This window comes from Ochotona curzoniae, unplaced genomic scaffold (genome assembly GCF_017591425.1).
Source record: "Ochotona curzoniae isolate NIBS_2020 unplaced genomic scaffold, NIBS_Ocur_1.0 contig_2469, whole genome shotgun sequence".
Taxonomy (NCBI): domain Eukaryota; kingdom Metazoa; phylum Chordata; class Mammalia; order Lagomorpha; family Ochotonidae; genus Ochotona; species Ochotona curzoniae.
In genome coordinates, this window is record NW_024465471.1 from 1652449 (window position 1) to 1713396 (window position 60948).

At 38.2% G+C, this 60948-nt stretch overlaps 1 protein-coding gene and 1 long non-coding RNA gene across 3 annotated transcripts; both read left to right on the forward strand.

Annotated features, from left to right (window-relative positions):
• The first annotated feature begins 20406 nt into the window (after positions 1-20406).
• Positions 20407-27762, forward strand: SPRY3 (sprouty RTK signaling antagonist 3). 2 transcript variants are annotated; one of them, XM_040974712.1, is made up of 2 exons: positions 20407-20789; positions 26497-27762. In XM_040974712.1, exon 2 carries the CDS (start codon positions 26603-26605, stop codon positions 27467-27469), a length of 867 nt encoding a protein of 288 aa, XP_040830646.1. In that variant the 5' UTR covers positions 20407-20789; positions 26497-26602; the 3' UTR covers positions 27470-27762. The 2 variants fall into 2 exon arrangements, 1 of the variants encoding a protein (XP_040830646.1); XR_005883279.1 differs by lacking the exon at positions 26497-27762 and adding an exon at positions 22134-22204 and having other exon boundaries at positions 20680-20789.
• Positions 27763-37659: 9897 nt separating this feature from the next.
• LOC121152579 lies at positions 37660-53016 on the forward strand. The gene is made up of 3 exons (XR_005883280.1): positions 37660-37670; positions 39825-39829; positions 52934-53016. It is a non-coding gene; the product is annotated as an uncharacterized LOC121152579 (long non-coding RNA).
• The last annotated feature ends 7932 nt before the right edge of the window (positions 53017-60948 follow it).

The window sequence follows — 60948 nt, forward strand, 5'->3', positions numbered from 1 at the left end:
AGTGCATTCTCTTATTACATTAATAATAATTTTACAGTATGGTGGCAGGAAATGCACTTTCAGTTCACTGGTTATAGCTATTAAACTATGCGGAAATGACTGCCTGGAATATAGCCAGGTCCCTTGGCTTAAAGGCTAAGCCTGAGGAAGACAAAGGTAATACAAGAAGAGAAGCTATGCCCCCTGACCAAAAGCATTACTGAGACTCTAGAGCAACATTTCTCAACTCTCTGTGGTAAGGTACATTAAAAAAATTCAACCTTTCACGAACTTTTGTAAAATAGAAAATAATTCATTTGGATATAGCAATAATATCAAAAGCTCTAAAAATTTCTAAATTTTTATGCATGATCAGTGCACTTATATTTTATGATTTGTATACTTATCTCAAAGAGACTAGTGAGGGTTTTGAGAGTTGTCTGTGCAATCCATTGCAAGTATCATTACTCCAAAGAGGGAGAAAGGATGGAAACTACATTTGGGATTTTAATCATTTGACAATAGTTTGAGTAATATGCAAGAATTATTACTTAATAAAGTAGCAAACAATGAAACAATTGCCATTTATAAACCATTTTTAAAGTAATTTAATGATAAAATCTTAGTTCAGAAGCGGGTTGTAGCAAATACAATTTTTCAGCTTTTTAGAGTTAGAAAGTGGCATTATCATATAGGAGAAATAAAGAACATCCAAAAAAAGTGATTTTTCTGGTGGAAACATGGAATGTTCCTAAGGTCAGAGGTGCTAGAAAGAAAGGGAATGGGCAACAGGATGATAGTTTGGTATATTGAAATAAAGGACTGAGGGCTACTTACATGAACAACTCATCACTGATATTTAACCTAGGCTAAATATAATTCTTATAAAGACAGTATTATGACACGAGAACCTTTTAGACTTGGCTCTGAGGTCAAAGAACAGAGCAATACCTTATAGACTGTCTTGCTGCTACAAAGAATCAGAGGACAAGCTGACCATTCACCATGAAGCATAACTTGCTTTCTTTTCCTTACTCCCATGCGCAATAAATCAGGGGTATGACAATCAGATTCTACATTGACTTCCAAGGGAACAAGGAATTTTTGCATTTACAGAAGACACGAAATTCAGCAACAACCTCTGTGTAACCCAGGTCTTCATGTGTAAATACAATCAGGGAACCAAGAATCACAAAATATTTGCTGAAGACCAAAAACATCAGAGTAACTAGATGCAAGAAACACAATCATATTCTAGGAATAGTAAATCAGTAGTCAAGGAAATTTTAAGGGAAGAATACAGAAGAGCATTATAAATATGGATAAATAGCATCTACAGATTCTTCACACTCAACCACATCATGTCAAATATATCATTAAATGTCTTATATTGATAAAATAAAAATAAACTCTTACCAAAAAATAATCAGCAGTTGTTTGTTATAAACAATACAATGCACTCAGGCTACTGTGTTATATATTGGCAAGTATTTGTTGAGTGATAACTGTGTGTCAGCTACTCTTACAGATATTGATGATACAGCAGTGAATAAAACAGATAAATCACCTGTTCTTAGAGTTAATATTCCAGTTGAAAACTACAGATAATTAGGTAATAAATATAGAATTCAGATACTGGTATAAAGCAGAGTAAAAGACAGAGAAAATGACAGGTATTAGCATCAATGTGTCCATGTGTATACACATATGTTTGAGTGCTGTTACAGATAGTCAGAGAACATCTCTCTAATAAGATCATATTTGATGTAGAAATTAAAGAGAATAATGGAATAAACAAGGAGGATGGATGGAAAATGTTTCAAGCAAAAAGAACACAAAATTAGAAATCCCTGAGATGGGAGTGTCTGACTGTTTTTTTTTTTTATCAATAGCAAGGAGATCAGAACCTTATAACCCACTCAAAAAAAGACTAGCATAAATTGGACTAATATTTCATTAGTGTCATTTTGGTGGTCTATTGACAATAGGCTGGAAGCAGCAAGAGTAAAAGCTGAGAGACCTATTAACAGTCTATTACAGTGATAAGGAAATGAGATGATTGTGGTGTGCAGTGAGAATAAGAATGAATATATAATCAGATTCTGAAAAATTTCAAAGGAACTATGGGCTTAATTTTGCCATAGGATAGAGACAAGAATGATTCCAAGCGCTTTACTTGAGGAAATACAAGAACTAAGGCATTATTTATCATAATGAAAAACACCATGGTTGAATCCATTCATTATGTTGGAAAATAAAGAACTGAAGTTTTGCATATGTCAGCTAAGAGATTTTTGTTAAATATCCAAGTGAATATATTAAGGAGGCAATAGGATACATTATTCTGGTGTTCAGGGTGAAAGATTTAGTCTACGTTATTAATTTGAGAATCCTCTATACGTAGAAGACATTTAAAGTCATGGAACTGGATGATATCGGGTAATGCAGGAGTATATTTAAAGAGAGGAAGAAGACCAAGGATTCAGTTGTGTGTTATTTCAGTGTTTTGCAGCTAGAAATTAAAGTATCACTAGATGATAATATGAAAACCAATGAGACTGGAGAAATATAAAAAGGTGACCTGGAAACCAGGTGAAGAAAAGTATATTGAGGAAGAATGTAAACAATACTGATAGGTTAATTAAGATGAAGAAAGATAATTAACCTTTTAGTTTATCGATATGAAGGTTACTACTAGTGATTACCAGGATCACTGGTAAAACAAGATCATTAATTTGGAGTGAGAATGGAATGCTAGATATTGGAGAGTTGAGGAAAGTATAGATGATGTAAAATAGTCATCTAGAGTGGGTTATGAAAATGTCACAGCAAAGCTAAGCAGCTTTCAAAGCTTATGTGAAATTATTGGGCATGTGGGGAGGGTGGAAGAGGGAATCTTGTGTCTATGGAACCATATAATGAAAAATAAAAATATAAATAAAAATTTAAAATGTAGTTATTGGTCATGGATTTTAAGAGACTAAAATTTTTTTGAGGCTTAACCTCTGTCAAAGTTAGAGAAAGGTGGAGAGATCCTCCATTTACTGGTTTACTTCCCTAGTGACTGCAATAGACAGTATCAGGCCAGACTGAAGCTTGGAGCTTCTTCTGCATTTTTCACATGGGTAGCAGTGGGTCATCATCCACTGCTTTCCCAGGTGCTGGATCAAACGTGGAACAGCCAGGATATGAGCTGGTGCACATAGAGCATGCCAGTGTTGCAGACCAGTAGCTCTACCCAATGTACTGCAATGCTGGCCCCTAAAGGTCTAAAATTAAATGGATACAAAATTTGTTAAAATAAAAACAGAATGGATAGAAGATTGGGTTTAAGCGGGGTTGTGTTTCTTTCCAATTAATATGTTAAATTGAAAGAGGGAAAAAGAGCTAGTGGTGTATGCCTTGGAATGATTGTCGTTGTAGGTCATGAAATCTGGAGTCAGGTGTGGAAGGAAGTGGGAACCTGAGAGGGAAAGGCAGCAAAGGATAGCAGTGGTCAAAGGACTGGAATTCATTGTGAGAGCAAGAAAATACTGGAAACAGAAAATTGGGAAAAGTGAACAGAAAAGATAGAAGGTGGGGTGGGCATTGTATAATGGGTTAAAATGCCACCCTTAACGCCAGCATCCCATATGGGTGATGGTTCATATCCCAGGTATTCGACTTCTAATCGAGCTCTCTAATAGCCTGGGAAAGCAGCAGAAGATGGCCCAAGTGCTTGGGTACTTGGATTCCTGTTACAACAACATGGGAGACTTGCAGGAAGCTTCTAGCTCCTAGCTTTGGCCCGGCACAGCCCTAACCATTGTGGCCATCTGAGAAGTGAACAAGCAGGTGCAAAATGCTCTCTCTCTATAACTGTGTCTTTCAAATAAATGAATAAATAAATATAGAAGAGAGAGGAAGAGGTGGTTTGATAAGGGGATGCTGAAATTGAGTTTATGTACATGGTACATTTATTTATGAAAGAAGTCTGGAAGGACAATTTTAAGGCTCAGCTTCCAGAAACAAATCCCAGGACCAATGCCACTGTCCTGATAAGCTGCTGTTTCTGCATTAGATGCCAATAAATAGACTTTACTTGAAGAGTTACTGCTGCTTCTACTTCATTAAGAACTTGGCTTTAAAATTTCCTGCCATCCCCCAAAGACAAGTTCCTTTGCTACTACCTAGTCCCACAAAAATAGAAATGCTATGGCACTGCTTTATGTATACCTCAAATTCTGAATCAACTTCATGTCAAGGAATCTAACTGACAGAAGCAAAGTTATATTCTTACATTGTAGTTTCAACATTAACTAGAAGTTTGAGCTCTGACTTCCTACATTAGAGAGGTTAGAAAATGTAATTTAAGAATTTCCCAAACATAGAAATACTATTTATAATGCAATCAGTCATATACAAATGTGGCAAATGTCTGTCACAGAGGCTTTAGAAATTAAAAAATATGGGCCTGGTGTGGTAGTCTAGTAGCTAAATCCTCACCTTGCAAGTACCAGAATCCATATGGGTGCTAGTTTGTGTCTCAGCTGGTCCCATTTCCCATCCAGCTCCCTGCTTGTGGCCTGGGAAAGCAGTGGAGGATGGCCCAAAGCCTTGGGACCCTGTACCCACATGGGAGATCTGGAAGTAGCTCCTGGCTCCTGGCTTCAGATCAGCTTATTTCTGGCTGTTGGGACCACTTGGGAAGTGAATCAGTGGACAGAAGATCTTTCTTTCTATCTCTCCTCTTCTCTGTATATCTGCCTTTCCAATAAAAATAATCTTTAAATAAAAGAGAAATTAAAAACATAATCACCTAGAACTTTACTCTTGCTAAAAATGTAATGAGCAATATATACACAGCGAAAAGTAGAATTAGTTGCAGATTAAATACAGAGATTTCCCCAGACATAACACAAATACTTAAAGAAATACGTGGTGAGGAATAAGATATATACAGGCTTTATAATTCCAATATATACTTAGGGTGGGAAGGGAAAAGAAAAGGGTGAAGTGAAATCAAAGAAATAAAAGGCTAAAAGTTCCTTAAACTGCAGAATGATTTAAAGCTTCAGATTGAAAGTCTCAAGTCTCAAGCAGGAATAATGGCAAGAGTGTATGAAAATAAGCGTTTTCCTAAACTCCTGGTAACAATGTAAATTGGTGTTAAGTTTTTGGAGAGGAATTTGGAAATATTAATTAAAATAAATGTGCATTTACTCTTTGCCCCAAATTTTTCACTTTAGAAATTTACTATATACATGCATTAGCACAAATATTCAAAAATGTGTGTAAAATATATTTATTATAGCATTTCTGAACATTTGCAATGTTCATCAGAGACTAGCTCTTTAAGCAACGGGGTCATACAAAATACGAGTTTATCTGCATGAAGATTAAAGAGTCTCCTAAGAATGTGCTTTTAAAACAGCTTTATTGAAACACGATTCACATACAGTTAAATTTACTCAATGTGCACAATTCAGCCATTTTTAGTATAGTAACAAGGTTGTGCAACAATCACCACTGTGTAATGGCAGAGTATTTTCATCAACCAAAAAAGGAGCCTTTCACCCATTAACAGTCACTCCCAACTCTTTCTGTTCCCCATTCCCTGAAACCACAACCTATTTTCTGTCTTTACATATTTTTCTATCCCAGATATTCCACATGAGTGGAAATATAATAAATGCGGTCTTTCAAATTGGGCCTCTTTTATTTATTGTTATATATACGAGGCTTATCCATGTTATGTGTCAATATTTCATTCTTTTTTGACTGGAAATATTCATTTATATAGATAACATTTTGTTTTAGTCATTAGTGAACATTTGGGTTGTTTGCACCTTTTGTTCATACCAAACGATATTGAGTATTCATATACATATTTTGGGTGTAGACATATGTTTTAAATTCTTTTGTATATATATTTAGGACTGGAATTGCTAGATCATGTGATAACTTTATGTTTAACTTTTTGAGGAATTTCAAGCCATATTCTGATCTTGCCAACAATAGATGAGGTTTCAATTTTCTATAATTGTTATTTCCTGCTGTTTTCATTTTAGTAATTCTGCTAAGAGAGAAATGGTACCTAATTGTGCTTTTGCTTTGCATCTTTCTAATGACTGGTAATTTTGACATCTTTTCTTGCTCACATTGGTTATTTGTGCTTTTTCTAACCCCAAGTACATATTTTACTTTTTAATCCATATACATTTTAATCTACTTTTACATTTTTAATTATTATTTTAGTGTCTTATTAAGACAATTTCTAGCTTCATTTAAAATGTAGGCATTGTGTACTATATACTCTTTTTTGAAGGCAGAGACTTTAATATAGACTGAGGGGCTCGAGACAATGATCTTCACATGGGAAAAGAAGAGTATGCTGCCATTTACATGATATGATTCAGTGAAACAGTATTTATGACTAAATACCAAATGGTTATTTGTATGCCTCTTTTGAAGAGATGCCTGTTCAAATACTTTGCTCACTTTTCAGTTTGATTAAAGTTGGATTTTTATTTTAAAAAAGATTTCTTTATTTTTATTGGAAAGGCGAATTTACAGAGAGAAGGACAAACAGAAAGATCTTCCATGTGCTGGTTCACTCCTTAGTGGCTGCAAAAGTTGGGGCTGAGCTGATCTGAAGCCAAGCGCCAGGAGCTTCTTCTGGGTCTCCCATGTGAGTGTAGGGTCCCAAGGCTTTGGACCGTCCTCCACTGCTTTCCCAGGCCACAAGCAGGGAGCTGGAAGGGAAATGGAACAGCTGGGACATGAACCATAGCGCATGTAGAATCCTGGTAAATGCAAGGTGAGGATTTAGCCACTAGGCTACTGTACCAGGCCCTTAATGTTTGTGTTATTAAGTTGAATGAGTTATTTACCTATTATGTATACAACTTCCTTATCAGATATACGGTTTGCAAACATTTTCTCCAATTAAAAAGTATATAATTTGTTCTTATTTTCTTTTGTCATGTGTGCTTCTGTTATATCTAAGGTTTTGCATAATATAAGGTTACAAACATTCATTGCAATGATTTTCTCTAAGAATTTTTTAGTTTTAATTCATACACTTAGATATATGATCCATTTTGAGTTAATTTTTATATGGTTTGAAGTATGGATCCAACTCTTCAAATAGTCACAATATGTTCCAAAGGCAGGAGGCCAGGAGATTCTTTTGGGTCTCCCATGTGGGTAAAGGGTCTCAAGGACTTGGGCTGTCTTTCACTGTTGTTCCAGGTCATTAACAGTGAGTGGAGCAGCTGGGCCTCAGGGTGGTGCCCATATGGGATGCTGGTGCCACTGGAGGAGGATTAGCTTGTACACTACCACGCCAGCTCCCACCACAATGTCTTGACCGCTGTAGCTTTGTAGTGTGGTAAGTTTTGGAATCAGAAAGATTGAACACTCATGCTTTGTCCTTATTTTTCTTTCTTTTTTTTTTTTTTTTGAATTTATTACATTGTATTATGTGACAGTTGTAGGTACTGGGATTCCTCCTACCCCTTCCCCACCCCTCCCCCCATGGTGGATTCCGCCACCTTGCTGCATTGCCACAGTTCAAGTTCAGTTGGGGTTCTTTCATTGCAAGCTTATATCAAGCATAGGGTCCAGCATCTTATTTCCAGATGAGTTCAAGGGCTTCTTGTGGAGACCATCTCTGGTCTGAAGGTAGAGCCAGCAGAGTGTCATCCCGACCAATCAAAAGCCCCAACATAACATCAGCAACAATCCACAACATTATGGAATTAGTGGACATAGTATTGAGTAACACTTGTGTTAAAAACAAAATAAAGTAAAATAAAATTTAAAAAAATTACATTTTACAGGTACTATTTTTCATATTGACATCATTTCATCTTAGATTCTTAAATTAAGGCAAACATGTGGTATCTAACCTTTTGGGATTGGCTCATTTCTCTTAGCATTATGGTTTCCAGCTGGGCCCATTTGGCCACAAAGAGCTGCATTTCATTTTTTTGATAGCTGAGTAGTATTCCATGGAGTATATGAGCCACAGCTTTCTTATCCAGTCCTCTGTTGATGGGCATTTCGGTTGCTTTCAGGTTTTTGCAATTACTGATTGTGCTGCTATAAACATAGGGGTGCATTGGTTTCTTGTAAAACAGGTGTTTTGGATATATTCCTAGGAGTGCTATTACTGGGTTATATGGTATGCTGATTTTTAATTGATTCAGTATCCTCCATTTGTCCTTATTTTTCAAGATTGCATTAGTTATTCTGTGTCCCCTTGCAATTTCTATGTAAATTGGATTTTGATAAAGATTGTGTTGAACCTGTAGAATTTTCCTACTTAGGTTTAACAATATTAAGCCTTACCATTTATCTAGGTCTTAATTGATTTTTTTCAATACTATTTTAGCTTTCAGTGCACAAGGCTTACATATATTTTATTAAATAGATCCCAAAATATTCTATTGTTCTTGGTGTTATTATAAATAGGATTATTTTCTTAATTTCTTTTTCAGGTTACTCAATGTTGATGTGCACATGTTTTATTATTCTATATTAGTCTTACATCATGATTTACTTAACTGAATGTTCATGTGTAGAGAAGGTTCTCAGGAAATTTAGTACAAAAATAACATATATGTATATAAATAAATATTCTTTAGGGTTTTGAGTTACAGCAGTGGAGAAAAATGAATGCTTTGTATTGTTGAATAGTAATCCATCGTATGAATATAACTTCCCCACAAATAAAACAAAACCTCCTCACCATAAAATGGATGCACAATTTGCAGTAGATTTGTAAAATTTGTTTGTGCCATGATGAACTCACTTAGTTTAACTGGGTAGTAAAGAGATTATCAGTATCTTGAGCACAAGCATAGAATTTAAAACTTGCACTAAAAAGTAAAAAATAAACATGCACCAATTATTTGATCTCTTACCCCAGTTTTTCTGAAATCTCTTCCTTTTAATTCAGTAAAAGCAAGAGATAGTATAGTTAAATCTCCATCAATTGTTGAAAGCTATTTTAGATGCACTTACTCTTTCCAATCTTTCTTCCTCTATAACTATGGTCACATTATTTAGATGTAACATGATATACATTTATCATACCATAGGGTGCTATGACATGAGCATTAAGAGTGTGAGTTCTGTAGTCAGACAGCCTGGGTTCAAGTACCATTAACATTATATATGCTATTTGACTTAAGTAAAATTATTTTTCTGTCTCTTGACCTCAGTTGCCCAAACCTAAAATGAAGATGATTTTAGCACCTCACTTGAAGAACAGTGCTTAGAACAATATACTATAAATGCTCAGTGAATGCAAGGATGTCATTAAAATTACATGTCAACCATTGGCATATAAGGAAAAATAGACATAGCTGTCTTCAGCCGGGGAAGATTTAAATGTATATTCTCCTGGCCTGTTGGAGAAATATTCCTAAGGAATCCACTCTAACATTTTGTGTTTATTTGAGAGAAACAGAGAAATGTGAACAGATGGACGAAGAGAGAGAGAGAGACCCACATTTACTGGTTCACTTTCCAAATGCCAACAGTAGGGGATATTCTGGCTAAAACCAGGAGCTGGAACTTTAATCTAGTTCAGCCATGTGGGTAACAGGAACCCAACTAGAGTCATTGCCTGCTGCCTTCCCTAGGGGTGCATTAGCAGGAAACTAGAATTGGAAGTTGAGCTAGCACTTGAATTCAGGCACTCTGTCTTAACTACTAGGCCAAGTGCACACCTTGAGGATTCTCTTTTTGAAAATTGGGAGCATTAAGAGGAAAATGTGTGAAAGATAGTGAAATATCCCAAGAAAGCATAGAAAATGAAAAAGGAAAAACAAAGAGTAAAATCAAGAGGGCCAGAGAGCACAAAGTAGGTGATTGGAGAGAGGGGGTTTGGCAGGAATAAAGTTTGTGAAGGTAGGACGGATGGGGGAGACCTTATAACACAGAGCTAAGAGCTTTATTGAAGTTTAACGGGAAAGAAATCCTTATTTGAAAGGAAGAGACCAGCTATATTTAGTGCTGGGTAGGATGTCAGCTCTGAAAATAAATTGCTCCTACAACTAAATGCAATCCTCTGTGCTGTTGTCACCTGAAGCAGCTTGTTCTCCCTTGTTGGAAAGAGCAGAATGTGGGTAAATCAGCTTCCTTGGGGCTCATGGCATTCACAAGTACCTTCATCACTTTATCCCCTTTACCACTCCTGAGTTTTAAAACTTCTGATTAATGTGGCAGAAGAATTACATAGCTGAAGAAAATGAAGAATATGTACATATATTCAGTGAAAAAAAGTTAATCCCAAAAGGGCAAATATCATGTGTTCTCTTTGGTACGAGACGAAAAAAATAGATATATGAGTAAACAAGTACATATATATATTCTCACAGATAAACCATATAATGGAGAGTAGCATACTGTGAAGTAGAGACAAGTTGTAGTATGTGCCTCTACTCCTGAATAAAATCATGACTCCAATAAAACAGTTAAATATACCTTGACAATTCGATACTAGATTTTCTACCATTACCTATACCTGCAATGTCATGATGCACCTGAAAAGCAGAATGTTGAACTTGTGACTGTTGCTGAAGAACTATACTATTGTAAAATATGGGTGCAAACATTGGTGGGGAAGAATGGAAAGGGAGAAAACGGAGGTGGAGGAGTAAATCCCTTCACATACAAAACTGTATCATGAAAAATAATAATTAAAAACGTGTATGTGCAAATGTATGTGAAGCAGTGATGTGTTATGTTAGCTCCATACTAGATTCTAAAAATCATGTGATCAGCTTCTTGATACAATATATATATTCACACTTCTGGTAAATGAATGTGGACAGAGGGGCGCAGTAAAAAATTAAACATGGCACATACATTATATGTACTTGAAACCTCCCATAAGCACCATAAACATAAGTTCTGTGGAGATACCACCCCTGCACAACTCTTCCTAAATGTGCCAAGCAATTTTGGCCTTCTGTGATTTGCATTTACTGGTCTCTTTGTGTGGGGTATACGTATATAGTTGAATGACTTGCTTCCTCACTTTGAGACTCAGCTCAAATATCACCTAATGACAAAGACTTTCCATAACAACAGTATATGAACTATCAGTACTCCTCATTCTCTATTATGTCTAATGAAGAATGTTAATAAGTGGAGGTGTCTTCCAGGTTGTTAAATATCTTAGAGTTCAGCAAGGAGATCTGAGTCAGAGACAGATTTAGCTATTTTATAGGTCTTATTCTCAACCAACCCCTTTAATATAGATTCTCTCCCCAAGCTTTTTTTTTTTCAATTTACTAGCTTACAACATTCTGCATACCCTACCTACTATGTTGCCAGAATTGTCCAATCACAAGAATTAAATCTGTACAGTACTAATTTTCTTTTTCTGAATCTGATCCTCTTCTAAGCTGAAAACTCATGTTTAATATTGCTTATGTTACTGTCTTCTAAATATTACATGCACTTCAAACCCAACATAACCAGGGTGTATTTTTTAATTACTCCCTCCATATCTTTGAAAAAAGGCACTACAGCACCCAGTGTGACAGCCTAGTGGCTAAATCCTTGTCTTGCAACTGCCAGGATCCCATGTGAGCACCTGTTTGTGTCCCAGCTACTCCAGTTTCCATCCAGCTCCCTGCTTGTGGCTTGGGAAGACAGTAGAGGACAGGCCAAAGCCTTGGGACCCTGCACCCATGCGGGAGACCCACAGGAAGCTCTTGTTTCCTGGCTTCAGATTAGCTTAGTTCTGGCCGTTGTGGCCACTTGGGGAGTGAGCGAGCAGATGGAAGATATTTCTCTGTATCTCCTTCTCTGTATATATCTGCCTTTCCAATAAAAATAAAGAAATCTTTATTACAAAAAGGTGATACAAATACCCCAATTAAGTCATTAAGTCTTATTTAATCCTCGTTCTATTTATCACTTTCTTCATTTTTACTTTCTCTACTATGATTCAGGCCATAATCATATCTCACCTGATTTATTGACATATTATATTTTAGTTTATATTTTCACATGTCCATTTATTCTACTGGACCATGAATTGTGGACTGATAAAATAATTCATATGTTTATTCAATCAATATGTATACATGGTAATCCATGCTACATTTATCTCTCTCACATCAAGTATGTTATCTGACATGAAGTGCATGATTTATTTACACTGTTTTATTGAATTAAATTGAAACCTACTATGTCTAGGAAAATAGGACTTAGAGATGAAAAGTGACTCTTCAAAGCCACATTACAGGGTAGCAGAGAACATCAGTTATTAAGAGGCAATCTGTGCTTTATAGATGAAGTTCATCACAGATATAAAGTTGGGTTTTTCATGTCTAATGTATTTCCACTTGCTATAATGTAGTGAACCCTAAACAAGGTTGGTACATTCTAGGAATATGAATAAAACATTTAGTGTAGTGCCTTTTAGATAAAATACTTGCTTCTAACTTGTTCAGGACATTAGAGCAGAGGACCTTGTTAGAATGCCTTATAAATATGCTGTTTTCACATTTTATATCTTTTCTCACGCTGTTATCTCTGCAATGGTCTTCATCCGTTATAATTTATGATTTATTCTATTTTTATTTGAAAAGCAGATTTTATAGAGAGGAAAAGACATAGAGAGGTCTTCCATCTGCTGGTTCCCTCACCAAATGGCTGCAACAGTCAGAGTTGAGATATTTTGAAGCCAGGAGCCAAGAACCTCCTCTGGGTTTTTTACTTGAGTGCAGGACCCCAAGCACTTATGCCATCCTCTGCTGCCTACTAAGGCCATAAGTAGGGTGCTGGATCAAAAGTGAAACAGAGGGGACATACCCACATGGGAAGCCAGTGCTGCCAGGTGGAAGGTTAGTCTGCCATCAGCCTCTCTATTCACCCTCATTTACTAAATATTTTCTGAGCATCTACTCTCTGCTAGGCCTTAGGCTGGATGTTAGAAATTCTGTGATAGTTTTTCTTATAGTTAATATTTTCATGCTCTTTCATGCCTTTGCATATGCTATTTCCTCTTGCTGTTCTGTTTTTTTCTCTCTTCATATATATACTTAAATATCATCTTTTGTAGGAAGCATTCTATATTATAGAATATCTGATTTGGTATATTTCCTCTTTACTTTCTAAAACACTTGTCATCTTTATTATACTTGTCTACTGATTTTCTCATGTACTGAGGTGTGACCCTTTCAGAACAGGGCTTTATTTATTCATGATATATTAATTTGGGCATATGCTATTAATATAATACACATAAATTGATAGAAATATTGGTTTTAATAATTATATACATTATAATTCTAGACATCTGTATTAGTGATGTTCTTAATTTTATTAGATCTTAGTTTGTCCCTGAATCCCAAGAAGTTGGTGGAAAAAAAGCCCTTAACAAGCAGCAAACATTTATTGAGGGTTAGATTCCTTCAAGGAGTTCTATGTCTACTGAAGTAAACATATCACTTCAATATAGTACATTAATTGTTCTGACAAGACTAAGTGTATCCTCTGTGACTCAGCTGAGGAAATACTTCCTCTACAAAGTCTTTCCCAATTTCTCCAGATATTGCTTGAGTTCTTGTTTTTTTTTTTTTCTGATCTGTACCCTTAGACATTCTATGCTTTCTTCAAATATAATATGCTGCACGTATTTCATAATCATTAACTTGCTATGGCTGCTTTCTCCATGGATCTCTAAACTTCTTAAGAGGAAAATCTGCTTTAATTTGTCCCTGTAGCACACCTGAAGTAGTTTCTCAGAAAACAACAATAGTGGGCCCAGTGCAGTAGCTTAGTGGCTAAAGTCCTTGCCTTGCATGCCTGGGATCCCATGTGGGTGCCGGTTCATTTCCCGGCAGCCCCGCTTCCCATCCAGCTCCCTGCTTGTGGCCTGGGAAAGCAGTGGAGGACGGCCCAAGGCCTTGGGACCCTGCACCCGTGTGGGAGAGCCAGAAGAGGCTCCTGGCTCCTGACTTCAGATTGGCTTAGTTCTGGCCATTGTAGCCACGTGTGGAGTGAAGCAGTGGATGGAGGATCTTTTTCTCTGTATCTCTTTCTCTCTGTGAATTTGATTTTCCAATAAAAACAAATGAATCTTTTAAAAAAGAAAATAATAATTGTGTTTCATTTATTCAGTGCTTGTATCAATTTTCACTTACACATTATTTCAAGTTATCTTCTTTTTAGCAAGTTATTTGTTGTCTCCATTTTAAAATATGAAAAAAAAACTGTCACTAAAAACTTAAGACAGTTGTTTCATCACACAAGTACTAATTAACAGAACTGCTAGTGAACTTAGGTCTGACTATCTGAAAACCTGTAGGATTGGCTTAGGTTTGGAGCTGTTTTCCATAGCTATTATTTCTTTGACCCTGAGAGTTCATAAGGGTCAACCTAAGGGGACCCCTTAGTTGGCAGAGTCTTATCCAAGCTTTAGGGGCTTACATCATTTCCTCAGCAGAGATATTCCTAGGTAAAATTGTAACAAGAGCAAAGTTTGTGTCTTTCACATTGAAGTAGATGCCATGATTTGTTCCAGAAATCATAGAACATCTGCCTTAGCTCTGAACACATTCAGAGCTTCTCCTTTCCCCTGATTTGTTCCTTTAATTTCAAAACTCACTAGGCTCCCCGACTCCCCTATGTTGATGAAATCTTCATACCCTTTAGTTTCCTCTTAACATACCACAGCCTTTCTCTTCTCTCTCTCTCTACCCTACCTCAGATGTTTCACCCGTTTTTAAAACTTCAATGATTTCTTCCATGTTAACCAAATTCTATAGTATCTCTCCTGTCCTGTCACTCAAATTCTAGTGTCCTATCTCTAACTCTATACCAAATATTCTTACCTGAAAATATCCCATCATTACCTCAAATTCAACATTTCCAATGGAGACATTGGTTTTTCTCCTGTCCCTACACTAGGCTGGTATTTCCTAGTTTGTTTCAACCAGAGCTTGTAATATCAAAATCACCAAAAAGTAACTTGAAGGACCACATTTAATTCCTTAATGGGCTAATTCTAGTCAGAATGAGAATATATATACATGAATAAGTACAATGCAAGTTTGTTAAAAAGTGATAAATTCTGTAACAGAAGCATAGCTGACAGTTCAGAAGTAATTCTAAATGCTGAGATAATGAAAATGTTATAAATCTGGGATAGTCTTTGAGGCTGAATAATATTCTACAGCTTAGGGTGTGTATTTCATATGAAGAGAATTATGTAAACAAAGGCATGAGAGTGGGAAATAAGGACTGAACTTGGAGAAAGCAGAGCAGGTTTGTTTATTGATAGTACTATATAAGGGGAGTAAGAAATAAATTTGAACACTTCAAAAAGTTAATGGAAATGAAATAAAAAGATGAGTTTATTTTGTAAAATATTTTAATGCATGGATTCATAGAAAGTGTATATTATTACAAATCTATGGATTTCACATTTTTTGTACCAAAATTTCATTTTTCCACAAACTTTTTGAAGTACCTTCATACAACTAGCTTGGATGAGTAAGTATTTTGAATTTCATTTTAGAACAACGGGAAGCAACTGGAAAGTTTTAAGCAAGGAAATAACATAATCAGATCCCACATTTAGAAAAATTTCTGGATGTTCAGTGGAGAATTTGTAGTACAAAATAAGATTCTGGGCATGAAGGAAGTAAGGAACTCAATTAGAACAGTGTAGTTACCCCTTGTGAGTTGTGCTAAGGTGACAGAAATGAAAGGAGTGACAAGTAGACAGACATGAGAAGGTATTTTGGAGACAAAACTAATGAGAGTTGAACAGGCTAAACAAGAGAGAAAAAAAGTAAGCTAGAAAAGTTGTAAACTTGGTGAAACTAAAGCATTTGTGATGCAATCCCAAGTAGAAGAGAGATGAGAATAACCAGCTAACTTAGGTTTTGAACAGGTTTATAATGGAGGTTGAAAATGCAACCCCTAAAATTCTTTCTAATGCTTATGTTTAAACTCGCCTCCCATTTTCAACTTTTCTGTATGGTAATGGCTTTATTGTCATTACTATATTAAAGTGAGACTATTTCATCCTTACTTCCCATTCTCATTGTTGGTTCCTTACCTAGGCCTTTATCATTTCCTATTGGATTATTCTAGAATACTATAAATTGACTGACCTAATTCCCCAACTTAACCGTAATCCCCCCATATATATTGCCCAATTCTTGTTCCTTAAATATGATTTATTTTTAGCTTGTTTCTTTACTTTAAAATGTTCACTTTCAATCCAGCTCTATGCTTGTGGCCTACGATGGCAATGAAGGATGACTGAAAGCCTGGAGACCTGGAAGAAACTCCTAGTCCCTGGTTTCCCATCCGCCCAAATCTGGCTTTTGTGGCCATTTGAGGAGTGAACCAGGAGATAGAAGATCTTTTTCTCTGTGTGTGTTTTTTTCTGCTCTCTGTAACTACCTTTGTAATAACAATGAATGAATCTTTAAAAAATAAAAATGTATTTCTAAGTCCTAGACCAAAAAAATCTGAACTATTCTTCCTGTCATTTAAGTTATTGTCCAACACTTATGCATTCCCCTTCTGTCTTCAGTGTACCTCTTCTATAAGACTATTTGAATATTTCATTCTTCACAGATTGCATCTATGTTGCTACCAATCATCTTTCCACATGTTTATACTACCTTGTTTTCTTTTCAGGTCCTAATTTTTCTGTAAACCTTTCCTTGATTACCTAATTTATGTCTGCATTTGTAACTCCAATGACACTTTCATTCTTTTCCTATTCTGTTTATTCAATATATATAGATATAGCCTCTATTTTTTCCAAAACAGTTCCTTTTAACTATCATATAAGAAATTATTTGGACAATTGGGTATTAAAAGGTGTCGGACTATGTGCATAATTCATTATAAAACAATAACTCAGATATTTCTAAAATAGAGCACTGTTTTTAGAAGGCACAGTGATTTTTCTGGTGACCTTCAAGGTTACTTATTTATTACTTGGAAATCACTAGCTTGCAGGAATAGGTAGGTTGATCCATGCTGAGATACTATTTCCAAGTTGAGTTGGAGCTGATTTAAAACCCTAACACTAACTCTAACCCTTTTTAAAAGGATGATAAGGCATTGACTAGATTAGGAGACAGGAGACATGTGCTTGCTTATAGATCCAATATTGTCACCAACTAGTTGCATGATCTTGGATAACTCAATGAATATGTTAAAAATGTGTTTTCTTAGAAGCATTAAGTATAGAAAGTACTAAGAAATTTTCTGAAATGTACTTTTACAAGAATGTAACAAGTATGGAAAACAAGTTGTCAAGTAAAGGATTTTGTAATATTTCTATTTCAAAGTTATATTTGTAATTGTAACCCATAAAATTAAAAAATATACAAATAATCTTTTGGAAATACAACAACTTAAAGTACAAACAAAGATACAAATAAAGATATTCACATGTTTCCCAACAGCAAGCTAACAATTTGTTCAATAAGCATTAACTAAGTGACCAGTGTGCCAAGCAGTGAAGATAAACATGCTGAATGTTAAATCTGCTCCTACAGAGATCACTATCTAGAATGGGAGACAGATAATTATAGCAAATGGTGGTAAGTGCTGTGATAGTGATCATTCAAAGGGGACACTGACTGACAAAAAGGACAGGCACATAAACTGGTTCTTTGGAGAGAAAAATGATTAGGCAGTTATCTGGTAAAGGCCTGCTTACTCATTCTTAGATGGTGCCGTCTTGCTCTATCTTTATATGGGTAAACAGGACAAGGGAACTCTTTGAGGCCTCTTTTGTAATGTTACGAATTCCACAAGATTTAATTGCCTCCCTAAAGCCTCACCTCTTAGTACTATCGCACTGCTGATCAGTTTTCAACATTGGAATTTTGAAAAGACACAAACATTCAAACCAGAGCAGATAACAAACAGTTTAACAGAGTTAGCACAAAATCCTTGAAGACGTTTGCAGATGGTTCAATACTGTTGAATAGCAGTTAAGAGTGCAAACTCCAGAGTGACTCAACCTAGGCTAAATCCTGTATCTGCAACTCAGCAGCTGTGTAACCTTGGACAAGTTAGTTAGTGCCTTTAGACTTTGGCTGATTATTTGTAAAATCAGTACAATTTGCAAATGTACATCTTAGGACTATTGTGAGAATTAAATAAGTTAGAACACATAAAATGCTTAGAACAGTACTTAACAGAGTAAATCTACCACCTTACTTACTGGAATGTCAACTCTAGGAAGGAGAGAAATTCCCTGTTGCATCACTAGCATTTAGAAAGTGAGTAGTCCATAATAGACATTGTTAAGTGAGTGAATGATCAAGAACAGAAGTACTTTTTGTCATAAAAGCCATCCTGAACATCCTGAAAATTGATAAAGTTGTTGAACAATGTCACTTGTTTTCCTTACTACCTTGATGTCGGCTCATGGTGTAAAGGAGATGAATGAACTAGTGAATTCAGCAGTTCAAATTTAAATCTTGAGTTTAGAAATGTAAAAGGACATTGAAGTGACATCATCTCTTCCCTCCCCTATGGGCTATATTAGGAGAAGAATAATTTCTTACAGTCATAGCTGCTATTTGTTCATGTTTGTTATGTGCCTGACACATGATAAACCTTTTACATGCAAAGTTTTACTTAATTCACAGTACAATAGCACAATCTTAGGGTGTATGTACTGTTTTAGCTCCATTTTAAAGATGAAGAAAAAGACTCAGAGAGGTGAACTGAGTTGCCCAAAGTTAGATGGCTCATAAATTGTGAACATAAATGTGAACCCTGATGTGTTTGACCTAAATCTAGTTACTAGTATGGTGTTTGGCACACAGTTGGTGTGCAATAAATGGATGATTGAATACATCAGCAATGTATCCTCTTCTGTAGATGAAACTACAGGTTAGCTTTAACAGTTTTCATTATCTTGATAAGCTCAAAACAATGTTATGAATAAGGAAAAGGTTAGGGCCACAAAGAGAAGATTTTATGGAAGAAATTAGGAAGAGTGGAAATAATCCAGCATTAGGGCATGAAGCGACCTTAGCAATTACTTAATTACATCCTCTCACGTTAAGATAGAAATTGAGGCCTTAAGAAAGATCATAGAAAGAGTTAAAGTAAGATTAAAATCTTAGTTACCTATCTCACAGGTTTGTTTTACTCTGAGCTGTCACCATTTACCATTTCAATTTTATAGACCGGATAACCAAAGCATCCTAAGAATGCTGATGGCCAAGCTCCTGCCACTTGTTTATTGAAACAGGCCTTGAAAACAGATATGATGCTTGCTTTCATTCAAGCACTTCTGTCTGGATGCCCAGAAGGAAAATCTCTTCCTATTGAATTTAATTGTGGACTAAGTATAATTTACAGAAAGCTTTCTCCTTTGCTTTAAGAGAAGATGTCTAAGCCTGCTTTATTTTCAGAAGTCTGGCAGTTCCAAAGAGGTTCCATGAAAGCAGGAATCCTCTTTCGTCCTTACTGAATTCATAACACCTAGCACAAAGGAATGTTTTCAATAAATATTTGTTGTTGAATGTATGACTGGCTAAAGTCAGGAAGGGAAGTAAGGTTGAGTAATGGTTTTCCAGTGGATGATGGGTGGACAATCATGATTAATTCTGAAAAAGTGGAAATGTATAAGGAAAAGAGGTGGGAGAAGTCCTGAAACAAAGGGGAAGCTGTGTGTCTTTATCTGATTGAAGCTGCAATCACTCAGCCAAGGCTGAGAGGCTTGGGAGAACTGTGATTGGCAGAGATATTTAAATGAGGCCTCCTTAAAATTGTTACTCTTCTCCCCACCCCCATTCCCCTTTAAATTTTGTTTCAATCATTGCCCAGGGACCGGATGCAGAGATTCCTATGGGGAGTTCTAATGGGTCGATTCAATTTCAACTGGATGACGCCACTTAGCTAAGCATTAAGAGGCTACAGCTCCGGGAAAACAAACGACACAGAGAGGGGGAGAGAAAGAAATTATAATAAGGAGCAATAAATCCCTTCCTTCCCATCCTCCCCTATAAGCCATTCACAAGACCTCCAGAAATCATCTACATTCACAAAACAGCCAGCCAGCTGAGCTGAACACACTGCAACCTCATCCCCCTTCCCCCTGCCGTTATATACCAACACACCCTGAGCTATATAAATAATCACACACTAGCGGTATCTATTGCTCCGTTGAGATACCCTATGTCTACAACTGCAGTTTCTGCTGCTTCGGTTCATCTGACAGATTGGAGAAGACGGGGGCGGAGGTGGAGGCGCGGAGGGGGGGGGGGGAAGAGAAGGAGGGGGAGGCGGTAAAGGAAGAGAAAGAGGAGGAGGGAAGGGGGAAGGGAAGGGGAGGGGAAGGAAAATACTGGAGGAGGAGGAGGGGGGAAAGAAACAGGAGGAGGAGAAGGGGGAGGAGAAAGAGGCGGAGGAGGAGGGGTAGAAAGAGGAGAAGGAGGAGGAGAAAGAAGAGGAGGAGGAGAAAGAGGAGAAGGAGGTGAACAACTTACCCTGCTGAGCTTCCTTTGGGGAATTCGAACATCAAGATTTAGATCAGCATGTAAAATCTACACCAAGTGTCTGCCAACTACAGGTCGGACTCCCTTCCCCTTACCCATTTTCATTTTTCCTCTCCGTTTTTTCTGCTGTATCGGAAAGACCAAGACAAAACTGTCTCTGTTTCTAGCTCCACTGCCAGTGAAGGAGTTTTCATTCAGACTTTCCGAAGAGAGGTGGACAAACCTAAAGATTCGGGAGAAGAGGTCCTGTGCACTATATGAGCCTTTGGTCTTTTGCTTTTCTCAGCATGGATAAACCCTTTCCTCAAGGTAAGCCCTACAAATCAGCTCTTAAAGACCCCAGAATTCTTTCTATGCAATGCACAGATTGCCATTCATTCCAGCCATCCTGTGGTGTGTGTGTGTGTGTGTGTGTGTGTGTGTGCGTGTGTGTGACCGTGTGTCTGTGTGTGTGGGTCTGTATGTGTGGGTGTGCATGCGCGCACGCGCAATCGAGTGTGCAGGCACGCGCACTAGTGCGTGGATAAAATAAAATGAAAACCTCTTAAATGAGATTTACGTATCTGTTATGGAAAACTATCAGCACTGGAAATTTATAAATCAAAGTAGCACTTTAAAATAATCCTTTTCTAGTCAAATGTCATTTTCCTCTCTAGCCTGTTGACCTTTAAATAGATTTTGGAGCTTGCCTAAACCCCCTTGTAACCAAAGCAGCCTAACCACCCAAGCTGAAGACATAGGGAGAGCCCATGCTTAGGTCAGTCTGGCTGCCCAGCAGGCATCCTGTCAGCATGGGGCTAGCTTGCTATTGGCTCACAAGTCTGGGTTGTGCATCGTTCAGATTTCATCACATCACCTTGCCTTGGGTGGAAATGGCGCAAGCTGACACGACATAACCCCCCACTTACATTGAGTCAGAGCAATGATTTAGAAATCTCTGGATCCTTGCCTGGTATATGTGCACATGTCTCTGTGTGGCATATGGAAATTTTGTCAAAAGTGAGAACCTGCAAGCATGTCTAGTTGCCTAACAGGCATTTGATAGGACCTACAGCAATGATTTACTGCACATTTCCTTCCAGATATCTAATTATAATTATCACTCACTTCCACATAAACCAAGAAAAATGAACAAAAACCAGACTTCTAACTAGTAAATAGAAACTGTATTTTTAGATGAAAACTATAGTTGCTTTTCTGGACATATTAAAGCTCCTACTGTAATGTGATGGCCTGTCACATGAATTCAGAGATATCATGTGTTAAATCATGTTACCAACAAATCAGTTGTATATGCAAGTACAAATAAGAAACGTGAACACTTTATCTATGATTAAATATTAGTTTTGTTCTATTTAACTCTAAACAAACATGCCCTAAGACTGTATTGGAGCATCCCACACATTTTGTTTTGTGTATGTTCTTTTATGGTTTTTCTAGCTGTGAAACACAGCCTAGATAATGATCTCAGTGACTTGGCTTTAGAAGCATTTATCCAAAATTGAGTTGGAAAGAACTTAAGAATCTAGAAAAGGAGACCAAGTCTTCATAAAAGATTTTTGAGATAGACATAGGCAGTCAACAATCCCAGCATAAAGCATCAGAATGAGAAAAGGCTTGAAATATCTCCTTTCATATTGCCTCATTTTGCAGATGAAGAAACTGAGGCCTGGAAGAGCGATCACTTGCCCACGGTCACACAGCAAAGTGTAAATAGCACTAGGGCTACAACTTCAAATTTCTTACATCTTATAAGAGGATTGGGGGTTTAAAGAAAGATTTCTACTTGAATGAATGGCAAGCTTTACAACATTTTCCTCAAGATTAGATGTAAATCATTTGATATCACAATTTTTCCCTGTATTCTCATCACCAAAACATCTATTTCTTTACTAATACTAAAGTCTTAAAACTGCAAGATTCCTTGGTTTGAAATAAACTGGTATGAGTCTTAACGAAACTATTAAAGTAATGAATAGGACGAGGGTAGCAAAGTGACAAGTTAAGAGTTAAATGCGGTGAGAATCTGGCAGCTCCAGCAAGATGTATGCGGTAGGAGGGAGGCCCAGTCAGTGGCAGAGAGGTTAGTAATGTAAACTATATACAACTTGGTATTTGTAAGGGGGAAGTGCTTTGATAGAGATGCAAATGCTTTTTGCACAGAGAGGGATTTTTAGAGAGCAGACTTTGGAACAGTGGAACTAAGAAAACATATAAAGCCATAACAGAAATTCCCTCTATGTTTGCTCTCAGTTATTCTGAGAACGAGTGTATATAACAGCAGAGCACAGAAAAAAAAAAAAAAAAGCAACACACCCCAGAGCTGTTACACAGTAAGGTACATTGAACCCATGGGAGTGGGGAAAGTAGGAGCCAGACCCTCCTTCTCATGGTCCTTTTTTTGAAATCAACATGGAGCCATATTTTATCAGAAATGATTTATCAAATAATTCAAAACTGTCTTAAAGTGTTATTATAGAGGACTTTAGGTAGTTTAAAGTTTTCAGCTTTAACTTCAACATGGAAGATTTTAGATTCCAGGGGAAAAAATACATTTTCTTTCATTAACAAACCTAGTATTTCTTGAATTGATTTAGCTTTCTAGTCTCTAAATTGGTATCAGAAATTTGTTAGCTTAAACAACAGATTTCAAGCCTACAGAAAAACTGTTGAAAAAGCTATGAGCACCTGGCCAAAGAGACTGAAAGGGGAGTGGGTTTACAATGCATCATTCATTGCTGCAAAGGCACTACGTGACAGAAATCACTAGATCCCATCAATGTGCAGGCAAGACTTGTAATCACCTTGACCCTTATTTCATAATATGTGACATGTACATTCTCTTTCTTTTAGTAGAATATGGAAGTGGCCAACAGTACAGTTTCTTAACTGTTGCTGTTCACAATGAATGGCTCTTTAATGGGTAGATTACTGAATCATAAACACGCATGCAGCGGTAGTTTTTCACCTAGTTTATGTGCTGCACCAATTTCTTGCCTATTCATTTCCCTATATTATTTTTCCCTCTTACCTTTCTCTACAGTATCTATTTCAGTTCATCCTCTTAGCAAGATCAGATTCAGCACTTCTAGAATAACAGACAATTTATTGTCATTCTATACTTTTTAAAATCCTACTCAACATTTTAATTTATCCAGATCCTATTGTCTACTCTATTGCAGATCTTCCACACTGGATCCTGGAGTTAACGCTAATAAAAGGTTATACAGAGCCAGGGAGAAACCTTCTAAGTTGATCCTGTTAATTTCCATGCTTATAACCAAGTAGTACCTCAATCATCCCAAACTCACAGCTCACAGTTTTTTTTAATCATCCACCCAAGCTCTCATCTCCTTCTCAGTCTTGCAGAAATCTAATCAATATTCAAATACACCATATTGACCTAAACACTATGTACTGTTCTGCTCACCAGACAAGATCTCCTTTGAACATAGTTTCTCATTATTGGTTCTGAGTCATTTATTTTATCATCTAGATTCCTCCAAGCTTAGCTTTACAACATTCTGGACGTGTCCCTGAGGTACCTGGTGACATCCCTGGAATCTTGTCTTTGGAATGTCAAATGATTATTTCTTGTATCTTTGGACCTTCTGTGTCTGTCTTTGAATCATTACTTTTTGAAATTTCCAATGCATTTTACATCTGATTTCCTTTGGGAAACTAGAGTCTAAACTGCATCCAGTATATATGTTATTATGCTACCTATGTGGAGAACTTACAGGGCTTCATAAATTCTTTGGCTGATAAATGTGACATAAATCCATATCTTATAAACTTGTCAGGAGATTTTTCTTAGCCCAAAGCTTTTACGTCCACATACCCTTCTAGCCAGCTGAACAATGTGTCCTTGTTTATTTATCTAAATGAAAACTACATGTTCCTTTCCAGTGCTGAGAAAATGAATCTGTAAAGCTATAACAAAGGTAGAGGTGAGAGGGTTGTAGGGAGCATTGAGTGCAAGTAAATAAAGGAGACATATTTTGCTTTTGAATGTCCTAATAAGCAAAGGCACATTGCCCAAGTTACTCTCAAGGACGTGAAGATGTAGAAGGGTATGAATGAAAATATTTGATCAACTCATATGGTTACAGAAATACAGACCATATTAGGGTATGTTACTTCAAGATCACTTGGTCTACCCCTATAATTATATGAATAGTAAAGCTGAAACCCAAAGAAAGCAAGTAATTTGAAAAAGCTAACGTAGATATATGGGCCTTAGAGTCTCCGTGGTATTTGCTGTCTTGTTATGTATGTATTAAACACTAAAACAACTAGATAAAATGTGAAATTTTTGTCAGCATGTTTCTTTCATGTGATTTGCCAAAAATGCTATTTTAACCAAATTAAATATTCTTTTCAGAAAATGAATAGGCTTAAATTCCACTAATCAGGTTTGCATGGGGGATATAATCTCAAAAATGAACTGAATCTGGTTAACCAATTAGTTATGAACTTCATTGTCATTTTTCCTGTCACCAAGATTTGGGACCATTTTACTGCCATATTTGCTTGCTTCTAGAAACCTAATCAAGCACTGTCTTCTCTAACTTGTTCATTTCTGTTGCATATTCAAACTATCTATTCCATACTTTACTGTGAGTAATTGAGATACTTTGGAGGAAGCCTGAAATCTGATGGATTTCAAATAAATGATTTATTCATGCTTATGTTATCTGGGTCCTAATGTCTCTTGGATTTCTCTTGGATTTGCATTTAGGTGTTCTTGTGCACGTCTTGCTGGCTGTTCAATCTTTTCGGTGGTATGCTACAGCAGTGTATTGTACAATATTTTCCTCTTGAACATCAGTAATGGGTTTGATTACCTAACTCTTCCTGATTGTGGTACATTTAAGATGCAAGCATATGCTTTCTTGACATCTAATGTAGCTTAACTGTGGTATGAGAACATCACCATTCTTCTATTTATTTTTTTTGTTATATTTTGACAATCTTTACATAGTTAATTAGGGTAAAAAGGTTCAAGGGCTATAGGAAAGTGGGTAAGACTATTATTTCCATATTGTTTCCTTCATGTTTAAAGGGGGCTATTAAGGGAGAAGGCCCACCCAATTTCCCACCCTTCCCAGGTTCCGGATGTAGGGTATGCTCCGAGGTTCTGGCTCAAGTGGTTTTGATAGTTCAACAGTTATGAATCGCTGCCAATCTTGCCACTCCAAGTACGATGAGGTCTTTGAAGAATCCACTGATTGACATAGTCCATCATAGAGTCTCTGTTTGCCCTGTATTTCACTGCCAACATATAGCTGAGATGGTTGATTGACCTGTTCTGTCCTCTTTTCTTGGTTAGGGTTCTGAGTCCAGCATTTTGGTTGGGGAGATCTCCAAAGAAACTTTGTCTGAGGTGTTCTCAGACCAGATACTTGAATGTACTAGCAGGTACAGGGCCCGGCTCAGTCCATTGCCCTGGTCAGCTGGTGGTTGCGATCACTGGGTTGGTTCTGTTTTCAGCCCCGACTTCCACTGGAACCAATGGGTGTTGCAGTCCAACCTGGTTCTGCCCAGCACATACTCAGCCCTCGCATAAACCAGTGGTAGCTGCAGCCTAGTTGGAGCGACCCACAATAACCCCCACCAGGCCCACCCCCGCCCTGGTTTGCCAATAAAACATCACCATTCTTTAAGAAAGCTATTTTATTGTGTACGATGAAGAAAGAGAAAAGCAGCCCAAGCCGATTCTGGTGCAAGAAGTTGGCTTGGGGTGACACAAGTATAGGTGATATTTGAGATAATTCAGTGCTTGCCTTCTGTAATTCTTCCATCTTTATAGTTAGGTTCTTGTATGAATATGTAAGTTTGATTCTGGAGCCACCATGCCTTTAAAAAGAATCACATTCTTAGTTAAAGCAACCAGTAAGACTACCATAAAGTGGCTGAAAGTAGTGGTGGTGGTAGGGCCAAACTTTTGTTGGTTTCCTGCAAAGTATGTATGCCTGTGTGTTCTTATTCATTGTTTTCTGTTCTTCTCTCCTAGGATTTTCTGATGTGCCCTGAGGTCCATGTAACTACAAGGGCTCCTCTTTATCACCTTAAGTGCCACTCTGACCCCAAACCACTCAGAACTTACAACTCAAGGCAAGATGGATGCTGCAGTGACAGATGATTTCCAACAAATTCTGCCTATTGAACAGCTGCGCTCTACTCATGCTAGCAATGATTATGTGGAACGGCCTCCAGCCCCCTGTAAACAGGCCCTCTCCAGCCCTTCCCTTGCTGTGCAAACCCACAAATCTGATTGGTCCCTGGCTACCATGCCTACTGCTCTCCCTCGCAGTCTTAGCCAGTGCCATCAGTTGCAGCCCTTGCCTCAGCATCTGAGCCAATCTAGCATTGCCAGTTCGATGTCCCATAGCACCACTGCCTCTGATCAAAGGCTTTTGGCTAGCATAACGCCCTCACCTTCAGGCCAGTCCATCATCCGAACCCAGCCTGGAGCAGGGACTCACCCAAAGGCTGATGGTGCTCTGAAGGGAGAAGCTGAGCAATCTGCAGGGCATCAAAGTGAGCACCTCTTCATCTGTGAGGAGTGTGGGCGCTGCAAGTGTGTCCCCTGCACAGCAGCTCGCCCCCTCCCCTCCTGCTGGCTGTGCAACCAGCGTTGCCTTTGCTCTGCTGAGAGCCTCCTCGATTATGGCACTTGTCTCTGCTGTGTCAAGGGCCTCTTCTATCACTGTTCCACTGATGATGAAGACAACTGCGCAGATGAGCCCTGCTCCTGTGGGCCTAGCTCCTGCTTCGTCCGCTGGGCAGCCATGAGTCTCATCTCCCTCTTCCTACCCTGCCTCTGCTGCTACCTGCCTACCCGTGGATGCCTCCATCTGTGCCAGCAGGGCTATGATAGCCTCCGGCGACCAGGCTGCCGCTGTAAGAGGCACACCAACACTGTGTGCAGAAAAATCTCTTCTAGTAGTGCACCCTTCCCCAAGGCCCAGGAAAAGTCTGTATGACTTTCCGACATGATGGATCCAGAGCTTTCTCCTTCTAGCCCCAATCACTAAAGGATAGGCCTCATCTTTGGAAAGGAGGAGTAACAAACTAGCCAAAGTTAGGCCTCACCTCTTTTATTCTTGCAGCGTCAGGGGAATGGCCAAGTTCATCCTGGTGCAGGATGCCTTGTTCTTTCTCACACTTTCAATCCCATTCCTCCTCAAACTTTACACACCCTGCCAGTTCAGCCCTTATGGCTGCCTTGGCAAATTCAGGTGATACATGGGCATGAGGTTTGAACACTGAGGACTGACAGAGCCAGCAACGTGGAGGTTTAGGGGCTCCCCAATGTAATGCCTCTCGATGCAGGCTCTGATCGTCACTCTGTGTTCTACAGTGCCTTTGGAAGCTTTCTTCTAAGATGGTTTTCCCAAGTACATGTAGAACAACGTTCAAACTTACAAGGACTATGACTCCATTTCCCTGTTTACTGCCCTTCTCATCTTTATATTTCTTTCTGCCTCTCGATCCTCTTCTTTCACTTTTTATCCTGGTCTGTATTCCTTCCACCTTCATTCTGTACCCTCTCTACTTTTATTTTTCCTGTCTTTTCTTCCTTCGTTTCTACTTCTCCCCTCCCCCCTTTTCTCAAACCCATTTTCTGCTTGCATTTTTATCTCATTTGATCTATGTTTGTCTTTCTCTACCTGTCCTTCTTTCTCCCTCTAACATATCCAAAAGTGCTGTTTTTCCATAGGTGTTTCCTTAGACGCCAAACTTTGCTATGCTATACTATTTACTAATTTTTATTAAGGAAAATGGAATACTGTAATGAATTGATCACTAGCAATAGTCTGTATCCCAATGTGTGTGTGCACTCACAACTGCACTCACCTGTTTGTGAGCATATGAGGTAAAGTTATCTTACATTTCCAGGTTTAATTAGTTGGAGTTTTCCTCCCTTACCCAATAATCAACTTATAGTAATGGCAGATTCCACTAGCATGCTGAGTAGGATAGTAAATCAGGATGCTCTTAACTTTGTATGTCTGACCCAAGTGCCAAAGGCAGACGTGCTTTATAGCTAAATGAACAAAGCAAAGGATATTACAGAGGTTTGTTCTCTCTTAGAAGCTAACTGCCCTGAGACTGCATGGCTCAGGCCTTAATAAAGGACATAAAAAGTCATAAAACTTAGAGCTGGAAGGAATCTTAACTGTGATGTCTTTCAATGCCCTTATTTTACAGATGGGAAAACTGAGACCTGGAGATAGGAAGGGACTTGCCAAGGTCACACACTGAGTAAATGGCAGAATTGGGACTGAAATGTAGGCCTTTTGATTCCTGGTTCAATATTTGTTCCCCTGTACCACTTTGAGTCATGGGACATTTTCCTAGGACTCTATTAATAATGACAGAAAACTGTTCCCTTCCAATTACTTTTCAGAGCCATGCCAAGTTAGTGTGGCAGTCTTTCTGCAGTACATGATGGGTGGCTAATTAACTATTAGATGTTGAGGCTGCCCCCAGTGGACATTACCTTTGGCTCTGTCATCTTGTAGAAGCGCAAGTGTGGAAAAGAAAAGCTTAAAGAAGCCCTAACCAAGCTGTATCTTCGCCATTGCATCTACTCTTTGCTGCACATACTGTGCTCACCCCTGGCTTTGTCTGCAATGGCAGCTACTTGAGAACCTAAATTTCAGCAACAGTGAAAAACTGAGATGAAGGATACATAAATGCTGAAAACTGACTTGTCTCTTTAAAAATACAGAGAGCCTGTGCTGTGAACCCCTTCCAGCGGGAAAAGGCTGCAGTGGTGATGTCACGCTCCTAAAGACTGCTGCTAAAAGACACAAGAATTATGTAGTTTCCCTCTGTAAGTAAATCCAAAACTCACCAAGGAATTCAGAGATTGAGGGCACTTCTTGAAATCAAGGTGCTCCAACTTAGTTTAAGATTTCCAGACTCTAACTTTATATATCATCACATTTAAAGTGTGCATGGAAGTGTATTGCAGGGTGGAGAGGTGAAAAGTGTATAGTTATACACAGGGGGAAGAAAGAGACATGTCCCTTTGATGGATACATACTACAGAAATACGTGCCACTCAGCCTTTGTTGGTTCTGAATCTTCCTGAAGTGTACTGACATTTGGGCTTTGTACAGCCTCATACCTTCACTTACACCTCCTCTTCTAGAATTGCTTTGCTCTATTTTTGTATATATAAATATGTTATGATGATTATTAATAATGTTAATGATATTGCTGCAAATGGTGCCATATATAATGTTACGCTTCTTGAAACATTTATATATCCAAACCAATACTTGTAACCTCTTATGTTGCTTTCAGATCCTTGAAATTTAAGTACTTTTTTTGTTTAAAAAAAAATCTTACAGGTCTGCCTGATTGTAGTTTAAACTTATCTACTCCTAAAATTTGTGCCCAGTCTACTGGGTCAAGCTGGATGGTGATGAGTAGCAACACACACTTTTTCTGCTTCTGCCTGAAATTTGCTTAGAGCTCAGATATCTAAGGATTCTCTGACACTAGCGCATTGTTCCTGGAGCTAAATTTATTCTATGGATGTTTGCTTATTAGTTTCAGGGCCCAAAATAAGGCAAACTCCTCTTCCTTGATAGCTCCTTGATATCCAAATCCTGCAGTCCTTACTCAGGCAAATTGTGCACTGCCAGAAGGGCCCTGGGTTCTGCCATATACCCAGAAGAGTTCTTCTCGGTGTGTTTCTAAATGGCCTTACACTTGGTAGAAGAAACTAAAGGGTTACTCAAATGCAGTTGTAATCAGCAATCTGCTGCTGAGTAAGGGCTTTCACTTATGTCCAAATTGGCCTGATATGGACTGCATCTGGTTTACGCATAGATGGGTCCTGTTGGGGTATGCGCATGAACATGTGAGTGAGTGTGCATATGTATTCCTTTTGTGATTATATATATATATATATTCACACATCTCTATATATTTTAATGTATTGCACATGTATATTTAAAATATATATAAGAAAGAACTCTAGATCCTGAAGAGTGGCTTTGTTTTTATTATTTTTCTACTTTGTGTCATATACTATGTAAATGGACTATTTAGAGGGTGTTTTCTCAATTTTTTTGGCAGTAAACTGATATGCTACCCATAACTCTACTGTTTTCCACATATGGTCCCTTGACACAGTTCATATGACAATATCTAAGAGTTTCCCTTTGGTTCTAGCCCATCTTCCCTCATCACAATGACTATAATAAATATAGTGAACATTTACCTAGTGCTTAATGTATGCTGAGCACTAGGTTTAGCATATTACCTGAATTTACTCATTCAACCTTCACAACAACTCCATGATGTAGATACTATTCCATTGAGAAAACTTAGGTACAGAGAGGTACCTCAAAGATACCTCTTTTTGAGGCTTGTCAAAAGTAGTCGCTAAGGCCCAGCATGGTAGCCTAGAAGCCAAAGTCCTTGCCTTGAACATGCCAGGATCCCATATGGGCACCGGTTCTAATCCCGGCAGCCCCGCTTCCCATCCAGCTCCCAGTGGCCCGGGAAAGCAGTCAAAGACAGCCCACAGTGTTAGGACCCTGCAGCCACGTGGGAGACCTGGAAGAAGCTCCTGGCTCCTGGCTCCAGATCAGCTAACCTCCAGCCACTGCGGTCATTTGGGGAATAAATCATCAGACAGAAGATCTTCCTCTGCCTCTCCTCCTCTCTGTATATCTGAATTTCCAATAAAAATAAATATTTTTAAAAAAGAAACAAAACAAGAGCAGTAGCTAGAAATGCTCAATCTAAGATTTGAACTCTAAGCTATTTGCCTCCCAAATCCATGTTCCAGAACCAGGTATAGCAGTTTGCAGTACAATGTAAATCATCCTAGTATAACAAGCCCAAAATGCTAAATATTCCTCTCCCTAATTCTGGCCTACTTGAAACTTGGAACTTGCAAAAGATGTTATATGTGAGGAGTGAAACAGTTGTTACAAATATCATATAATTATCTGCCTTGGTTCTCAAGATGGTGGCATTGCAAACTTCGCTACTTTCTCATGATATAGAGACACTAGAATATTTTCACTTGATCTTATCTCTGTAGGCTAAGGAAAAACTAATTCAGTTTTTTTTTCTGCACAGAGTACAACTGAAGCTATTTAATAAACTTGAGATCTGTTGAGTTTGCTAGCATTCAGACTCTTTGATTATATTAATTACGTTCTTCTGATTCAAATGTAAACTATCCACTGATGACTGCTGGCCCAAAATACCTTTCCTTGTAAAGTCAGCTTCCTAGTACTGACATTACTTTACCCAGGTATAATTGCAGAGCCAAACGTACCTTTAAAGAGTGTCTAGTCCAACACCAATATTTTTAAAATTTGTTTGTTTTATAATATAGATCTACAGGCTTAGGGATTTCCCCTCCTCTCTCCCAATTCCCGTATATTATAATAACAGAATAGTCCTTCAAAAGGATCCTATCATTCTGATATTTAAGTGTAGTCTGACATTCTAGGCATGGACAATGGCAGAGTCCAGCTTCCTATTGTCAAGATATATTTAATAGTTTCATTAGGAGTCCATCTTTTATTCAAGAGTAGAGGTGCACATAACCGTCATGCAAAATACAAGGTCAATCGATATACAAGTAAACATACATGTATGTATAGTCATCTAGAGGAACTGCATAATAGAGACTACCAAAGGCAGTATTTTTCAGTTGTAGAAAAAGATGCACATAAAGGGAAAATATCCTTTCCAAAGCCACACAGTTCTCAGTTCGAGTGGAATTCTCTTATTCCAGAGTTCATAATATTCAGATGTCTTAATCTGTTAGACGACAGAGATTGATGCAAAAGCATATGTGCAATCCAGGGAAGCCAGAGCAAGAAAAAGTGTAATGAGGTAGAGAGGGAAGAAAAGCAAACATGAAGAAGTATATCGCAGAGTTAACCACAATCAGTTTAACGGTAAAATGGTTTCTCAATCTCTTATGAGAGATTATATGAAACTACTGTATCTCCAGATTGCTCATCTAGAAAAATAAAGGAAAATTCATTTGCGAATTCCCATCTGATTAGTCAAATGCCTTCCCCATGTAATATTAGCTCCTCTGCACTTAAATGTAGTACAAATGTAGGTACCCAAGCATTTACATCACACACCTTTATAGAAGTAGGGAGGTGTTGTGTCTCCGCTATGGAGAGCAAGACAATGCACTACAGATGGGAAGAACTGTACATATACACACTTAAAATACTCCACAGCTGTGTGGCTTTCCTTAAAATTGTAATCACATTCATTCAAAATGTGTTAGGGCTAGAATAACCTACCAATTTTTAAGTATATAAGGTTTTTGGGTGCTCAGAAATATGCTAAATTTGGCTTTTTAAAGCCTATACATCCTCTCATTTATTTTTAAGGGCTTGGGCATGGAGGTGAAGTCCCTAGTTCAATTAAAGGAAATAGATCCTCAAAATATTCTTCCTTCCATGTGTAAGAATGAACTTTCTCTTACTGAACTTTTCTATATCAATGTAAGTATGTATACATATATATTCACTTAGACTCCTTCAGCAGAAAAGTAGTCAAGTTAGTAAACTCAAGAAAAATTGGCTAGGGGTAAGTGTTATGGCACAGTGCGTTAAGCCTCTACCTGTGATGCTGGCATCCCATGTGGGAGCTGGTTTAAGTACTGGCTGCTCCGTTTCCAATGCAACTATCTGCCGGTACACCTGGCGGGGGGGGAGCGGCACCGGAAGATGGCCCAAGTACTAGTGCCCCTGCACCCATGGAGAGACCAGGAAGAAGCTCTGGGATCCTGGCTTCACACTGGTCCAACTCCAACCAGTGGAGCCATTTGAGAAATAATCAGAAGATGGAAGTTCTAGCTGTTTTTCTGTTTCTCCTCTCTCTGTAACTCCATCTATGAAATAAATACATTTTTTATTTTATTTTTAAAAGATTTATTTATGTATTTATTGGAAAGTCAGATATACAGAGAGGAGGAAGCACAGAGAGGAAGATCTTCCGCCCGATGATTCACTCCCCAAGTGAGTGCAACGGCCGATGCTATGACAATCCAAAGCCAGGATCCAGGAACTTCTTCCAGGTTTCCCACACAGGTGCAGGGGCACAAGGCTTTTGGCCATCCTCAACTGCTTTCCCAGGCCACAGCAGGGAGCTGGATGGGAAGTGGAGCTGCCAGGATTAGAACTGACATCCATATGGGATCCCAGTGTGTTCAAGGCAAGGACTTTAGCCGCTAGGCCACGCCACCGGGCCCAATAAATACATTTTTTAAAGTTTTTTAAAAACTTGACTAAACAATACATCTTGCACCATTATAATACAACAATCTATTAGTTGGATTTAAAAAAAAATATTTCAGAGATATTATTGTAATGTTGCTGGTAGAACTGCTGCCTGCAATGCCAATATCACATATGGGACTTTTTCATGTCCCAGCTACTCCATTGCTGATCTACTTCCCTGCTAATGTGCCTGGGAGAGCAACAGAGGATGGTTTAAGTGCCTGGGACCCTGCATCCATGTGGGAGACCCTGATAAAGCTCCTGATTCTGGGCTTCAGCCTGTGTCAGCCTCTGTTGTCACAGCCATCTGGGGAGTGAACCATAAGATGGAAGATCTCTCTGTGTCTCTACCTGCTTCTCTCTCTCTCGCTCTCTCTGACTGTATCTTTCAGACTTATAAATATTTAAGAAACAAATTTCAGAGTGCTGACATAGTGACATAAGCAGGTTAATCCTCCATATGTGACACTGGCATACCATATCATTGTTGATTTGTGTACTGGCTGCTCTACCTTCGACCCAATTCCCTGTTGATGAACTGGAAAAGCGGTGGAGGATGACCCAAGGCCTTGGGCTGTGCACCCATGTGGGAGACCTACAGGAAGTTCCTACCTCCCAGTTTCAGACCAGCCCAATTCTGACTATCTCAGTCATTTAGGGAATGAGCCAACAAATGGAAGATCTCTCTCTGTCTCTGTCTTTCCTGCTTTTTCTCTGTAACTCTGACTTTCAAGTAAAATTAGTTTGTATATGTGTGTGTTAGGGTCAGGGTTAGGTACACACACATAAATATATATATACATTTATTTTTGCTTTCAAGCAAATATATAAATAGATTTTGTTTTCAATCAAAATACATATATATGTATATACCTATACATATATATATATACAATACATATTTCAGCCACTAGTTTTGTCATCACTAATATACTCATTGCGTTATACTTTTAATCCCACACGTAATAGTTCCTTGTATCCTATATACCATTCTCACACGAAATGATTTTAAAAATTCGATTGACAATGTGTTCTGCTGTTTGGGTGCAATTTAAGTGATAACAACTCATTAGATTATTTCTCCAGAATACCCTGTTTCCTTGAATTCCCCACTCATATATCTGTTTAAGCTCTGTACTCAAATATATAGTACAAATTTCAACCATAACATAGACTAAGCTCCTAATCCTCCCCACTTCAAATCTGAAATGTATAGCCTTTGTCTACTTCTTTTTTAAAAAAAGATTTATTTATTTTTATTGGAAAGTCAGATATACAGAGAGGAGGAAACGAGGAGGAAACACAGAGAGGAAGATCTTATGTCCAATGATTCACTGTCAAGTGAGTGCAACGGCCAATGCTGCACCGATCCAAAGCCAGGAGCCAGGAATTTTTTCCACGTCTGCTATGTGAGTGCAGGATCCCAAGGCTTTTGGCCATCCTCCACTGCTTTCCCAGGCCACAGGCAGGGAGCTGGATGGGAAGTGGAGCTGCCAGGATTAGAACTGGCAACCATATGGGATCCCAGTGCTTTCAAGGCAAGGATTTTAGCCTCTCGGCCACCACGTTCGGCCCTGTGTCTGCTTCTCTTGAAATTTTAATTAACCCTAATTTCCAGTTACTGAGATAAAAAAAATTGTAATGATCCATTGGACTTTTCATTAGTTGTTTAGTCAAAATTCTCAAACTCCACATTGTCAAATAGCCTATTACTTTGGTGATTTAGATTCTGTTACATATGGTCATTTGTACCTCTTGATTACTTTAATATAGGCCCACATCTTTATCTTGACCCTCAAAGTGATCACCACAACATGATCATTTGCTTCCAAAAGGCATCTTAAGACTAGAACTTCTTACATCTGGGATCCCGTGGTCATTATATGATTTATCTCATATGTATAAGGCTTGTCTCCTGGAGAAGAGAAAATTGTGACATACAAGTTGTCATTCATTATCTCCATCAGCCACTCTTTTTGTTGTGCTGGATGATAGTCATGTCTCTGATGGTAGGACACAGGTGACAAGTCCCAAATTCCTTTAAGAATTGACTCATCCTGCTGTTGTGGGTTATTAAAGAAATAAAATAAAAATGATTAAACAAAAAATACTCTAGCTTTATTAATATAAAGCTTTAACATCAAGCCACCTGCATATTCTCCTACTGTGATAAGCTGGAGTATACCTAGACCAACATCATGGTATAGTGGTTAAGGTGCCACCTGTGTCACCAGCACCTCATATGAGTACCACTTTGTGTCCTGGCTGCTCCACATCAGATCCAGCTAATCCTCCTGGGTGAGCAGCGGAAGACAGCCCAAATTCTTGGGGTCCTGTCACTCACTTGAAAAACTAGGATGAAATTTCTGGATCCTGGTTTCAACCTGGCCCATCCCCAATCATTGCAGCCATTTTGTAAGTGAACCAGCAGTTGGAAGATTGATGTGTGTGTGTGTGTGTGTGTGTGTGTGTTTGTACATCTACCTCTCTCTAACTCTGCCTTTGAAATAAATAAAATTAATCTTTAAAAAATGATGGAATATAGCATTCATGTCCCCTAAAGAGTCATTTTGAACCTATATTCTAATCCTAAAATTATAGAAATTGAATAACTTCCATTGCCTTTTTCTCCTAGGTCTGTCTTTCAATTCTCACTTCCAAAGGCTTATCCCTCTGATAATAGCAACAACAAAACACTAAAATGGGAATATAATGGGGGGAAAAAAACACCAATTTTTACAATATCAGGCAACTGGTCCCCTTTCAATGAGGGTGAAAAAGCTCTCCCAAGTAGGACAAGGTCCCAGCCCCATTTTAATATTTGAATGGTATTGAAAGAGAAAAAAAAGTATTTGGAAGCAATATTAAATGTGTCCACAAAGAAAAGCAAAGATTACAAAAATGAGACATATGGGCCCAACGGCATGGCCTAGCGGCTAAAGTCCTCGCCTTGAACGCACTGGGATCCCATATGGTTGCCAGTTCTAATCCTGACAGCTCCACTTCCCATCCAGCTCCCTGCTTGTGGCCTGGGAAAGCAGTTGAGGATGGCCCAATGCTTTGGGATCCTGAACCCGTGTGGGAGACCCGGGAGGAAACTCCTGGCTCCTGGCTTTGGATCGGCATAGCATCGGTATTGCTCTCACTTGGGGAGTGAATCATTGGGCGGAAGATCTTCCTCTCTGTCTCGCCTCCTCTCTGTATATCTGACTTTGTAATAAAAATAAATAAATCTTAAAAACAAAAGCAAAAATGAGACATATGAATCAGTTTGTTTCTCTCACCTAAAACATTATTTTACAATTTTTTGGCTCACTTGTACTCTTGAACTCTTGGACTCAGTTGTCCTTGAATTATATCAACACTCTTCTTTATCAAACTCCTACAAGCTCTTGAATAGAGTGATTGTGCATGTGTGTGTGTGAGATGGGGGGGTGTTTTGAGCTCTCTTCAAGTTCAAAGTTGGACTATATCACTGCTATTAGCTGCCTTTTACTCCTTTCTAGGACATGCACTACATCACTTGCATATTATACTAAATGACAAAGTTTTTCTCCAGAGAGAATTGTCAGACTTGATCTATGATTTTTCCCTGGATTGATTTTTTTAAAAACCACTGTGGTGTTGTGGAAATTATAGTATTATAAGAAAAAAATCAAATCAAAGCATTTTTAAAAATTATTTATTAATAAAAACTGAACAATTAATTTATTTCATATATACAATCCCAAGAACATAACCATACTTTTCTCCTTCAATTTCCCTTTCATTTTTCCCATTATAAATCAGAATCTTTGGTGATGGGGTTGAGGAATGGATTGTTTTATAGCTCTTAGGTGATTATAATATGAGAATAGATTTTTATAATATTCAATTGTCTTATTCTATAATACCAATAGTAAATGCCAGAGGGGGAAAGTACCTTACTCATAATCACAGTGAACAGATGACCAAAAAGTATAAAAATCCGGGTTGCAGATTCCTAGGCCAGACAACTCTAACTTTTCTCTCTACCAAATGCCTTCTTTGGGCTTTTACTTTCCTTAAATAAAGATAATAAAGTCCAAATATGTTGTAAGAATCATTAAAGCACAAACATTTCTAATGTACAAGATTGCACATAATCTTATACTTGAGTGAATTCATGCCTAACACATGTGATGTTGGCTCTCCCATGTAAGTGGGACTGACTCTTCTAAATAACATAATAAACGTTTTAAAAATTCTGTATCAAGGTGTTATAGCTATACATATTTATAGACTAATGATTTTTTAATTTTTATTAGAGAGAGAGGAGGAGATGGAGTGGGAAGAGAGAGGAAGTCAGCTAAGCAGGGAATCCTAATCTGTTGGTTTACTCCCTACATGATCGAGCTCAGCCACACTTAAGTTGGAACTGGGAAATTTCCTACATGATTAGTAGAAACCCAAATAGCTGAACCATCATTGCTGCTTTCCAGGGTCTGCATTAACAGCAAGATAGAATTTGATATGGAATACAGGCATCCTAAATAACAACCGTCTTAATTGCTAGACCAAATTCAAGCCCAGAGTTAACAATTCTTGAATTTTTGAAATAATTAAATCAACTCTTATTCAACCCATTGCTTCAAACATTTAAAATGTCAAACATTTTATATAATCTTGCTTAAAACACCTTAGAATCACCCTCTCAGACACTGAAATGACAGTACTTAACTATTAGTTATATTCCTTATGCTGTCTGATGACAGGTATCAATATTCATCATGTGTATAGGTTGCATATGCCTTGAAACTTAATTTGGCCTTAGTGAAAATCAAAAAGTAGAGTACAGGGGTCATAGCTTTCTTTCTTTTTTCCTTGCTGGGATAGAGATCACAGGAAATGTAAAGTCGATGGGATAACTAGACTACGTATAATGTCAACCCACATTAGCCGTAGTACCTAAATAGCCTATGGTTTCTATGGAACCTAAATATCTCATTCCCAAGGTCAATCCAGTTTGGAAAAAGGAATTTTATTTTTCATGATACAGTTCCATAGGTTCAGGGATTTCCTCTTTCACTCTCCCTCTTCCCCCTAACCCCCTCCCCCCAAGTTTTCCCTGTATTATTACAATAGTATTGTCCTTCAAAACCAGTTACAAGTCCATCATCCTGCTATTTAAATGTAGCATAACATTGTAGGTACAGATAATGATAGAAAGCCCAGCATCTTATTGTCAAGATATATATATATTTTAAAATAATAAAAAATGGCTGTTCAGAAAGGTAATGTCCAAGGAAAGTCAAAGGGTAGGATTGCCCACTAAGAGGGGCTTCTAAAGGAGGAAAGGATCTTTAAACTTGGCTGATTTGAGGAAATAGATTATGTGATGATATTCTACCTATAGACTAATCTGTAACACATTTCCTGAACTCCATGGCCCCAGAACAGCGTATTGATATTTGTTCCTCCCTTAACCATCCTAGGGTTAGAAATTTTCAGAGTGGGTCACTTCTGTTACCCTAGGAGTAAATATATCTATCTACTTGTTTATTTCTTTTAAAACAATGGGATTTTGCTTCATTTATAAAAATGAACTTTCTCTTGCCAGCACATACAGAAAGCAGGGCTGAGGGGTGGGCCTTATGGGGATTATTTGGGATCAACCCAAATTGGCTGTAGTACCTGCCAATGTGTGTGACAGCTGAGCCTAGGGGCAAGCTGGGCTGGGCTAGGTCACAGCACCTGCACAGCACCAGGTAGCTGCATCTACTAGTACATGCATTAGCTGATGCAAAATCAAACCTGACTGTGCACTAGCTGGTGCACACAAAAGTCTAAGGGACTTCCCAGGTGAAGTTTCTTGGGAAACCCCAAATAGACCACTGGGCTCAAACCACAGCCTCAGGGAAAATCACAAAAATATGTGTTCTGACCTTGGAGTACATATGTTAGGGCTAGGCCTCCTCAGTTGCTGGTGCCTGTTCAATAGAGAACACACTTCAGATGCACACACAAGACAAGGCAACCAGCTCATGTAAGCCAACAGAGGAAATTAACTGCCTCATCAGAGGATGGAAAGTAGAACAGGTTGGATAATCTCCAGGTCAAGATTTGCAACATTTTTCTTTACCATTAGCCTGGAATTCCAATCCTTTCACTTTCAGTTTCCACGTTTCTTTGTTGGTGAGATGTGTCTCCTGTAAGCAACAGACAGATGGGTTTTGTTTTTTGATACAGTCTGCTAACCTATTTTCCAGAACTGAGACCTCTTTGCTTCACCCTGGCTAATGATTCTCCATCTGTTTAAATACGTCCTCACCCTATTCCACCATCTTATTTTTCAGTTATTCTACATTTTCATCTAAACAGATAATTGTGGTTGGAAGGAAACCAAAAAACCACAAATGTTAAGTGGTTCTTCAATACAAACAAGCTTTTGTACTTTATTTCTCTCTTCAACTTATTTTAAAATAAACTCTTCAAAGGGAGTATATTTCTCTTTCTTCACTCCTCCAACACCACTACCTCCTGCATACCTCTACTCCCAGCTTATGACCCTACCACATACTACCAACAAAACCATAGCATTTTTTGTGTGGAACTCATTTGAGCCAGGAATTTTAACCAATCCTGCATTGAAATAGCTTTATTCAATATCACCAATGATTTTATCTTCCTAAATCCAATGGTCAATTTTCATTCTTCATCTTATTCAATTTACCAGCAGCATTTGTCTTAAGCAATCTTGCCCTTGATTTTAGTGTTATTTTCCTCTCCGGAAAGCCTAGGAAAACCTGAGGCAAGGATTTGCACAGAGTTATTTCAGGAAAGTGATTCAGGAAGTAGAAGAAAGGGACTGAGAAACGTGAACCAAGAAAGGAAGGGACATCAATTAAAAAGTATGTTATTGATCTGTTTACCATTATAGTCAACTGTGGATTATTCCCAATGAAGACTCTTTAAGGAGCCACATAGAATATGCCCTAGAATTTTCTACCAGACATAAAAGAGAGCATCTATCAGATAACATCTCTCATTGATCAAGTGTAATCTTAGAACATGCTAACTCATTGGAAATTGCAAGTTAGTACATGATCTACAATCGTTGAGCAGGCTCCTACAGGTGACTTACATGGTGGTAGCAGAATTAGGGTTAGGATTAGATAGTAGGGAGAAATAATATTAGATGGAGTCAAATGAAGTATCAAGCTATACTTGCATACAGCTGTTGCAGCAATGACCTAAACAATAGGGTAGTTTAAAATCACTTTAAATAGGGATTAAAATGTATTTCACACACCCTCCTTATTGAAATAACTCTTTTGCTTCTAACACACTAGACTCCTAATTTTCTTCTTACCATATTAGTGACTTTTTCTGTAAGTCCTTTGATTATTCTTCCTCATTTTCCTGAATTTAAAATATTAGCATGCCTCAGGTTTTATTTCATATTTTTCTCCTCTACCCATACTCAGTGATCTCCTCTAATCTCATCAACTAAAATACCACTTATATTTTCATAATTCCCAAATTTATATTTTTACCTCAAATTTCTCCCCTGGTTTTGGTACTGCTTACTTAAACTCCCAACTCAAAAGTTTAACACTTAATAAATTATATTTTAAGGAGAAGTTTTGATTTCTATACATTTCTGTTATCCTGAACCTCAATAAATAACAATTCCATTCTTGTAATCACATAAGACAACTATGGAGATATCCTTGATTTCTATCTTTTTCACATAGCAACTGGTTAACAAATCCTTTTGCCTCTACTCTCAAACTATGTCCAGACTTAAACTACTTCTCACTGTCATCACTGCTCTACCTACTGTACACTATTTATCTCATCCCTGGATATTTGCTGCAGCTTCCTACTCTAATTTTTGATTCCTTGTTGTAATACTGAAGGCCAGATTTGGTCGTTCTTCTGTGTGACATCTGCTACTGACCTTCCAACTGACTCAGAAGCCATTTTTTTTTTAGCTGTAGTTAAATGATCCTATGTATTCTTCCCCTGATATCTATGTTAAAAACTCTAATATGGAAGTTTGCTCAAGTGTCACTTCCTCAAAGAGGCTTCTCTGATCACCCTAAACCACCATTGCTCATCCTTCTATCCTCATGTTTCTTTTCTTTTTTTTTTTCCTTTTAAGATTTACTTTTATTGGAAAGTCAGATACACAAAGAGGAGGAAAGACAGAGAGGAAACCTTCTGTCCATTGATTCACTTCCCCAGTGGTCGCAATGCCGGAGCTGGGTCAATCCAAAACCAGGAGCTTCTTCCAAGTCTCCCACACAGGTGCAGAGTCCCAAGGCTTTGGGCTGTTGTTGACTGCTTTTCTAGGCCACAGCAGAGAGCTGGATGGGAAGTGGGGCCACCAGGATTAGAACTGGTGCCCTTATGGGATCCTAGCATGTTCTAGGTGAGAACTTTAGACACTAGGCCACCACACCGGACCCTTTGTCCTCATGTTTCAATTCACTTTTTTCTCCATAGAATTTCTTACTACTTGACTATGTTGTATATTGCCATTTAATGAATAAATGAATATTAGTAATATTTAAATTGGATAAATCTCTCTTGAAGTTACCAAACTTCAAGGGTATAGTGCCAAGCACTACTGTATATAATGCTGCACTCTGTTCTGTTCCAAAACTCTTAACTTGTTCCAGAACCTATTTCATTTCTCCACTTGCTCAGTGAAATAAAACTCTGAGGTTATACCACTTTCCCTTCAGTATTCTCTATTTTAGACTGTCCATTCTCCCATATATGGCTTCACTTCATTTCCAATGCAGCACAGATTTCAGGAAAGTAAGATTTGAGTATCTTCTACATGGAAAGTGTGCGTTGAAACTGAAAATGTATAATCAGTCTCTGGCAGAAAGTATAAACTGAAGAAAAGCAGACCAGCAAAATCTTTCCTTTGTAGTTATAGCTGCCATGATTAGCGAAAGGATAGAGTTTTTTTGGCAATAATTTCAATCACATAATGAAAGCAAATTCACTGGCTGTCTTTACTGTGAAAGTATTCATGTGTACTTCTAGAAGAATATGTTTGGAAACAGCTATTATTACAACAGCTAAAAATTATGTTAATTATTGAGTTCATACTATGTTCCAGGCATAAAATTAGCATTTACTCTTTTGACAACTTTGTGTTGGCATTATTATCACGTTTGGTACCTCCTTTCCTCCCTTAGAGGAAACTCCTTTCCTCAGTTAAGCTACACTATTCTGATTTCCCTTGCTATTTACTTGGCCAATTCAGTCTTTTTATCCGGTCTTTTCCTTTATCTCCCCCTATGTACTGCAAAGCTCAAGATTCTTTCTGCTTCCTTTGTTGTTCAGTTCTATACACTTTTCCCAATAAACTCTATCCAATCTTATTTCAACTGTACTAATGACTCCTACATTTTTATCTCTAGCACACACTGTTTTTCCAAAATAAAAATTCAACTGCATACTCTCCAAATGCCTATATCAGAGATACGCCTAATTCAACATGTTCAAAATTCAACTAATTAACTTTTTCCCCCTCAAACATGCTCATCTTCCAGGTTCTCAGACTGAATAAATGCTAACTCAATTGCTCAAGTCATAAACTGAGAATCATTCATATCTTATCATTCTCTGTCATCTAACATATTCATTGACAAAACGTTAATTCTACTTCCTAAAATCCGAATTAACTTTTCTACATTTCTCCAATCTTGATTTACTAACAAAAAACTATTAAACAATGTCAGATTGTACAGCTTCAGTTGACTTTTTACGAGTTCCACCATAAAATGCTTTGCCCTGACTGCAGAATTTTTTCCACAGACTTTAAATTCTAAAATTTGTGTCATATACCATTTGAAATGCTTGAATTATTCAGTCAATGGCAAAATGTTCAGAAATACCTTTTCTTGGTTTTTTCCTACTGTGATTTTTCAAATGCTGTGGGATCAAACAGGGTTGACTTATCTTGAAAAATATACTCATTTGAACTTCACTTATTTTGACTTTCAAATAGTAGTTCCTTCTCACTCTCCCTCACACACACACACACACACACACACACACATACACCTTTTCTCTCGGATACAAATCAAGTCCCACGCAATTATATGCGTTCTGTGAGAAACTTCCTTTATTATAAATACACAAATAGATTAAAAGAAAATATGTGCAAAATGATATATAATACAAGAAATTTAAAAAAAACTGTGGTGGCTTTGTTAATATCACGTAAGGAAGATTCATGAACAAGAAATTTTTTTAGAATTAAAGAATAAAATGCCATAAGTATAAACAGATCAACTTAAATTGTTATATTTGTATATTTCAGCAAGTTTCCCAGTGGTTGATATAACAAGTACACAGAACATCAGCAAGGCTATAAATGTTTTTGAAAAACTTGCTTAACCAACAAGGACTCATCAGTACCTAAAGAAAACTCTAACAATAACAAAATAGATGCTCTTTTCCAGTGTATTTGGAATCTTCATTAAAAATAGACCATACAAAAGAAATCTCAACAAATTTTAAAAAGCAATGGCATACAAGACATATTCTCTGATCACAATGGAATTAAATTAGGAACTTATAACTAGAAGGTTTTTAAAATTACCAAATATTTTAAGCTTAATAGCACATTTATACATAACACATGAGTCTAAGAAGAAATCACAAGTTAAACCAGAAAATATTTTGAACTGAAAAAAACTAAAACAGGGAATATAAAAATTTGGATATAGAGCTAAAACAGTGCTTAAAGAAAATTTTGTGATATTAATTTTTTGTATTATAAAAAGAAAAAATGATTCAAATCAACAACGTAAGTTTTTGCTTTAATATTTGGAAACAGAAGAACAAATTCAACTGAAAAGAATGAAGTAAATACTAGAGAAAGAAAATTAATGAAATTAAAAACAGAAAACACATAGAGAAAAATCAGTGAAACCAAGTGCTCTTTGGAAAGATGCATGAACCTTTTTTTTTTTTCAAAGATTTGTTTATTTATTTTTATTACAAAGTCAGATATACAGAGAGGAGGAGAGACAGAGAGGAACATCTTCTGTCCGATGATTCACTCCCCAAGTGAGTGCAATGGCCGGTACTGCGCCAATCCTGAGCCAGGAGCCAGGAACTTCCTCCCGGGTCTCCCACGTGGGTGCAGGATCCCAAAGCATTGGGCTGTCCTCGACTGATTTCCCAGGCCACAAGCAGGGAGCTAGATGGGAAGTGGAGCTGCCGGGATTAGAACTGACGCCTATATGGGATCCCGGCCTGTTCAAGGTGAAGACTTTAGCCACTAGGCCATGCCGTTGGGCCCAAGATGCATAAACCTTAATAACTAACCTCAAGAAAAAGGAAAAAAATACAAATTATGAACATCGAAAATGAATGCAGGAGCATAATGGATGCTACATATATTAAAATAATATTAAGAAAATATTGTCAACGAACAACTTTATGCCATGAGATTTTACAAAAGATGAAATCTGCAATTTCCTTGTAAAGTTGCCTCACAAAATAGAAACCCAAATATGTTTTCATTTTATAAATAATATTGGATTAACAATTTAAATAATTTAAAATACTACATGGCGGCCAGATGGTTTCATTGATGAATGCTATCAACCATTTAAGAAAGAAATAACATAAATACTACACAGAATTTTTTTAGAAGTTAGATAAAAGGATTCTTCTGAAGTAATTTCTAGTTCAGGTATATTCTAATTTTAAAACCTGAATAAGGTAAAAATAAAATCAGCATATGAAATAAAATACTTAAAGAGTATAAAAAACTAAGCCATTTTATTCACATGTAACATTATTGTATTCGTGAAAAAAATCCTAATGAATCTCAAACAACTCTTATAATCATAAGGGAAACAAGTCACAACATACAAGAGTCAATTGCATTTCTATAAATTAGCACTTAAATTGGATATTGAAATAAAATAGCAACCATGTTTAAAATGGTATCCAAAAATATGAATTATTTAAGGCTGCATTTAACAAAATATACACAAAATGAAAATATACATTTAAAGCTATAAACTTCATTACCAGATATTTTAAAAATTCTATATTTTTATTTATTTTTTAAAATAATCTTACTTAGTTACTTAGGGTACCAAGGGTCAAGAGCTACAAGAAAGTGGGTAATACCAATGTTTCCATACTAACATCATTTTTTCCCTGTATCTGGTGTCAGGGGAGAAACAAAGGGAAAAGCCCCATCCAGCCCCCCACCCATCCCAGGTCCCCGATGTGAGGCACGCTCAGAGGGTCCTGCTCTAGCAGTTTTGATAATTCAACAGGTCTGAATTGCTGCCAATCTCGCCGTTCCAATCACGATGAAACCTATTCAGAATCCACTGGCTGACATAGTCTCTTCATGGTTGGGGTTCTGAGATCAGTAGTTCAGTTGGAGGGATCTCTAAAGAAACTTTATCTGAGATGATCCCAAAACTTATTCTTGTGTGAGTTTGCCAGTACAGGGTCTGGCACAGTCCATTGCCCCAATCAGCCTATGAACATGCTGGTTGTTGCAATTACTGTGTCCATTCTATTTCTAGCCCTGTCTTCCACTTGAACCAATGGGTGTTATAGTCCAGCTTGATCCTACCTACTTCATACTCAGTCCTCACGCAAACCAGTGGGAGCTGCAACCTAGTTGGGGCGATTCCCCATAACCTTCACCAGGCCTGCTCCCTACCCTGGTTCCTATGCATGCCAGTATGTACTGCAGGCTTGTTCAGTTTGTCCCACATCCCATTTAGCTCTTGTGCTTGTCAATGGGCATTGAAGCCTAGTTCAACCCACCCAACCTACTATCCAGCCCACACACATACTGGCAGGTGCCTTTCTGTCTAGCCACCCCTGCCCCTGTCCTAGTTTTTGTACTCTCCAGTGGGAATGGTTACCCATGAGGGAGGTGCCCACTATCTCCCTACTAGGCTTCTCCAACTTACAGATTATGCACTCTCCAGGTGGTTCTGGCATTTAGCTTAACAGAAATTAGTCCCCAGTGCCAGCCTCTGCCATCTGAGTCTGCAGCAAAGTCCAACCAACCCTCATCCACTCTAATTTTTGCTTGCACCAGTCAGAACAGTCAACCCAATCTGGACCTTCCTCAATCTAGCTCACATGAGGCCTACAGGTGTTGTAGCCCTGCCTGGTCTGGTCTGCCCCCATCCCAACTCATTCTCTCCAATGGGAGTGGTTGTCCAGCAGGAGAGCCCACATTCCCTGCCAGTTTTGCCTCATGCCCCTGATTCACACATGTGCTGTTTGGGTGCTGCAACCACATCTGGTACGGCTCACCTCACCTTGGCATTCCTTAATGTGCATTGGCATGTGTTGCAACTGAAACTGGCCTGACCCACACTGTGCTGGAACTCAGATTCACCCGTGCTTGATGTGAATGGGTTCAGCCTGGTCTGCCTCCTATCTATGCCATATGTATGTTGGTGGGTATCTTCCTCTGGCCTGGTCTGGGTTGCTCCATATTGTGATTCTTGCGCTTACCTATAGGGGCTGTGTTCTGACAGAGGAGTTTCCCAAGCTCCTCCTTCAGAATCTCTCCCTATGCCAGATATTTTGCGTACTGGTGGTTCCATGGGTCAGCCCTTATTGCTGGCCTTCCATCCATTCCTGTTTTTGGTGTTGGCTGTTTCAGCCCAGCCAAGGCTTGTCCATACCCAGACACTGCTTACACATGGCTCAGTAGGGGCAGAGACTCAGCCTAGTCTGTCTTACATCTACCCAGGTTCTCCAGAGTGCCAGATGTTGCTGGTGTCTAGCCCAGCTTGGTGCACCCAACCCCAGTCCACAGTTGTGCTTAGGGAGATCATAGCCATATCCAGACCAGAACACAGCCCCTGCACCCGCCCGTGGGAATCCCAACCCAGCAAGGGTGTACTCTCACAGCTCCCCAACTGAGTCTATTCCCAACCCTTTAGCCCCTCACCTGTCTCAACCTTTACCTTCGATGCTGTGCTGTAGTATCCCTGCATCATGAAGACCAGTTGGGGAAAAAGCCTAGGTTGGAATGACATGTACTCTATCCTGATTTCTTTTTTTGAGTTGAAGTTTGCTTGGCCCTGCCCAGTCCACCCCCTTCCAGTTGCAGCTCGGCCCACCCCACATCCTATTTTAGGATGTTTATTCGGGTGCTGCTGCCTTGGCCTGTCCAGATTGCCATTGGTTTCTTTACCCGTAAGTGATGGCAGGTGCCATGGTCACTCCTAGCTTAGCCCATCACCACCCCAGCTCACGAGCTAACCAGCAATACTTGAATTTCCACAGGATTGGGCCCACACTTCCCCCACAGAGAATTTACCCCTGGACCAAGTTCTCTTGCATGCTAAATGTGACCACTCCACTATTCCACTACCCAGTCAAGAAATGGTACCTAGCCTTGCCAGACAGGCCCTCATCCATAGCTTTGGTGTGGACTGGTATGTGGCCATCAGTGATGCTCTATGCTAACAGCCCATCTCAGGACTCCCATGCAGGCTGGTGAATCAGTCTGGCCCAAATAGATCTTATGGACACTGCCCTCCAAACCATCAGGTCTCAAGTCCCCATGCTTGTCTGAAAGTTTCATGGCCCTGTTACCAGGAATCACCTAGAATTCATCTCTAACATCTACTAACACTGTCCTTACTCATGGATGTCCCTAGGCAGCAATTACATATCCTAAAAACCCCAGAGTTTGCTGCCAGGCGGCCAGCAGGAAGATCCTAGCACTATTTGGTGTTCTGGCTGCCCAAAGCCAAGGACTCAGTCACTGCCTTTTGGCAGTGGCTTTGCCCTGAGTCCCCAGCCTTGGATCCGGCCCAGCAGGGGCACCCCCCACAGCCACCACACTGTAGGGAGCTGCAAGCCGCCCCCAACCCCAAGGCTCCGACCCCTTATAGATTTAACTTAAACTCATCACTATCCAACAAATTTTTGAAACATTGATGTTTTGATACTAAAAACATATGTAGAAATGCAAAAGATTTGGAGGTTGGCTCTGTGGTGTAGCATTCTGAATTTCTGCCTTTGGTGCTAGTGTCCTATATGGATACTGTTCTTCTTCCATTCCAGCTCCCTGCTTATGACGTGGGAAAGTAGTGGAAGATGGCTCAGGTTTTTGGACTCTCCACCCCTTGGGATTTCCAGAAGAAGCTCTTGGCTCCTAGCTTCAGATCAGCTCAGTTCAGGCTGTTGTGGGCATTTGAGGGATGAATCATCAAATGAAAGATTTCTTTCTTTCTTTCTCTCTCTCCTTCTCTCTGTAACTCTGTGTTTCAAATAAAAATAAATAAATCTTTTTATGCAAATGAGGAAGAATTTTCCAAAGTAACAAATGGGAAAGACTTGCACTTATCAGATACCAAGACTTACTATGCAGATATAGAAATCAAGATAGTTTGGTGTTGGCAAAAACAGTCATATAGGAAAATGGAACAAAATAAGACAACTAGAAAGAAACCCACACATTTATGGTCAACTGATTTTTGACAAAGATGCCAAAATAATTAAATGAGAAAATAATCTTCACAGCAGATAATGCTGGATTGAGATATCTATTTACAAAGAATAAACAGATTGAAGCAAGAATAGAAAACCAATTCAAGCACACAAAAGATAAGCTCATTGACAAAAAAAGTAAGATAAAGTTTTTACAACTTTGGAGAAAATAAACATTTCTTAGGAAACAGAAAGGCACTATCCAGAAGAGGAAAAAAGAAGTCTATAGACTGCTCTTCATCAAAATTCAAAAGAAAAATGTCATAAACTGTGAGGGAAAGGTTGCAAAACAGATATCTGACAGAATTTACTATATTCAGAGTGTGTAAAAAACTCTAAAAACTCAATAATAAGTAGCAAAAAGAAAAATAAGAAGAAAAGGTGGACCAAGAAATTAAACAGGCTGTTTATGAAAATGCTTTTTGTAATTTTTCACCTGTGTATAAAATAAAACATGTAAATGGCAATAAGTACATGAAAGGACCCTTTACAAAATAAATCAATATGGAAATAAAAATAAAACCACAATGTGTTATCACCATACCTACGCTACAATGTGGGGATGGATAGTGGAGGCAGGTAGGAATGTGGAGATGCTAAAACTTTCACATCTTATCAGTAAGAACATTAAATGGCACAGCAATTTATAGTCCAGCAGTTTATTTTGTAAAATTCAAAATATGCTTTCTATGTGAGTCTATGATTCCACTCTTTAGTATTTATATCAGATAAATATAAATATATTTCAACAAGATTTGTACTTGCCAAGTTTCCAGCAACAAATGAATGAAAAAAATGTGGTATATTCATACAATTGAACATTACTCAGTAATAATAATAATTATTATTATTATTTTTAAAAAGACTAAATTGGGCCAAGTGCAATGGCCTAGCCTTAGAGTCCTTGCCTTGAATATGCTGGGATCCCATATGGGTGTCAGTTCTAATCCCGGAGGCCCTGCTTCCCATCCAGCTCCCTGCTTGTGGCCTGAGAAAGCAGTCAAGGATGGCCCAAAACCTTGGACCCTACATCTGCATTGGAGACCTGGAAGAATCTCCTGGCTCCTGCCTTCAGATTGGCTCAGCAGCAGCCTTTGTGACCACTTGGGAAATGAACCATCCAACAGAGGATCTTCCTCTCTGTCTCTACTCCTCTATATCTACCTTTCCAATAAAAATAAATAAATCTTTAAAAAAAGTCTTTAAGTGAAAAAGCAGACACAAAATGGTTAATACTGTACAATTACATTTTTTAAAAAAGATTTTATTTTTATTTGAAAGGCAGAGTCACAGAGAGGAGAATCAGAAAGATCTTTCAGTTGCTGGTTCACTCTTCATATGGGCTCAGTGGTTTTAGCTGAGCCAATCCGAAGCCAGTAGCCAAAAGCCTCTTCCTGGTCTCCCATGCTAGAGCAGAGCCCCAAGGACTTGGTCCATCCTCTACTGCTTTCCCAGGCCATAAGCAGGGACTGGATAGGAAGCGGAGCAGCTGGGAAATGAACCTGCATCCATGAGGTGCCAGCACCACAGGCAGAGGGTTGGCCTGCTGCACTAGCCCCAGTGGTTCCATTTTTATATAATTGAAATGAAAAACAAACCACAGAGACTGTTTGGCTGTCTCTCCATTGCTCTCTCACTCTTTCTAATTAATTAATTAATTTTTATTTTTAAAATTAATTACATTGCATTATGTGACACAGTGTTATGGGCACTGGGATTCTCCCCACCCATCCCCGAACCCTCTCCCCATGGTGGATTTCTCCACCTTGCTGCATTACCACAGTTCAAATTCAGTTGAGGTTCTTTCATTAGAAGTATTTACCAACCATAAAGTCCAGCGTCTTGTTATCCTAGTGAGTTCAACGATTTCTTGGTGTGACCATCTCTGGTCTGAAGGTAAAGCCAGCAAAGTATCATCCCCATCAATTAAAAGTCCCAACATAACATCAACAACAATTTACAACCTTATGGCATTAATTGACATGGTATTGATTAGCAATATGTTAATAGGAAAATGCAGGTTCTTAACTATATCCTGTGACTTCTTCATAGACATTTCAATTTTTGGTTTATATTCAACTGGATTACATACACCTTAAAATGGCTATAGATTACTATTCCGCTGTCTCGTGTCTATTTTTATTTTAGTACTTAGCTGTTTATAGTGTTGAAGCTTGATTTTGCTGAACTTAGTTGTTTTCGGATGGTCTGAACTGGCTTATAACTCTAGCAAGACATGTGTCCTCAGTTTAGGTACAGAACATTTTTTTTTGGAGGGATGTGCAGAGAAATCCTCAATACCCCAGTGAGGAGTAATTAATCTTTGTGTCCTACCTAGTGAGGCATGATTGAATCCACTCTGGTCATTTCCTGTCTGATTCTAAGCTTCCCTTGTTGTTGTCTGTCATTTCTAGATGTTTTGTTTGTATGTTTGTTAGTTTGTTTTGAGGGGTTTCTAGAGCGATCCTAATGGTCACCGCGAGGGAGGGTGGGGACCAGAGAGAGCTCGCCTCCCTAGTCCCGAAGGAAGTTTATTATTCCTCTGTTTCTGCAGATTGCTCAGGGCTTCTGGCCGTCGTTCCGATGGTGCTGGTTTTTTCATGGCAGAGTTTGGACATCTTCCATCCCCTGTGGATGTTCCAGATGGGGGTGGGTGACCTCAGACTTCTCGGCCTCCAAAGTCACTCCTATTCCCCGTGGCCTTCTGTTGGGATGTAGTCCTTGGTGTCCATACTGATAGTCCTTGGTGAGGATCTGGGAGTCTTCAGGGTTGGGATATGAACCTCCCCCTGACCTCCCGCTCCACTCTGGGTCTCCCCCCTGCTCCATACGCACCTCCTGTGAAGAGGCTTTCAGGGTCGCTCCCGATTCCCCCCTTATGCCTGTGTAGCTTTACTATTTTCTAGTGCTGACTCGAGTCTGTTGTCTATGAGTTATCAGATTTGATCCTGATAGGCTATATTTCATGTCTTCCTCACACTTTTTAGGAAGATGGAAGATTTCTCTGCATTCCCTCCCCATTACGAAGTAACATAAGGTATTAAGAGTGTTTTAGGTTTTACAGTTCCTTGATGTAGATCATAAGCATTCTGACTCACATTAATTGTTGTTTTATACATTACAATGCATTATCTTATTGCACTGTATACATGCTATTTGAGATTGCAATAATATTACAATATACAGGTATTATTTTCCAGATTAACAACTTTTCATCTCAGATTAAGGCAAACATGTGGTATTTAATCTTTTGGGATTGGCTCATTTCTCTTAGCATTATGGTTTCCAGTTGGGCTCATTTGGCCACAAAGAACTGCATTTCATTTTTTTTTAATAGCTGAGTAGTATTCCATGGAGTATATGAACCATAGCTTTCTTATCCAGTCCTCTGTTGATGGGCATTTTGGTTGCTTCCATGTTTTTGCAATTATTGATTGTGCTGCTATAAACATAGGGGTGCATGTTGGTTTCTTGTAGAACAGGTGTATGTCCATAGAGGCTGTACAAATTTGCAGTCCCACCAGCAGTGGAGTAGGGTTCCATTTTCCCCACATCTTCGCCAGCAAGTATTGTTGCTGTTTTTTTGTATGTGTGCCATCCTTGCTGGCGTTAGGTGGTACCTCACTGTTGTCTTCATTTGGATTTCCTTTATTGCCAGGGAACTTGACATAGATCAATGAGACAAAAGCTCAACAGAGAAGCTACAGAGCTCACACAAACAATAGAACAATTGGACTTGGTAGACATCTATAGAATATTTCATCCTAAGGCCGCAGAGTATACAGTTTTTTTCAGCAGTGCATGGCATCTTCTCTAGAATAGACCACATGATAGGACACAAATCAAGTTTAACTACAAAAAAGTCAGAATCATAACATGTTCCTTCTCAGACCATCACGGAATGAAACTGGAAATCAACAATTCAAAATGCCCCAGGAAATATGTAAACTCTTGAGGGTTGAACAATATGCTATTAAACGAGCAATGGGTTAGAGAAAAAATCAAGGATGAGATAAAAAAAAATTATGAAAACTCAGACACAACGGTCCAAAACTTGTGGGACACCGCCAAAGCAGTATTACGTGGTAAGCTTATTGCAATTAATGCTCATGTCAAGGCACAAGAAAGGAATCAAATACAGGAATTAAACACACACCTCCAGGAATTGGAAAAACAGCAACAGAATGACCCCACAAACAAGAGGAAACAAGAATTTATCAAAACAAGGGAGCAAATAAGTCAAATAGAAATCAAAAAGACTATACACAAAATCAATTAATCAAAAAGCTGGTTTCTTGAGAAGATAAATGAAGTAGACACCCCACTGGCCCGATTAACAAAGAGAAAGCAAGAGAAAGCGAGAATTAGCAGCATCAAAGACAACAAAGACAACATAACAACAGACACTGCAACCATTAAGAAAATAATCAGAAATTATTACAAAGAGCTGTACTCCAACAAATCAGATAACCACTTGGAAATGGAAAGGTTCCTAGACTCCTACCACTTACCAAAACTCACCTCAGAAGCAACAGAAGACCTGCATAAACCTATAACTGAAGCAGAGATTGAATCAGTGATTAAAGATCTCCCAACAATGAAAAGCCCAGGCCCAGATGGCTTTACTGCAGAATTCTACAAAACATTCCAAGCAGAGCTAACCCGAATCCTCTACAAGCTTTTCAAAACAATAGAAAAGGAAGCAACCCTTCCAAACTCATTCTAGGAAGCCAATATCACTCTAATCCCAAAACTGGATAGAGAATTAACAGAGAAGGAGAACTACAGACCAATCTCCCTGATGAACATTGATGCCAAGATTCTCAATAAAATCCTAGCCAATAGAATTCAAAAAAACATCATACAGATCATACATCCAAAATTACAAGAAAAGAGTTATTTTAAAAGAAATTTATTTTTTATTTGAAAGGAAAATTTACAGGGACAAAAGGAGAGACAGAGAGAGAGAGAGAGACAGAGAGAGATCTTTTATTCACTGGTTCCTTGGTTCAGTCCCCAAATGGGTGTAATGGCCAGAGCTGGGCCAAGCTGAACCCAGGAACCTGTGGCTTCTTCTTGAACTTCCATGAGTGTGCAATGCCCCAAGGATTTGGGCCATTCTCTGCTGCTTACTCAGGCCATTAACAGGAAGCTGTATCAGAAATGGAGCAGCCAGGTCACTGACACCCATATGAGATGCTGGCTTTGCAAGCAGCACCTTTACCTGATACACCACAACATTGGTTCACATGACTGACAGCTTTGATTAAATAAAATTATGGGACTCAGGATGGGTGGCAGGAATTGTGCCTACAATGAGCTTGAATAATTTAAAACTACTATGAACCAATCCTCCAAATCAATGTATATAATTGAATTTTCCTATATTATAGGCCACTGAGTAATTAAAATCTCTTTGAATTAACTTCCACATAGAACTAAAGGATAAATGGTTAGAAACAATAATTTGGAGGTTACATATACATTTTTAAAATAATTGCTAAATTTCAATAACAACTCAGATGTTTAGAATGTATCACAAATAACATATTATAACCAATAAAGGGGTAGAGCAAAGCCTGTTAGCCAAATATTAAAATAAAAAATATGTGCATACATTAATCTCAAACTAAATAAACTCTCACACTAGATAATATTGGGCCTAGACAGGATTATTACTTAACAAGTGATCACTCTAAAATTAAAAAAAAATATGTTTAGACATATCAGCACTTAATAAATAGCATCAAATACTGAAGCAAAAAATGATAGAGTTACAGCAAGAAGTTTGACAAATGCACATCATACAAGATATTAACACACTTTTCTCAATTAGGTGAAGAAAATGAAAAGTCATTAGAATATAGAAAGTAATTTTATCCAATAAGAAGTTTGACCTAAACTGCACAATACCTACTCAAAACAGTCTTTAAACTATGAAATGAATTAAAGCAAAATAGAGAAATATTACAATAAGGGCCCAGCACCAGGGCTCAGTGACTAAATCCTCACCTTACAAGCAACAGAATCCTTTGTGGATTCCGGTTTGTGTCCCAGCTTCTCTACTTTTCTTCCAGCTCCCTGCTGTGGCCTGGGAAAGCAGTAGAGGATGGCCCAAAGTCTTAGGACCCTGCACCATGTGGAAAGCTCTTGGCTCCTGGTGTCAGATCAGATCAGTTCTAGCTGTTGTGGCCATTTGGAGACTGAATCAGTGTACAAAAGATCTTTCTGTCTCTCCTTTTCTCTGTGAATCTGACTTCCCAATAAAAATAAATAAAGTATTTTTAAAAATACATTTTATTACAATGAAAGTGCCCCATTCATACAGGCAAATTTGACTACATTCAAAGGAGATTATCTTGATTTAAAAAAATATATATATATAAGGAGGAATGCTTAACTATTTGAAAGAAGCATAACCATCACACAAAGCAAAAATACCATGTGAAAGAAAAATGGCATGTCCATGTCATTTATGATTACAAACACATAAATCTTACATGAAGTATTACTAATGGTTGATTATATGCTAGGGATGCAAGTGTGTTTTCATATTAGCAAAATGTATAAAAGTAATTCATCACAATAACAAAGTAAAAAAAATGACATAATTATTTATTCTGGAAAAATTCTTTGATAACAAGTTGACCTTGAGACCAAGGATCTGCTTTCTAATAGATAGCAGCAAGGAAGACTATAGTCTGGATGAGTGCCAGCAGTCATTCTATAACTTTAAAGCAGAGCTCACTTTGGGGTGAATTTGAAACCATGGATGGCAAAATTCAAGACATATTTTAACAGAAGATAGACATTTTGAATGCACTAATGTCATCATATAAAGAGTATTTAAAAATATGTGACTGGCTGAGGAATGGACAGGAGTGCAGATTAGAAAGAAATCAATGAGCATTAAAAATCCACACAGTAAACCATATGGAAATCACCTAAGACTTACATAAAAGTGCCAGAGGAACAAAGTGATTTGAATTCAGTGGTCTTGATAAAAGAATAAATTATGAGTTCCCTGAAAATCAGAAATTCATAATCAAGGGTCCATAAAAACCTACAAAAACTTGCTCAGATATGACAGTGTTGGCTCCCTTAGATTTCTCTAATCCAGAAAAGAATGGTCTTTTTGAGACAAAATAGGTCAAAATTCCCCTGATTCAAAATATGTCACCTTGGTTTATAGGAATAAACTAGATAGGTCTTAGGACAGAGTTAACCTATGTTATGCCATTTTGTAGGTTTAATTTTCATTATTGCTTATACATGGAATCAGGGATGAAGGAATAAACAGGTTATAATTATCCCTGAATGTAGTCAGAAAGATTGGCTGAAGTAAGTTAAGAAAAACTAAACTGCAATTTTCTATCATATGTGTTTCCAAAATTAACTGCCCTATGGATATCTTATGTAAAATGGTAGCCAGAGGACAAAGATGAATTAGAACAGTTCCACAGGGAAACATACGGTCCCTGATATATGTTTATTTTTAATTATACAACAGAAGGGTTAATTATAGGAGGTCAAAGAAAGAGTGACTGCTCCAGATTATCTCTCTTATATGTGTAAAGATGATGAGTTGCAATAGTAGATGCACTTTCCCTACAACAAAAATCTAAGCCCTATACTTTAAGTAGAACACGACTTAACTGGAATTGGTCCAGATAATAAGGAGGGTGATAGAATGAGAAGCCCAATAGATACAGAAAGGTTTAACCTGAAAAAGAAATGATCCTAGGCTGACAGGATCACTCTCTACAAATACTCACAAAGTTGTCGTGTAAAAAATGAGAGAGAATTGATTTGTGCATCTACAGCAAGAAAAGAAGCCTATTCTTGATGTCATCGAGTTGCTCATTAATAATTAACATAATACACAGTTACCTCTCTAAATAATGAGCTTCCTGTCCAAAAAAACTTTTAAGAATATACAAAATGATGCTTATTTGGGATGCTGATGATGATATTATACCGCTGAGTTGTTGGATAAGAAAAAGTTTGATTTAATTTATTTTTTTACTTATTATTATTATATGATGTAGTTCATAGGCTCTAGGATTTCTGTAACACCCTCCTCAAGTCACCTCCCCACACACACTGATTTCCTCTGTAGTATTACAATAGCATAGTTCTTAATAAGCAGTCACGGGTCCATCATGACAGACATGGACAATGCAGAATCCAGCATCCTATAGTCAAAATACAGTGAACAGTTTCATTGGGAGTCCATTTTTTATCTGGAAGTAAAGCAGGATACTGCATTGTATCCTCACATCTGGATATAATAGTCTTCAAGTCACAGTTACTATACATCGCCTTAAATGAAAAGTCACAAAACAAAATCAACAACAGGAAGAAAAATCGAAATTTACAACGCCGTTAGGTTAAATAACATGCTACTGAATGACTAATGCACCATTGAAGAACTGAAGAAGAAAATCAAGAACTTGCAGAAAATGACGCTATTATATGGTCTTTGAATCAGTGAAAACTATAATATGAGGAAAAAAAACTGTTTTGAGGGCCCAGCGCGGTGGCGCAAGTGGTTAAGTCCTCGCCTGGCACGCCCGGGATCCCATATGGGCGCCGGTTCTATCCCGGCAGCCCCGCTTCCCTTCCAGCTCCCTGCCTGTGGCCTGGGAAAGCAGTCGAGGACGGCCCAAAGCTTTGGGACCCTGCACCCGCGTGGGAGACCTGGAAGAGGCTCCTGGCTTCGGATCGGCACAGCATCGGCCCGTTGCGCTCACTTGGGAAGTGAATCATCGGATGGAAGATCTTCCTCTCTGTCTCTCCTCTCTGTATATCCGCCTTTCCAATACAAAAATAACAAAAATAAATCTAAAAAAAAAAAAACTCTTTTGAAGCAATGAAAATAAAAACATCAAAGTCCATGAGATATAAATCCCACTGATTTTTGTTGATAAGATATATATCTCCTGTAGGCAACAGATAAATGGGTTTTGTTTTTAAATCCAGTTTACTAATCTATGATTGATTGATGGGTTTAAGCCAATTACATTCAGGGTTAATACAAATAGGTGGTAATTTGGTCCTGTCAATTTAGCAATGGGTTTATAATTGATTTAGATTTGTTTTTATTTTACTGGGATGTTCTTCATATTCACCTTTGGTTTTGGTGGGTGCTATTCCTCTACTCTGTCAAGAGAACATCTTTAAGTATTCTTTGTAGGGCAAGTCTGGAAGAGGCAAGTTCTTTTAACTTTTCCTTACTGTGGAAGAGTTTTATTTCATTTTCAAAGACAAAGGAAAGCTTTACTGGGAACATTATTCTGGACTGACAATTTTTTCCTTGTAGAATCTAGACTACGCCAATTATTTCTCTTCTGTGATGGGTCAGCTGTGAGTCTCATTACCAGTCTTCTGTAGTCAATTGATTATTTTTTCTAATGCAGATTTCAGTAACTTTTCCTTCTGTTCTATTGAAAAGAGCTTGATTATTATGTGTCATGGTGAAGATTGTTTTTGATCAACTCTTTGCCCCTCCTGAATGTTGTTTCCCAATTCTTTCTCTAGATTAGGGAAATTTTCCCTTAGTATTTCACTGAATACAACTTTAAATCCAGCCTCTCTTTCTGCACCTTCTGGGACTCCCATAACTCTTATATTTGGCCTTTTAATAGTGTCTTTAAATCCTTACATGCTTGTTTTAGCTTGACTGAGCTCTGCTTCCACCTTTTTGTTTGTTTCCCCTGGAGACAAGAAATATCTCCCAATTTTTGAGATTCTTTCTTTTACCTCCTTCATTCTATTTTGGAGACTCTCCACTGTACTTTTAATTTGTTCCATTGCATGTTTCCAATAATACGGCTTGACTTTCTTTCAGTGTTGTTATTTCCTGTGTGACATATATCTTTCTTTCTTTTTTTTAAATGTTTTTTTCTCCTTCTCTGAGCAACTCTGCCTTTCTTTTTTATTATTATTATTACTTACGTTGTATTATGTTATACAGTTTCATAGGCTCTGGGATTCCCTCAACCATTTCTCGTGCCCTCCCCCCATGGTAAATTCCTCCACCTTGCTGCAGTATTACAGTTCAAATTAAGTCAAGATTCTTTCTTTGCATACCTATATCAAGCATAGAGTCCAGCACCTTATTGTCCAGATAAATTCAACGGTTTCTTGGTGAGACCATCTCTGGTCTGAAGGTAGAGCTGGCAGAGTATCATCCCCATCAATTAAAAGTCTCAACATAACATCAACAGCAATTTACAACATTATGGAATTAATTGACATGGTATTGATTAGCAATATGTTAATAGGAAAATGCAGGTTCTTAACTACATCCTGTGACTTCTTCATAGACATTTCAATTTTGGTTTATAGTCAACTAGGTTCTATACACCTTAAAATGGCTATAGATTACTATTCCGCTGTCTCGTGTCTATTTTCATTTTAGTATTTAGCAGTTTATACTGTTGAAGCATAATTTTGCTGAACTTGGCAGATTTTAGGATAGTTTAAACTGGCTTATAACTCTAACAAGGCATATGTCAACAGTTGAGGTGCAGAACAGTTTTAGGAGGGATGTGCAGAGAAATCCTCAATACCCCAGTGAGGAGCAACTAATCTTTGTGTCCCACCTAGTAAGGTATATGTGGATCCACGCTGACCGTTTCCTGTCTGATTCTAAGTTTTCCATGTTGCTTTCTATCTATTCTAACTTTTTTTATTTGTATTTTTTTGGGGGGAGGGACTCCGGAGTGACCCTGATGGTCATTGTAAGAGAGGGAGGGGATCCAAAATTGGAACTAATTAAGGACCAGTGAAAGCTCCTCTCCCTAGTCCTGAAGGAAGCTTACTGTTCTGTTTCTGTGGAGCGCTCAGGGCTCCTGGTTGTTGTTCCAATGACCTTGGATCCTGCAAGGAAGGATTTGGGCTTTTTCCATCCCCTGTGGTAGATTCAAATGGGGGGTGGATGACCTCAGAGTTCTTGGCCTCAAAAGGCACTCCAATTCCCCGTGGTCTCCTGGCAGTTGGAATGTATTCCTTGGTGCTCATACTGATACTCCTTGGTGAGGATCCGGAAGTCTTCAGGATTGGGATACGAGCCTTCTCCTGTCCACCTGCTCCACTCTGGGGTCCCCCCCCCCTACTTTGTGCATATGACCTCCTGTTAAGAGGTTGTCAGGATTGCTCTTTATTCCCCCTATATGACTTTGTAGTTTTACTATTGTCTAATACTGATTCCAGTCTGTTTTCTATGAGTTACCTCTTATGTTCCCGCTAGGCTATACCTCACGTTTTCCTCACACCTTCTAAGGAGATGGAAGATTTCTCTGCTTTCCTGCCCCATTAACGAGTAGCTTACGGACAAAAGTATATTAGGTTTTACAATTCTTTGATGTAGATCATAAGCAGTCTGACTCTTATGTATGTTCATTGGTTACATCACAATATCTTATTGCATGAGATACAGGCTGTCTGGGGTTGGAATAATATTACAGTTTATAGGTAATCTGTTTTTCAGATTGGCATCATTTCATCTTAAATTAAGGCAAACATGTGGTATTTAATCTTTTGGGATTGGCTCATTTCCCTTAGCATTATGGTTTCCAGTTGGGCTCATTTGGCCACAAAGAACTGCATTTCGTTTTTTTTTTTTTTTTTTAATAGCTGAGTAGTATTCCATGGAGTATATGAACCAGAGCTTTCTTATCCAG

What these genes read in the sequence shown, in the direction of transcription:
- SPRY3 (XM_040974712.1), top strand. Translation starts at nt 26,603, where the DNA reads ATGGATGCTGCAGTGACAGATGATTTCCAACAAATTCTGCCTATTGAA.